Source organism: Syngnathoides biaculeatus, chromosome 2, assembly GCF_019802595.1.
Source record: "Syngnathoides biaculeatus isolate LvHL_M chromosome 2, ASM1980259v1, whole genome shotgun sequence".
Lineage (NCBI taxonomy): Eukaryota > Metazoa > Chordata > Actinopteri > Syngnathiformes > Syngnathidae > Syngnathoides > Syngnathoides biaculeatus.
In genome coordinates this window covers 33,181,127-33,253,215 of record NC_084641.1, presented here as the reverse complement: position 1 = coordinate 33,253,215, position 72,089 = coordinate 33,181,127, and the positions used below count along the sequence as shown (strand labels likewise).

The following is a 72,089-nucleotide window of genomic DNA, read 5'->3' as shown; positions in this document are numbered from 1 at the left end:
AAGGGTCGCAGGAGTGGTGGAGCCTATCCCAGCTCTCAATGGGCAGCAGGCGGGGCACACCCTGAACTGGTTACCAGCCAATCACAGGGCACATAGAGACAAACAGCCACATTCAAAATCACACCTAGGGGCAATTTAGAGTGACCAATTAATGTTGCATGTATTTGGGATGTGGGAGGAAACCTGAGTGCCCGGAGAAAACCCACGCAGGCATAGGGAAAACATCCAAACTCCACACAGGCAGGTTCAGGATTGAACCCAGTACCTCAGAACTGTGAGGCTAATGCTTTCCAGCTGACACATTGCGCTGCCTGATTTTTTTTTAAATTTATATTATTTTATAAAGATTAAATTAATAATGTCATGTCATTATCTAAGCCGCTTAACCTCACAAGAGTTGTGGGACAGCTGGAGCCTATCCCAGCTAGCTTCGGGCGAAAGGCGGACTATACCCTGATCGGGTCGCCAGTCAGTCACAGGGCAGATATCAACATCATCACTGAGCAGGAATTGATCCCCCGCTGCCTGCACCAAAGACTGGCGTGTGTACCACTACACCAGCAGTAACTACTTAAATTTATAATTATTTTAGTAAAAGTAATATTGTTGGACAATTTATGAATGTACATTGCTATGTTATATTTTGTATACTTGGAATGAATGCTGGTATTTAAAAAAAATGGCTCAAATGCTACTCAGTAGTTACTTAGTACTTATTAGTATTTTTCACAGAATACCTATCTACTCCTACTCATTTATTTGGAGTAATAATGGTTTACTTTTACTGGAGTCATATTATTCCGACGTAACAGTAATCTTTAGTGCAATTTTCACGTAATCTCCCCACCTCTACCTGTTATGGACTAACCAGTATTGTTTATACTTGCAGTTTATTTCCATTCGCTCCCGAAATCTCCCATAATTTCTTGTTCATTGTCGAGGAACATTTCGAGTTTGATACTTCAACGAAAGAATATATAAACAAAAGTGACACTTGAGGCTTGCAGTAAAGCCCCTGGACCTGAGCAGGTTTTTTTTGTGCCAGCGTGGAGAGAGCTTCTCGAAGCAGTGCAGACAGATCCCGACATAACCCTCCAGGCTTTTTCCTGTATTCTGGCGGCTCCGTTTTAAAAACAAAGCACACATGAACACAGAGTAGAGGAGAAATTAGATGGCTTAATTGTTCCCACACAATAAGACCATCATCACTCAGTAGAATAGGGAGCAAGTGAGCAAAAGTAGCAAAAGGCAGTCGGCGGTTGGAGAAAGGGATGAAAGAAGAGCACACTAAAACACCCACTGGGAATGAGAGGCAAGGAGGGTAGCAGGCCTGGCTATTGAGTGGTTGACGGCAGTTGACAATACTGTACACTGCTGTTGTGGACCATTAAGTGGCATGGAGAACAGCCCCGGCACAAAAGTCTTGTGTCCCCGAGGAGGTAGGCAAGCAGCTCCACAGGAGTTCCCCTTCCACCGCCCATATGTTTGTGGCCGCCTCACAGGATGCTCCTTGTACCGCGGACGCTCCTTGTACCGCAGACGCATGGTCAGCATCTGGCCACAGCACGCAGATGGGCAGTCTCCGTAGCAACAGCGCAATCCGATGCAAAGATTCAGGGAGGCGCTTGAAAGATTAAGGAAAGGAAGTGATTTTAGATGAGTGCACTCCCAATTAGATTGGATTTAGCATCACAGAAATGCACCAGCATCCGGATTGTGAAAATTGACGCTTAACATACCAGACTAGTGTTAGGGAATGACAAAATTGCCACTCGGGAAAGTAAAAGTAATGCTGAGAAAAGTTTGAAATAATATTCGGCACAATGGTGGCGCACGTGGTTAGCATGTCTACCTCACTGTTCACAATTGTGGTTTCATATCTCTGCTTGTGTTTGTGTGTTGTTGTTTTTTTCACATTTGATTTTTTCAGGTATTCTGGTTCAATGTTTAACTGTAGACTTAAAATAGTCCATAGGTGTGAATTTGAGTATGAATGGCTGTGCATCAATATTTAATATCCCCTGTGATATGGAAAGGATCTGACAGCACAGTTAATTACTCATCAATGATGTTTGCAAAGTTTTCTAAAATGTTCTGTCCCAAATTCACACTAAATGCTTCCAAACAAAGCATGAGCATGTCTGATACGCTGATGACTTTAGCCCGTCGGTTTGAGCAACTGTGGCTCCTCTGCCCATTGAAACTGTGACAATGAGACATCAGAATGATGGATGATGACGCTGCTGCTGGACACAGATCTCCGAAACAAGAAACAAATCTAGAAGCAGCGTGCCTGCGAGGACAACAAGTTGCGGGGGAGGATGAAGTGAAATCTTTACAAATGTTTACCCGGGCTCTGTTGCTAAGTCGTGCAGCAATAACCCAGCGTGCCGAAAGGGAACGCCTGCTCCAAGAAGAAAGGCCCGGGACCGTCAGGTCAGGGGTCACTAACTCTCCCATTGTGTCCAACAGGGCAAGCACACTTCAGCTTTTTCTCTGGCTTTCAATTGCCTGGGATGGGGGTGGAAAAACAGGCCTGAAAACACCCGGTCAGGACCATGGGCATTTATGACAGCCTCTGAAAAAAGATCTGGAACCCCAAAGGTTAAATGAAGAGCGAAAGGGCCCTTCTGTCCAATTACTGGGGGACAAATGCTCTCTTCGACCCGCACGGGTCATAGTTCAGCAGATCCATTGGAAGCGGCACACTCAGGCTTTTTGTACGCTCTATGTGATGAACCTCTGCTGTGTTTATCTAAGTGACATTGCGGCCTATAGTAAAAGTATAAATAATATAGAGGCTTGTATGCTGCCACTTAGCAGAATTAATTTATCGGCTTTAAGAATCAAAGGAGATTTTATTCTGCCTTTTCTTTGGAAGTGAGTAAAATTTCTCCAAACCAAAAAGGGTTCATTTCAATATATTCCAGAAAAAAAATATTTATTTGCATTATTCTATTTCTGCAGTCCAGGTAGCACAGAACTGTTCTCAGTGAACTAATTCCTGGCCAAGGATGTCCAAAGATATTTGAAGTTTTACCTCATTCTTGAAAGTCAAATGTTTTCATGACAAATAGATCAGTTAAAAAGTTGAATATAATCAACTTAAATGTATACCTTAGATCTTTGACAGTTTAATATGCAGCTTGAGATCATATTTCTACAATTGTAACTATGAAAAAAAAACAGTATAAAGTTATAGGTCTGATGGAAAATAAACATTTTGCAATAAATGTCTTTGTTGACCAAAATCTGTTGGACAAAATGCTTCATATATTTGATTAAAATGTGTTATTGTATTCAAAAATCTTTTGAGTTTCTTAACAAATAAAACAAATAAATGAAATTGAATGTATAGAAATGCACAGAGGTGTCGTGCCATATTGTGAACGGAAAAAGAAGAAAAAAACTTTAATTCCGGCCAATATTTGTCCTGATCACGAGTCAGTCTGAGGCTCAGGCGACACTTGTGGCGCTAATACCAAATTACACAAAAGCCCAGCAGAGCAACATGGTGAGATTGTCCCATATCCGGGCAAACACCCTCCGATTAGTTCCTGTTCCTGGATGACTTCCTCCTGAGCCCATGGTTCTTGAGGGATTTAATCACAGAATATAGAATCATCTGTGCTTCTTGTTTTACCTCGTACAGTAAAGTCAATCATATTAGAGACAACTTCCCATGGTGACATTAAAGTTTTGGGTCTTGATCATGGTGATTTCTTGGGTGCTGTAGTCTGCCTTTGCTGATTTTGGGCACAATGCAAATTACGTTCTCGACCGGTTGCCAGGGCACATAAGACACAAAAAAACATTTACACCAACAGCGAGTGGGATCAGAACCCACACTGCCTGCACAAAAGTCAACCGAGTGAATCACTACACTAATACGGACACTATCTCTAAATGAATTAAATGAAAAAAATGTAGGAGACATTCATTTAGTATATGCTCTATTGTAATATTCACTTATGACAAAATGAGATTGAGAGTAAGCCTGCAGCATGCATCAAAGGCCTGAGATGTACTCGAGTGAAACAAACGGAAGCCAATGAAATGCTTTAAATCTCTTCCTCTGTAAAATCCATTTAGCATGGCTTTGCCACACTTTGCCTCGGGGGTCCTTGGCTGGATGGCGGGTGTGGTAGGGCCGTGATAAATTATGCTGCTGTGGTTTGTGTGTGTGTGTGTATTCAGTTGTGAGTCGTTGGATGTGGAGGATTTTCCTCTCTGCAGGCTCTCTCCCGAGCTGGCACATAAGCCTGTTGGACACAGTTTGGAGCATTAAAGGAGAGTCACTGGGACCGAGTCAGGCTCCCAGGGTCTTACAGGCCCGTTGAAAGGATAGGATGACCTTTAATCTTGTGATCAGGGCCACAGGCTCCACCTGGAGGCCTGCAGCATCACTTGAGCAACTACAGTACCCATCAAAGTCACACCTCAACCCATTCTTATTTATTTATTTTCATCATTGATGGTGTTCAAGTGTCCTTGGCTCCCTAAAAGGAAATATAAAGCCGAACAATGTGTGTTGTTAGGATTCATATCAGTGCTAATATTAATTTTACTTGTTTAATCTAGCCCTGAAAGAGTTTTGATGGAACAGCAACAATCCACATACATGTATATATAAAATACAATTCCATCCCAAAAGAAGAAATGCTGCTGGTTGATTGATCTTGGCTTTTGTGTTGCAGAGCAACCCCTGGTTAGGAAACAAATGCACACAGGCCCCCTCCATAGAATCCCTCTGACATCCAAGCCCACACGCTCCCGCCATCGAGGGGAAATGTAGTCTCGCCCTGTGGATTAGCCCCCTGGCCCCAGATCTGTACGCACGAGCATCCCCTATTGCCCCTATTATCATATTTCATCAACCCCCATTCACCCCACCTCACTCTCTCACAAGCACCACCAGCAAGGCATGCCCCCTTTTCCTTTGTGCCACTCTCAGGGAGAAGAAGAGGAGGATGAAGAAGCGAGAGCATTCATTGAGGAACAATCTACCACGGAGACCAAGAATGAGCGGGCACTCAATTAAGGGCTGCCCATTGAGCCTGCGGAGTGAGCCTGAATGCAGGCCCCTCCAAAGGAATGGAGTCCCATGAATAGATTGTGGGCCTTCATGAAATATTAAAGAGCGGACGGATTTCCCACAATATTTGTACACCTCCCTTTGTGAGGATTTCTCCCTCCATTGAACCCGAAACTGTTAACACATCCGTTCTGGAGCATGCGTGGCCTGCAGACGTGACTGAAAGCGCTGCCATCCCAGCACCAAAAACCTAAACGTTCTTTCCCAGAGTAGCTCTATATGCCCCTTTTTGTCTTTGGGATAGCAGCATTTTTAATGGCCACCTATCCTCCAACCAGAACTGCACTGTACCATGAACACTGCCTCCAGCCCATTTTTCTGGTATTAAAAGGTTATCATGCTAACCGTTGACCCCTGTCTCCACCAGAACAAGCCTGACTGCAAAAGCCACCCAGATGGGTAACTTCCATACCCAAAGCACCTAAACTGACTAAAAAAAAAATTAAAAAAAAAATGCATTAAGATCTAAAACAGGGGATGTCAAACACATTTGTGTCGCAGGCCATATTGTAGATATGTCTTCCCTCAGAGTGGCGTTATTACCGAAAACATACAAATCTTTCATCACCTCATGATACTTACACATCAAATTTATGAACTAGCTTTGGAATAAAAAATGAGAAATAAAGAGTAATGGATTACTTAACTATTGTTGATGTGTGGTCACACAAAAATGCTTGCCATGTCTCAAACTTGCCATTTATGATATATGACAATTTGAAATTTTTGTCATTATTTGAGCAAGAATTAGGGAAGCTGACACACAAGATTTACCTTCACAGGCCACATGAGATCATGCGGCGGGCCGGATCTGGACCCCGGGCCCTGAGTTTGACGCCTGTGATCCAAAACATATACTACTAATTGATTGTGATCGCTAATTGCATTATGTCTACAAATGAAATGATTCCTCATGAGTTGTTCGCTGGAATAATCATTGAATCTCACATGCTAGTATTATTTTCAACGTTTACACAGAACGTTAAGAAAAAAAACCAAGCTTCTCTGCTTCTCACCTTCTCTTTCTCCTTTTCTTTCTCTGTCTCTCTCCCAGTCGCTCTCTCTCACACACCCACCCATATATGCACACATTGGGATGAGGTTGAGTGGAGATGTATAGAGAGGAAAGCCTGCGTGGTTATATGTAGGTGGTTAAATCTAGCATTAGCATCAGAATGGTCACGTATTCCTGCCGTGAGTCAACATTGGTTCAGCAGTCAGAAGTGAAGGGTGGACGGATGACCATTCATTAATTTCCGTTACATTAGTTCACACTAAGAGACTAAAAAATTACCCGACAAAATTTTGATGTTTTTAAATTGAAAAATTGCTCTAGAGTCCACCAACCTGCATCCAGTTAGAACATGATAGAGTTGTGCCAGTACAAGGTGTGTATTTGAACATGCACAAAGTTCGTGATTTTTGTCTTTATTCAGCACTACCATGGAGCCGAAATTACATAACCCAGATGGAGTTGATTGAAGAGTACACTTTTCAGTAATGAAAGTGCTCCGGGTTTTCCCGGAATTGCGGATTTTTTAATTTTCATGAAAATAGCTCCGGAAAATTGAGGGAAAATTAATCCGGATATTAGTTGACAACATTGGACGAACATGCGTTTGAGTTCGTTGTTTAGCTTTCACGAGCGTAGCCATGTAGAGGCACTAACACTAGTAAGAGTAACGCCCCTCCCCTCGCATTCTCACAGGACGTCACTTATTTCGTGTGGTCTTGACATTAATTTACGTGTTTATTTCATAAACGTTAACCAAACAGGCCTGCGCCAACCCGTATTCATCCGGAAAAAGGAAATGCAAGTTAACCATACTGAGCATGTACGAATCATGTACGAAAGCGCATGTTCAGAGCTGCTTCACGTAATGCGAGCGCATTTACGTCGAAAGTCATCAACATCATGAGCCATGTCAAAGGAAATTCAGTTACACCAGGGGGGCTCATTGCGTCGATCGCGAGGCAGTGTGACGGCGTAAAAAAAAACAAACAAAAAAAAAAACAATAGACTATCATCCACCTCGCCGCTTGATTCTGGTGCGGCCAATACGTCGAGCGCATGCACATAGAGGAGCGTTCTAGCAAGCCTACTATTTACGGCAGTCCTGTGGTGCCCCCCCCCTCCCCCCCTCCACGACATACGTCACGATAGCCGATAGGAATTTTTGTTTACAATGTATCCCTAGCTTGTTGCCACGATTATGTTGAACTAAACTTGCATTTTCAAAACATTGCGGGGATAGACCGTTCATGCTTATTCCTTGACAGGCCAGTGCATTTAACTTTTCTTCAAATAAAGTTTGTCAGATGAAGAATTTTTATTGATGAAAATTTTTACATACCATTTTACATCATGTTCTACTAATATCAGTTGAAATTGGAAATGATCATTTCTGCTTTTGAAGTTTTAGTTGTATATTTTCTTATTTTATTTTTAATTTACAGTTATGCTATATTAATCCAATAAATTATTTTAAGGCCATCCCTAATCACACCCGCAACTTTATCTGCGAGCATGACTGACCACACCTGTACATTTTTCAAATGTGAGTGACTGGTTTTATATATATAAAATATTAAAGGCAACTGATTATACCTTTTATAAAAGGACAATTTCAGATGTCTTTTTACTGAATAGTTGACTTAATTAATTTGTCTTGAGATAAGATGGCATATTTTAATGACAAATGTGATTTTGTGCTATCCAGTGATGGGGGGCAAAAAAATCTGGGCTTGGCCCATGGGGAACTTCTGCCCAATTTTTTTTTTTTTTGGTCAGGACTTAGAAATTTTACTTTCAATTTTTGTCTGAATTTTGTTCACAGATATCGCCAGAATGCACCACAGGCATTCATTTTTCAAAAATTTCCCAGGTGGGGGGACATGCTCCCAGACCCCACTAGTACTCACATTTGTATTTTCAGGAATTTTCACGAAAGTCCACTTTCATCTCTAAATAATTAATTAAGCCTTACACTAATAAAGCACAATGAGATCCCTCGTGTATGAAATGCGCTATACAAATTGTCACGACCCATCAGAACGGAGGTAGGACCCAAATGCAGGAGTACACGGGAGACGCAGAGGTAATTCGGGAAAAACGTTTATTGTTCCACGGTCGGGGATCGGGCAGACAGTCAGGTGCAGCAGCGGTAGTCAGGACGTCGGGCGTAGAGAGAAGGTCAGCGGGCAGGCAGAAGTCGGTGCACGGGAGATCGATCAAAGCAGGCAGGAGTATCAAAGGAGTCAGGCTTATGGGGTTGGTTGGAGGACAGGCGGAGGTCGGTGCACACGGGAATACGATCAGAGATACGGGGTGCTGGAATGGGGCATGAACCACAGCGATCTGGCCCAGGACCAGTCGTCCCCATGGTCCTATATACACCGAGCCAATCAGCCAGCATGACGCGCAAGTGTGTGCCTCCCAATCAGCGCGACCGCGCGGGCACCCGCGCAGCCAGGGCTGGACCGGCAGGATTATGACACAAATAAATTTACTTTGCTAATAATTTTGCAATTGCTTCTATACTATTTGGAGTTGGGAATACAAAGTTTTGTAATCTAATTCCAGTTCTTTTCGCTACAGCACAGTCATAAAAGACATTCCTATACGTAGTACTGCTCCGGTACTAAAGCTTACTTTAACAGAATTCTGTAATAGTTTACCAGTATAAATCTCAGAGCATCTTACTGTGCTTTAACCTTGTGGTGACAAGACAAGTCTCTGAATATTGTCAGTCATCCGTCCATGCCATTCCATTTCCAGCGCTTGGAATTGGCCGATCCTGGCAGCGACCAGACCGACTTGAAGACTGCACTTTTAAAACTTTTCTGTGATTCTGCTTCTTGGGTACCATACTTTTTTCATGTCTGTGATTTGGTTGTCACAGTCATTGGCTGTTTTTTGTAGCCATTGATGTTCAATCATTGAACAATGTCAATCATTTTAGCAGAACAACAAATTGTGTCACACAAAACAATCAAATAATCTCTGGCAAATCAATGTACTGGATTTATTTTCCATGGATAGTTTTCCTTCTTCATTCCACATTCCAAAAACATGCATTTTAGGGTAACTGAAGAATACAAATTGTCTCTAGGTGTGAATGTGATAATCAATGGTTGATCGAGGAGATGCTGACGGACCAAAATTAATATTTACCCAAATACTGTACATCTCTTTTGCAGAAGGCATGACAAAGCATATTGAGGATGGAAATTGACATTTTTTTAGCAACTAAATTTTAATTTTGTTTTACAGAGCTTTGAAAAAAAATTTCATGATTGTTTGATTTAGTGAAGGGGTTGCACATGTTGAATGGAAAGTAGGGCTCTTAAGATGATCATTTGTCATCTGTTGTTTTGACAATGTCTTGTTGAAAGTCACAGCTGGATGAAAGTTAAATGGCGCACTTTAGAATTTCCACACTTGTTTTGCTGAAAGTAACAAGCGGGATAAGGAAGGATAATTCAGAGACAGTATTTTTGTAATGTTGGAATGGATAACTATTGTAATTGAAGAAACTGGAATTAGTAATAAATAAACCCTACTGTTTGTCAATTTGTAATATTTTTTTTCCTGAAACACATTCATTTATTTCTATGAAAATAGCAAACCTGACCAATTACAATTAATTATTAGGTAAGGCATACACTTTATTTGTCTAGAGCAAATCACATTGTTGCAATCTTTTCATGAAAAGAGGAAAAGAAAATAAAACATGATGAGCAACACTGTAAAATGCATTTTAGAAGTAACTTGCTTGATACTGTGCAGCATTTTGAGTTTTTTTGTTGATGTTGTTTGCAAACTGTGTACAACATGTCATTATTTTGACATGAAGACTATAATATGCATGCAGTTTTCAGTTGGCCTTTTCCCATTGACTGTGACAGTACGGGAAGTTGTTCCATACACTGGGGGTGTGCTACAAGCAAGCAAGCAGAATGTGTTGCTGCGAAGGCCGTGTGCCCTCCCCACCAGAGTCCCAACTGTGGAGCACATCGGATAGCATCCCTCCGTATGCAAAGGTCTGGGCCGCGGACCTGTCAGCGCAGAACTCCAGCATGCAGAGGGCAGTCGGGGGGCACATGTGTGGAGGGGTGGGCTGCATTGTAGCAGGACAAGAGCCGAGTAAGACCCAGCAGGAGAGTTGGGGGTCTTTTCTAAAGAGTGACCGACGAGAGCTCCATTTTCTCACAGCCCGCTCACACCACATATTTATTTCACCTTCTTTCCACCTTCCTTTTCCTCAGCAGATTGATAAGTAGGCCCAAATGTTCATGTGTCTTCCCGATACACACTCATCTATCTCTCCAACATTGTTTTGTGCTGGAATCAAAACTGCTTTGTTTTTCAGTCATCTTGTACACGTCCAAGTCACTCACGGGAGGCGGGCAAAAATGGCCGGACAGTTAAGACAAATGTCTTTCCCTCGCCCCTCACACAATACTTATCATTTGAATACATTGCAGATCACCATTTGCGAATGGCGCCTGTGAAGTGTTGTTTTTTATGGCTCCTCACAGAAATTCTAAAGACCCCCGGGATACATTTTCATCTTTTTGTTTTGGACTTCAAAGTTTGTCATGGGACGTGTCAAAATGAAGAAACAGCAGGGTCACAGGCGCTAGTGTTTAGAAGTTGTTTACCAACCTGCTCACCAAATAACGGACGACTGCGGGGAACCCCCCCCCCCCCCCCACACACACACACACGCACACGCACACGCACACACACACACACACACACACACACACAGACCCCATGACTTGAGCAAAATGTCTTTCACACAAAAAATGAAATTGATGTTTTTGTAAATTAATGACACATACCTGACTGGTCACCTAAATCCTTTTCCCTTGTTTTTTTTTTTTGTTTACAGACATATCATGGGTGCCATAAATTCGTGGAAAAAATTGAGAAAAATATTGGATTTGGATATATTGTATATATATATATATATATATATATATATATATATATATATATATATATATATATATATATATATATATATACATATTCACAGAGAGAGATTTCCTGTAAAACAAAAATACATCATATTTCTGCAGATTTTTAGATCTGAAAGTCAAATGACTCGGACAAGCCTGATCACTGTCAGTCTGCTGCCATCTGCTGGTTGATAACAAATAATCAGAAAACTGAAAACCTGTGTGTTCAAGGCTTATTATGGTAACATTGTTTTCCAAAGTATGCCATTCGTGGTCATCTCAGTTGCCCTGGAAAACTATCCATTTGGACGTATTTATTAAAATTATTAATTACGTAGCAACAGCAACATATATTGACAGGTATAAGAAATACGGTGCGACTCAGTGGAGATGGGCTGTCTATTTTAATGTTGCGAAGTGAATCTGTTGTTGTCAATCAAGCATACAAAAAAACATTGTCTTTGTCATTGTTAGATATTTTGGACAATTCTGAATTTGCAGCTTTGAGGTTACAGTTTTGGAAGGACCCTTTTCTGTTCCAGCAAGGTCCATAAAGACATGCTCGGATAAGTTTCTGTAATGTCAAAATTGGCCCATCAATTTTTCATGTCTTTGATTGGTTCTGTGAATTAAGACCTTTTTGATGACACAATCTCGTTTACTCTGAGGACATTGTGTGCCACCATCTTATATTTTTTAATCCGAAAGCTTTACTTTTTAGAAATGTGTGTTTTGTGACTGTCGCTTGGGGCCTCGGCCGATCCCACCACTGTGGCTCGCTCACTACGTTGGCTCAAAAAGGGTTTGAGCGCTATATCTACAAATGCAACTAAAACTAACATACAAAGCAAAAGCCATTTATCAACAGCACCCAAAAAATGTCAGCAACTTGAGCTCATCTGAGATAGAGTGATTGAAAGTGTAAAAGTGTGTTGTAGTCTGAAAAGTCCACATCTCAAATTGTTTTTGCAAATCATAGACGTCGTTTCCTCTGGGCAAAGGAGGGAAAAGACCATCCAGATTGTTATTATCAAGAATTCCAAAAGCTGGCATCTATGATGGTATGAGAGTGTGTTAGTGCCTGTTGCATGGGTAACTTGCACATCTGTGAAGACACCATTAATGCTGAATGGTACAAACAAGCTTGATAGCAACATATGCTGCCATCCAAGCAACGTCTTTTTCAGGGACATCCCTGATTATTTCAGCAAGACAAAACCAGGCCACATTCTGCACTTGTTATAATCATTTGTAAAAAAAAAAAAAAAAAGTGAGAGTAAGAGACTAGCCTGCCAGCAGTTGAGATGTGGCTCCAGTTGATTATTATTATTATGAAATGGAAGATACGACAACAAAGTGTTTAAAGGAAATGTGAGACAATACAGTGGTGAACGTGCCTCCGCTCAATTTTCTTTGGAACATGTTGCAAAAAATACAATAAGGTTGATCAGTTTGCACATGAAATAGAGTATCTTGTTACTGTCACTTTTCAGACAGATTTCAACAATAGAGTAAAAGGACCACTTCCTTTGTAAAATACTATGTTTGTCAACGTATTTGTCACCTATATTTAAAGGCCCACAGACAGCCCATTATACATTTTAAAATAGATGTTATGAAAAAAAAAAATTAAAAAAGAGAGGAGAGCGTGTCATTGATGCGCAAAGTTGTGGAAGTCTCACTCGACATCCCAGTGGCGGCCATACTACCTCCAACATCATTTGCAGATGTCACACTGGGACAGTCGCCATAGAAAACACATAGTGGCACCTGCAATGGGAGACGAACAACAGAGATTTTCGAAGAAGAGAACATCTCACAATCGAGTGAAGTGACCGGGGCAATATTACCCTATTGTTTTGAGCCATGATATGCGGATCACTTCTAACTAACAACAGACTCCCCGACAGTATGTATGACAGTATGTAGCGTACTCAGGAGGACCCATGCCGGGCGAAGGAACTACTTCAAGGGTGCCCAGACACTGGTGGCCGGTGGGGCCGGGGGAGCATCTTTCTTCTCCTGTATGCGGCCAAACCACCTCCCCATCCAATCCACCTCTGCGTTGGGTCTAACGCCGGCCCCGGCAGCGGTGGCGACCAACTTTGGGCCTGGCAGCGGCGGCCAACCCCGCCCCCAGCGGCCATGGTGGTTTGTCTGTCCCCCACCCTTTACAGTTCACAGATCCGCATTGCCTACCGCTACCTCCCTACCTACCTTGTGTATCGCTTGTGCCTACTCAGATTTCCCTCGGTCTGAGGCCGGTAACACTAACACACAGAAAAAATAGCTAATCTCTCGCAAATACAATAGGTGTAAATATGTGACCCCACCACTGGAAAATGTCACTTCCTGCTTCTTCTTAACACAACCCCGAGAGACTTTCCATGGCTGGAGATGAAAAAAAGGATAAACGCCAACATTCAGACTTGCCGTGAAAAAACAGATGGGACAATTCTGGATGATTATTTTCAAACATACTAAATTTTATGTTTTAGGTGTCAGAGGCCCTTTAAGGTACGGACTTTGTATTTATTTATTTTTTAGAAAAATAAAGTGCAAAAGAAGTGAGGTGGGCTCAATTTGATTTCACATTGTAATCAATTGCTGCAATGTTTTCATTGCAAAAAAAAAAAAAAAGTTTTTGTCAGCAAAATATTGAATTGATTGTATTTTATTTCTCACCTGTAAAAATGGTGAAGATGAAAATGCTCAATAAAAAGCTATTTATTGGCATATTAAATTAGCAATTGAACCTAATTTTGCAGCACTGTTGTGTTGATGCAAGTTTGCAACTGTGTATAATAGAAATATAAGGTATACAGTGAAGAAAGTATGTATTTGAACACCCTGCTATAATGCCTGTTCTCCCACTTAGAAATCATGGAGGGATCTGAAATATTCATCGTGGGTGCATGTCCATTGTGAAAGAGATAATCTAAAAAGGAAAATCCAGAAATCACAATATATGATTTGTTTTTAATGATTTATTTGTGTGATACAGCTGCAAATAAGTATTTGAACACCTGAGAAAACCAATGTTAATATTTGGTACAGTAGCCTTTGTTTGCAATTACAGACGTCAAACGTTTCCTGTAGTTGTTCACCAGGTTTGCACACACTGCAGGAGGGATGTTGGCCCACTCCTCCACACAGATCTTCTCTAGATCACAGGTTTCTGGGCTGTTACTGAGAAACATTGGGTTTCAGCTTCCTCCAAAGACTTTCTTTTGGGTTTAGGTCTGGAGACTGGCTAGGCCACGGCTGAACCTTGATATGCTTCTTACCGAGCCACCCCTTGGCTTCTTTCTTTATTCCTCACTCCAGCACTAACCATGATATGTAGACATGATCTTGTCATCCAAAATGGCGTTGTAAACAATAAATAGTCGGTGTGACCTCAATGTAAAGTCTCTATTAAAGGACTCGAAAAGGAAAAATTCATATTCCAACACTTTGAAGATATCCCCTTCATGTAAAGTGATCGTACTGTAATTAACATCCAAAAGTTAATTAGCAATTATAATACAACATTGATTTTAAAAGAATATACTAAAGTGTAAATATTTGAACAAAGTTGTGTAAGTTATTTATCATAATTATATAGAGACTAGTAAGTAAAAAAAAAATCATATTGGAACGTATCCGACTGGCTACGTAGTTTCCGTTTCCGGCACATGGGCGTAGCCAAAAGGAGGCTTCTTTGCCGCGTTGTTGTTCTTCTTGTTATATGGCCGCCTAAAAGCTTTTTAAATAGGCCAATTTCGCATCTCTTTTCCTACGCAGTTTGGTTTCCCCTTCTTGCAATGGAAACCTTCAAGGACCTCCTGCAAATCAACCATCACGTTTTATACAGCGCGACTGCGTTTGTGGCCGGTGGCGCGCTCATCTACAAGCTTGCTAATAGGTAACAAACAGCACGGCATGGCTGCACCTCGATTTACATGCATCTAACAGTAAAATTGTTATCTAACAGTAAAATTGTTTGAACAGTCAATGGGTCATGTTGTTATACGCATTTGATACGGCTTCCACAGCTTTCCATCTTAATGTGTAGTTAGCTAATTAGGTCATATAATCATTTTATTCTCGCTTGATGTTAAAAACTTTTTTGACAGGAAAAAGCCATTGAATGTTACAGTAAACTGCTGGTTCTGCAACCAGGACACTGTAGTTCCATACGGTAATAGGAATTGTTGGGACTGTCCCAGCTGTGACCAGTACAATGGTTTTCAGGACGTAAGTAGCCTTCACTCATTCATTACACTCAGTGACACAAATAGTAGTAGTAGTGGCTTTAATTAAGCATTTTCCTGCTGATCTCAGAATGGGGACTACAACAAACCCATCCCAGCGCAGTACACGGAGGATCTCAACCACGGGGTGTTTGGAAGCATTCCTACCCAGGTGACTCTTGGTACCATGCAGTGGGTCAACTCTAAGATGCTCATTTGCAGGAAGTGCAATCACAACCAATCAACTCAGATCAAACTGTTGGCCTCTTTCATCCCAAAGGATGACGTATGTATTAAAATACTCGATTTGCTGTGTCAATCTTGAAGTGAGTAATCCTTTCTTTTATTTGTGAAGGCGAACTATGATGAGGAGATTGATGCTTATAAGTGTCACTTGGAGGAGCAGTACAAGCTTTGCAGGCCCTGTCAGGCAGCAGTGGACTACTACATTAAATATCAGAACCGCCAGCTTCGAACTGTACTGCTCAGCAATCATCTTAGATGCACACAAGAGTCGCTGAAGGGCATCATAAAGGTATGTGGATATCTGCTGAAACCGGATGTCACCTGTGTTTTACCAAAAAACAAAAACATATACAATTAACATGTTTTTAAATTAATATAATTGGACTCTAAATTGCCCCTAAGTGTGATTGTGTGACTCTTGTCTGTCTATATGTGCCCTGCGATTGGCTGGCAACCAGTTCAGGGTGTATCCCGACTCTTGCCCGATGCAGCTGGGATAGGCTCCAGCATTCCCGTGACCCTTGTGAGGAAAAGCAGCTCAGATAATGGATGGGTGGATGACTTCGTGGAACACTTCAAATGACCTGCATCTGCAAATGTCCAATAGAAACGTCGTTAGCTTCAATGTAACAGTAAACAATAATACTCACATTAAGAATCAAATATGGTTTATTTGGCCTTGGCTAACCTGTCTCCCCCCTTTCCCCCTCGTCATTTTAAATGGGAGTCAGAAATTTAGTTTAAGGAGCAGAAAGCCATGCAGTATTTGACGAGTGTACCTCACAATACATTTTTTTTTTAATGGAGTACTAAAACGTAACATCCACATTAGTCTGCGATTCTTATTCAATGATCAGCACATCTGTAATGTACTATATTTATTAATGCTTTAGCTTTACAGCTGCTGTTATTCTTTAATGCGTTTGTGTTTGGTAGTGGGTATAAGTTACTGAGCGATGTATTCCTTCGAGTCCCTCTGCCAGAATTGATAGGGCATTTTATATTTGTTTAATAGGAACATTATTCTACAATGCAGACCAACCTTAAAGGGTGTCTAGAAATTTATATAAAAACATTTCAATTGTAGTCACATTTAGAAGTATGCATATTTAATTACTTTTACTCTTTTACATATGAGTTCTGTCTCCTCCTCCAGGGCTCCCTCTCTGCATCCTGTCCTCTGGCGGTTGTGCTGCTCCGATGCCTCTCCTTCCTCATTTGTGCTTTCCTGCTTGGCATGTCTTACACAGCCGACCGGCAGCTGTCAAGCACCGGGCAGAGTCCTCTCCAACCTGGCGTCCGCAATGTTTCCGCTGCCAACGATGACAGTGAAGAAGATGGACATGTGTGGCAGAGCCTGCTGGAGCTCCTCCCAGATACACTTGTAGAGTACGCCAAACTCTCATGGCTCTTGGGACGAGCTAATCAGATGGCAGTTGTTTGTGTCGGCCTGTCATCGTGTCTCCTTGGTCTTTTATTAGCAGGAGCCGGCAGGTAAGTTGCTTCTCTCCACAGAAGCCTGATTTGAAGATGATAAGTCAGTAATCACTTTGGTCTGATTATTAGGCTGAGGAGAATCGACATAGTGTCCTTGGTGCTGTGGTTCCTGGTTTTGTGTTGGCACCTGCTGGCAGTGTACATCCAGGGTGACGCATCCAGCTGTACCGGCACACACGTTACCACAGTACTCTGTTGCCTCATCAGCTTTGCCGCCGCTGTAGCGACGCGTAACCCTCTGAGTCACCGAAGAGGCAGATATCGAAGGTCAGAATCTCAGCGCTGATATACTCAGGCTTCAGTTGTTGTTGTTGCTTCACATTCATTCTTCATCTCTTAACAAAACCAGATGCATGCAAAAATATTTGTCAGGAAATGTTTGAGACTCAAGTCAGTGAGAGAAAAAAAATCTCAGTCATTCTTAAATACTCCTTATGGAGAGTGCAAAATACATTAAAAAAAAACAACCACTGGTAGCTCTTTAGAGTGGTCAAGCACAATCAAGCCAGTGTGTTGCATGATGAGTAAAATCAGAGCAGCATCCTGTGTGATCAACCCAGACAGACTGAATTGAATATCTGAAGTAGTACATATGTAAAGATGGTCCTCGGTTTACACCAGCTTTGCATTCTGCCGTGCAAATGTAACCCAAATTTAGAGTCATAGAGTAGTAAAGGTATTATTATTATGGAAATAGTTATAAGATAAAACATATAGTCCATCAATAAAATGATCCAGTAGGCGTTGGAAATTATGGCGGTGAATCAGCGAGGCTTCTTATACCACATGATGATTTACTTGTAATGCCACTGCGCAAAATAGTTAATTGAATGCTATTGATAACCTCATGTCCTATCGGCTACCATTTGTAAATGGATGACCCCCTGTTTTTTGTAATATACTTATTATACTTGCTTACTTCTGTGATAGTCCTCCTGGTTTAATTTTATGCATTTGGCACCTGCTAATTTAATTTCTTTGAATTGTGCACTCACATTTCTTGTACGGTGTTGCATTTTTATGCTCACTTTTTATAACACTTTGCTTTTGTGATGATAGCGTTACTTTGCTGCTGCTGCCAATTATGCAGCATTTATTGTCATCGAAGCTGCCTGAAACTACATTTCCAACTTTACACGTGTGACATTAACCTCAGTATTTCCGAAATGAAGAAAATTATGATTTTAGTACAAATGGCTGCTTGTATTTTAGTGTTTGAAACTTATACATGAAGGCTTGGTGGCCTCAATGGTTGACTCGTTCTTATTGAAGCACTACATCTCTGAGTGAAGTTATCTTTGCTGAGGATTGGCTCTTGATGTTATGGAGCATTATAGTTTGTTAAAATGGTGTTGATACAACATCAGTGTCTGAAAACCTTTCGTAAAAAGGATATTCATTTGTAACTTTCTAGGCACTTGGCAATTCCAGTCCCCCAACCCCTCCTCTTCTCTGTAGTGTTGAATGTCTGAATGTCGCCATTATCGCCTTTTCATTTTTGTCCTCGACGTACAAGCCAATGTGTTTTAACCACACAGACCTTTCTTTCGACAACTGTTTATAGATGTAGAAAAGAATACCCTTACTGGACACTTCTTTGGGTACAACTGCTCATAAATGCACAAAGATATAATCAGTCAATCACATGGCCTTAACTCTCCGCATTCCGGATTGCCACCGTGGTCATGGCCAATACACACATCATTGGTTGCCTCCTTAATTGAGCTTGAGTAATTGGAAATGGGACCTCGACTGGAATGGACTGTGTTGTCCTCTAGCGCCACAGTAGGATGTGTTGAATCAACATAATTACATCATGGATGAACAAAGCAGCTTCTCTTTGGCTGTTTCCTGTGTCGTTGATTCTTTCCATTATATATATATTACAAGCAGTACCTAATAAAGTGTCCAGTAGATGTACAGCATACCATTTTCAACTAACATAATATCAAAAAGCTGTGCAAGTGAGGTTTCAACGATTGTATACATTTTATTTGACTGCAAAGACCCATTTGGCTGGTATGTGCATTTACTTCTGCCCTTTGTCACTGTCTCCTTGGTCGATTTTTGTCAACTGTCCCTTTTTCCTACAAGCTGAGGTGCAGTATACCGTCAGCTTTAGTTGTGATGCTGTATGTGATAAGCATGCGTCTTTAACAGCACTACTTTTTTTCAACTGTCATTCGAAATGTAGCCACAGATCCATTTGTGCTGTGATAAGATCATACGACTGACTATCTTCTTTTATCTTGTGGTGAATGTTTTCTTTTTTAGCACTGTGATAATATTCCTGAACATTATGTGAAGTCTGAGGAGGACACTGAAAATAATCTCTGAAAAGATGCGTACAAGTATAAGTACAATGGTCTGAGACCTGCACTTGCTGTCTCTTGTGGCCTCCTATATATTGATTTTTAATTATTTTCTAAAAGTACTGATTTATTCTTGTCATAAACGACTCTGTTCTTGATTTGTTCATTATATTTCAACGTAACATAGTAACTATATTATTGTAAACTTATTTATATCATGTATTGGCCTGAGTAGTGGGGTATTTATCAGCAATCTAGTATTGTGCTTGATAATTCATAACTCAAATGGGAGTCAACAGACAAATACTCTAAACCAGGAGTCACCAACATGGTCCCAGCAGGTTCCCCCCCCCCCCCGCCCGGCATTGTGATGTCCTTGTCATTTTTATAAGTGATCTTTTCAAAATACAAACATATGTTAAGATTGAAATGAATTATTGCCTATTGAGACATTTCCTATCTTGTTAAAAATAATTGCTCATCATCGGTCTTCGCACATATTATGACAACAAAGGTAATTTGAGCAAATTAGTTATTTCAGAACTCTGTATTTGACTGGAAGCCCTTGGCAGGAATGGGTTCCCAAGAAGTTTCAGAGGTTGGTGACCCCTGGTCTAAATATTTTGCTTTATTGCGGTGTCACCTCATCTTATGACGTGTATGTTTCACACATTTGTAAGTTGTCTAAATGCTGCAATCTGATTTCTTTATTTATTTTTTTCCCCAGTCCACTATTATTTAAGACTTGTGGGAATTCTTGCTGAGTATAATAAACAGCTGATGATAAAAATGTGTCTTTTTTTTTTTTTAAAACACAAATACAAAGCTGTTCTGTTCAAATGATTTGAAAACAGCGATTGGAAGCCTTCACGTGCACTCAAACTTAGCTAGCCGCTGTAAAACTGCCAAATGGGCTCTTTATATGAAGCAGCTTTATGGGCATGCACGTGTTGCAGCGGCTTGCTGGTTGATAACTGTTGTGTCATCTCTGGCAACATGAACAAAGTTCCAACAAAATGCTTTTGTATCACTGTGGAAAGCATTGCAGCCAATGCATCACTTGGTAATAAATGGTAAAGTTTTTTTTTTTGTTTTTGTTAATTATTTATAATTTTATATTATCAGTATGCTATAGTCGTCCTTCTAGTGTGCTATCCATCGACTATCCAATGCTATCCATGTTACAACAGTGTCCTACTAGTAGTGTTTAGTTGCATACAAATATATTATGGAAAACCTTTTGAATGTTTATTTGATATCCTTGACAGCCATCTAAAGGTCCATGGACTGGTACCGTTGTTTTCCCCACAAGTGTGCCAAAGTTGTTTAAGTAGTATGCAAAAAAAATTGTATACTACTGGGAACGACATGACTAGTAAGACAAAATACCTGTACACCCATTTTCTGAGCTGCTTATCCTCACAAGGATCATGGGATTGCTGGAGCCTTTCACAGTTGTCTTTGGGCAGCAGGTGGTGTATACCATCAACTGGTTGCCAGCTAATTTCAGCCTTTTCCAACTTTTGATTTATTCTTTTGGTGATTTGGTCTGTTCAGTTCATGCAGTTATTTTCCTGTGCAGTTTAAAATCCTTCTTTATCATTCCAGTTGCAGGTTTGCAGACTGTCACTGCTTTTGTTTTGCAGAAGCCTGACTGATTCCTCCATGCGCTCCCTAAGCAATCAGCCCGCTTTGCTCACGCCCCAAATGATCCGCTCCTTCATCCCTTCTCCTCCCCCCAACATCGCCAAGCTCATCAACCACCAAAAGACTCCTGCGAAACTGAAGGGCCCGCTGTCCTCTCTGCCATGCCGTCTCAAGAACGCCCTCTGCCTTGGCACCGTCTCCACTTTCACGAGGACAGGTAGCCCTGCTGTCCCTTTTCCATTTTGAATATCAAGAACACATTTCCTTAAGTTACGACATAGTTCCTTTCCTACGGTGAATTTGTTTCCAAGTCGGAATGTGCTGCAGTCATCACGCAGTATGATGTCTGAAAACAAATGAAATAATGGTTAGTACATTTGTAATTGAATGTTGCTGCTGATTACACTGTACACTTAGAATCCACCGCCATGTGAGAAACCAAGAACCTTCTCAAGATTACTTTGTTCAGAGTACTTTTGGAAGTGGAGGCTGCATTTGTATTGTTTCACCACAGGGAGGTGCAAAAGATCTTAATTTGACTGATATCCTGGGTGAAAAATCTTAACTGTAATTGGGAAAGACAAAAGATCAAGAACTGTTCCTGTTGTTTTTCAGATTCAGGCTACTTGTTCAGTGGAAGCAGACCAGCCTCAGTCTACAAAGATTCCCCTCCCTCAGGTATTTAATGGATATAATCTCAATAGGTCAACCACAATCTGTTCCAGGAAGATGGTGGATTTTCATATGGAATGAGAAATAATGGAAATGCAAGTAACGGCACGGTGGAGCAGCTGGTAACGCGTTGGACAAACAGTTCTGAGGTCCTGGGTTCAATCCCGGACGTGCCTGTGTGGAGTTTGCATGTTCTCTGCGTGGGTTTTCTCCGGGCACTCCGGTTTCCCCCCACATCCCAAAAACATGGAACATTAATTGGACACTCTAAATTGCCCCTACATGTGATTGTGAGTGCGGCTGTTTGTCTCTGTGTGCCCTGCGATTTGCTGGCAACCAGTTCAGGGTGTACTCCGCCTCCTGGCCGTTGACAGCTGGGATAAGCTCCAGCACTCCCCGCAATCCTTGTGAGGATAAGCGGCAAAAGAAAATGGATGGATCGAAATGCAAGTAATCAGTTCCCCAGTTCCTTTATCAGATGTCTATCAAATAAAACAGTCTGTAGTTGTTTTATAAAGCTTTTTCACAGGACTCACTGTTATAAAAAACTAAGAATTACCGATTATAGGTATTAGAGTATAAATTAAATTGAGTTTGACTATAGTTTGGTCCCTATTGGTCAGGAGGTTGGTCACTTGAATGTCGATGACAACTTGTCATGGCTGTTTTGCAGACTACTTTTCAATGAAGTCGTGTAGTCGCCCATCATCGCCCGGGTTCTCGCCGACACCTTCAGTAGATGGCTTTTCGACATCCAGCGCTGGTTCAGACAGACAGAATCGCCCTCTCATCAGCCCAGCTCGTCTCAACCTTGGCAGCCCCAAACGGAATTTACATTCCGCCAAGACTGAGTCGGGTTTCAAGGCCCCGCTGGTGTCCTCATCACATGTTCTCCTTGCGGACCAGACTTCCATTTACAGTGGTCGGATTTCACCAGACATAGCCCTCTTCCCGAGCCAGAGTGGTGAGTTCAGCGGCGGTGTTGGCCAGTCATTAATTAGGACCCCCACAAGGCAGTGCAAAAGCCAACATAATAGATAATTTGAGGGCATTCCAATACACAAAAGCTAGAATTCTGCGTGTGTTACCTGGTGCCATTCTGTTACTTACTGTCCGTATAATAAATAAATAGATAAATAAATAAAGGTGTGGCAGATTTTAGGTTTCTTTTGGATTTCCAGGCTTCCTTCAAAAAAAAAAAAAAACATCCTGGATATTTTATAATTGTTAAGCAAAGTTTGTAGCTTTGCCTCTGGATGGATCACCTTAAAACTGTAAGCTCCACAGATGTCACGCAACCGTCTTGCAGGTTGTAAAGATGCTGTCATTGAAATTCATGGGCATGTCCTTAGCGTCACAAATGGCCGTGAGCGTTTTGAAGGCCCATTAATCACAGCTTCAAATAGGTTTTATTTCCCTTTTGACCATGACTTTGTCGGTTCACAAATATACTTTTGAAATATTTTATTAGTTCTATACTTTGTGTCACTCTCACAGATTTGACTTCACTGCATGAAGATGACAGCGGTGTGAAGGAAAAAGCGAGCAGCACGTCTGGGTCTTTAACTTCTCTGGTTGACACAACAGCGATGGCACAGAACAGCCTCTTATCCCAAAGTAAGCTTTCACACATCCAGAGAAAGGACAAGATGTTTATGATTGCTTTGTTCCTTTATAAAAGTTAGGAAGTAAATTTGTTGGGTTGCCTGTTTACTTTTTAGTCTGAATTTTCCATCCATGCTTTTGTATTGTGTCCTCCATCCACATTTAGTTGTAATAGTGAAACAGGATCCCTTCGGAGACACTGGTCAACTTCTAGGATTGTAAATAATGACATTATAGGTTGAAACAAAAAGGAAGTGGGTGAAGTACACCTGATTTTTTTAAAGTCTCAAACCAGGCAAACAGTTGGTTTTAGCTGTAATGAGAAAGCTGTCGTATAAAAGTTGATTGACGTTATGGGCCCTATTTTGGTAGACAGAATAAATCTGTTGCAGTGGGGGGCCTTAAAGGTCAAGTGTCATCCCTATAAACCTTTTAAAATAGATATTGTCATGAAAAATTCATAAAACATTATTCACTTCAATGTCTATATGAAAAAATAGATGTGAGCGGAAAGACCGTAATGCGTGAGCGGAGAGCGCGTAATCCATGCGCAAAGTTGCAGAAGTGTCATTCTACAACATCAGAGTGGTCGCCATATTGGCTGCATCCTCTGTCCGTGAAATCACCCGGACATTCGCCAATGAAAACACGCTGTGCACCCTACTATGGAAGACGAACACGCTCCTTCTGACACAAAAGCGCTTTTCGAAAAGGAGAACACCACACAACTGAGTTAAGTTACTGGGGCAATATTACACTATTGTTCCGAGCCATATTCAGATCCTATGCGATCATGGCCAAACCGCCTCCCCTTTCGATCCACTTCCGCGGCTGCGATGAGCCATCGCACCCGGCCGGTGTGGCTCATTTTCGGCGCCGAGGTGCCTTACCACGGAGCCGAGCCGTGCTGCTTTAGGGGGTTGTTCATAGCCGCCACAGTACGAGATGAACAATACTGTCGAGCCGGGGCGCTTTACTGCGCACATACTGCTGAGTGAGGCATTCTCGCCTGTGTTCTTCAGAGCCGCCGCCGTCCGCAAGCCTGATCCGCCGCGTTCGCCGAAGCCGCGGCTCCTCAGCCAGTATGGCTCATTTTTGGCGCCGTGGTGGCTTATAATGGAGCTGGGCCGTGCTGCTTTAGGCATTTCTTCATAGACGCCGTAGTACTCGATGAACAACACTGTCGAGCCAGGGCGCTTCACTGCGCGCACGCAACTGAGTGAGGCATTCTCAGCTGGGTTCTTCAGAGCCGCTGCCGTCCACGAGCCGGAAGCGCAGCCTTCGCTGGTGAAGCAACGCAGCAGCCCGACACCGTCCAACGCACACATCAACATGTTTTGTACGTGGATATTTTGTTACGTTATGAGAGACCGATTACGTGGTCCGCCCCAGACAATTCTCTTTTTTTTTTTTTTTTCTTTTTTTAGTAGCTGTATACACACCTACCTGTCATTTGGAACCCATGAAGCTCTCGTCCTCTGCACCAGTGCAATCCATTTTTTACAACGAATTGGGTCTCTTGCAAACTTATGAAGGCTAAATCCATTCTCCCAAGTGTTCAAGCAATGTCCAGCAATGCAACGAGCTGGCATTTTGGCTAACACGAATGAACAACGAGCTACCTTCCCGGAGGTAAAACTAATGGAAAACAGAGTCCACTTGGGGGCGCCTCTGTCCTTTACATTACTTCCTGCTTCTTCTCGAAAACAAATCCCTCGAGAGGATTTTCGTGGTGGGAGTTATAAAAAGCTGTATACGTCAAAATCATGTTTTGTGGTGAAAAAACACATGGGCCCCATATTGGCTGCCATTTTTTCATTAATAACATACTAAAAATAAGCCATTTCATGACAGTGGCCCTTTAATTTGTGCAGACTGGTTAGATTGGTGTTGGTAATTTCTCGTACAAGTGCAAACCGACATATTCAATATAGGGAGGTTTCCGTAATTATTGGAGTGAATACTGGCGATTTCAATCAAGTCCAATCAAAGCGGCTCCTCTCGTTCCCTTTTAAAAGTGGTGCACTCATGATCTCACATTTCTGTGTAGAAGAGAACAATGCTTAATCACAGTGATCCATCCATGGTCCGATCATTAACATTTAATGATGATCGGCTTTGTCATAATTCACTGATCCTGTCAATGATGCCATTTATTGGCTCCACGTCACCATCCTGCACAGTATAGTTGAATACAAAACCCAACTTATTTTGAGCCATGTTACCTTGTTTTGAAACAATAGTCTAAATATCTTAGCGCCAAGAAAATTTAAAATTAAAACATTCTGTAACCTAGCAAACTAGTGCTAGCATTAACTGTTTTATGTAAACATGCCAAAGTTCTGTTGAATCATGCTCTAAAGTTTCGGTGTGTGCAAAGTAATTTATTTCTAATCAAGTAATCTAATTACAGTAACAATTAATTATAAAATTGATTAAAAAAAAAAATATATATATATATATATATACACACACACACACACACACACACACAGGGTTCGCACGCGGCCCTAAAAACCTAAATTTTCGAAGGTGCATTTAGGGGCTCCTGAAATTCCTTTTAAAAATCCACGAAAACCGGTCAAGCCCCCAAAAAGGCCTTAAATAAAAAAAAAATCAAAGGGAGGACCTCTACCGGCAAAATTCTCCCTAAAAAATTATCTTTTATTTTAACAAAAAATAGCGATCCGTCTGGCGTCCAAAACAGCCGGAAATTGTCAACGGAAGTCACCATGTTGACAACTTGTTGCCATCTTGTCGATATTCCATTGTTTGTTTCCGTGAGTAGGCATTTCACTACGTCTTCGTTGCGACGTAGCGTAGTTCTTTCATCGATCCAACTTGTATCATGGGGAAGTGCATTTTTCAATATGCTTGGGTTGAAAGTAAGGAGTTCGGGAGCTGGGTTTGTCGAGATCCAAAAGATCGGCACATGTTTTACTGCCATCTGTGCAAGCAGAGTTACCAGCTTGAAAAGATGGGCGTCAAAGCGCTGGAGTTGCACCGGAAAAACAGGAGACACGCTGATTTGGGGAAGACTCTCTCATCTTCCGTTGGTATGAATCTGTTTCAAGATAGTGATGAATGAACTTCAGGCAGTGGTACTAGCAGTGCATGCGCACCTACAGTTGTCCAGTCATCGACTTCAACCAGCTGGAAGTCAGGCTTTATGAACGTGGTTCAATACACGAAGGCGGACTCGTTAAAGGCAGAGATCGTGTGGACTTTAAAATTGATCTGCAGCCATTACAGTTACAAATCTTGTGAAAATAATTCGAAAGTTTTTGCAGTCATGTTCCCAGACAGTGACATTCCTAAAAACTACCACTGTGGGGAAAGGAAGACTTCGTACCTGGCTACATTTGGCATGGCTGCCCACTTTTCATCTCGACTGCCTCAAAGCCAAAAAAGCCAGAATAGAGACTGACATATCTACGGTTATTGAGAAGGCTGACAGGCTGTGTGAGGAGGCAGAAGAAAAGAGGAATCTGAGATTTATCACAGAGGCCAATGCACTCAGAGGCAGAGCAAAGGACAAGAGAGCCACTTTGGCACCTCTACAGCAACAAATAGAGGAGGCACTGGGTAGGCTCAAGGGGCTAGAGTAGGGGTGCTGAGACAGACATCAGTAGAAGACATTTGTGTATATAGTTGCAATTGTCGTTAGAATCTGTTTTTCTTTAGACTGTTATGTGAAGACATTGACAATGGTCATATCAATGAGAACTACCACAAGGGGCGACAGGTGATCACTGTCACAAGTACTGAGGTACTGGAACATTTGATGAATCAAGAACGGTTGATGGCACCATTGGGTGAGTCTTTTTTCTTTACTCCTGATTTCCCATGATGGCCCTAAATTTTTCGTGTCAGCCCCTAAGAATGCCCCTTAAAAGCCCTTAAATTTTTTGGGTCAGACTGAGTATGAACCCTGTAATAACTAGATGGCACAGCTGGAAAGCATTGGCCTCACAGTGATGAGGGCCTGGGTTCAATCCCAGCCCTCCGTGTGGCGTTTGCATGTTCTCCTCGCGCCTGCTTGTGTTTTCTCCAGGCACTCCGGTTTCCTCCCACATCCCAAAAACATGCAACATTAATTGGACACTCAAAATTGCCCTGAGGTGTGATTGTGAGTGTGGCTGTTTGTCTCTATGTGCCCTGCGATTGACTGGCAACCAGTTCAGGGTGTACCCCGCCTCCTGCCCATTGACAGCTGGGATAGGCTCCAGCGCTCCCCGCGACCCTTGTGAGGATATGTGGCTAAGAAGATGGATGGATATAATAACTAATTAGCACCAATTATTTGTCATGTTGTTTGACATGTCATGATTGAAAACTTAAAATGTAAGTCAGTGGCCAATCCTTGAATGCACCCAATATTTTTTTTTATCTTGTCTAAAATGCAAGAAAAAACTTTTGAAGATGCTCTGTATACAGTACACAAGCATATACAGTAGATCAAGTCATTTTAATCGATGCATTTCTCCATCTTGGATTGGATCTCATTTTTTTTTTTTTTTTTTATTAACTGTCAAGACTTTCTAAAGACATGATTTGAGTAAAGCCTACTAATTTCTCACGGAATGTGCTGCCTTTTCGGCTGGTTCATCTTTTGGAATAAGTGAAACACACACAAACTGAAGTGAGCTCGTTTTTCCACAAAGTTGGCTCAAATTACTAACCTCGTGTGGTATTTAGTAATTGAGTGTTTTCATGGTCAAATGTTGTGGAGAGTATTTGTATTAAAAAAAACTCCACTGGATATTTATGCTTCTTTTGGAAAGAGTACCGCTGAGGGTTCCATCAAACGTGACCACAGTGGCGATGAATCTACCGTTCTCTTTTACAGTGGACCCTTAAACACAGTCTATTCCAGGAGGCTGTTCAGTGTTTGACTTGGTCAGATTCCCAACAATTTGTTGCATGTTTATATGGTTCTAGTCTTGTTAAATTACTTATGTCTTGAGCCCTGAAGGGGAATCTTCATGCCGCGTAATGGCAAATGATTAATTTTCTTTGTCTTCCACAGATAGGACGTGGTGGGTTTGGATGGTGCTTTTGTTTATCAGCTTGAGCACTAACTTCCTGTTTGCCGCACTGTGGATGTCCTACAACTGGAAATGAACAAGGGGGCGGCTGCTCCTGGTGCATGAGGTTGTCTTTATTAGCTGAGAAAGACAAACGTTGGCAACTGACTTGCAGAATAACCAACACCGTGACTCTTGTTTGAAGAGTTGGGTGGCAGATTGCGTGTGGGGGTCTACTTGAAGTACATGGACACCAGTGTCGTGATGTGCAATAATATGCTGTTCACTGGACACTTCTCATATGAACTCTAATGCAAAGATTTTACATATTGCGTATCCCTTTTTCTGGATCACCAAATTTAATGTTCCAGATTACGGTGACCGGGTTAAACGTTATTTATGGTCACTACTTATGCCAAACATCCACTACTGTGGTTTGATTATGAATGCTGAAAAGTTTAAAAAAAAAAAAAAATTTACAGTACATATTTATTTGCAGTAGTAAGTCGCTACATGCGGATTCACCTATTTATTACTCCTTTCTTTTTCTTTCTTTTTTGAGGAATCTAATGTATGTTATTTGCTGAAAAAATTAACTTTGGTGTTTTTCTACTCGGGCCAAAGCCTTATCAAATGTTATAGTTTTTTTTTATTATAACCATCTTGTGACATTTTGAAGCCATGGAACTATTTTTAATTTAGCATTTTTTTTTATGCTGCCCTGGTTTTCACGTGGATAAATGTCTGCCATGCTGAAACATCCATGCTTGAAGTCCTATTTTAAAAAAGTTTACTGTATTTAAAATTTTAGTCATTCTTTTAAAAGGAAATCTTTGTTGACAAAGCAAATATTGATGACTCATTTAAAATATCCCGTTTTATAATGGTAAAGACGAATAGCCTCATGAAAGTCTTTGGAGTTCACAATTTGTGTTACCCTTTAAACAGTGTGGATAAATGATCCCAATTACTCATTAAACTCAATAAATTTGAGACTCTTAACACATTTGTACATATTCACATCTCAGAATAAATTTTTCTGTCTGCTATTGTGTGAATCCAAAATGGCTGCCACATCCTGGCACTTCAACTCACAGATGCCTCTGGTATACTGCAAAAACATAATGAGGCCCTCTCCTGTGTCATCAACCATAAAAGTAGTTTTGTTTGACGAACAAAGACTGTTTTGTAAAGAACTTTCCCAACACCCCCCAAATTTTTTTTTGGTCTTAAATTTTGTGGAAAAAGCGTTACTAAAAATGTGAATCAATGGGAGCAAATTCCTATGTATCCAAACATTGAATTAGCTTGTTCAGAAAACTTGTTACTCAAGTTAAACTCCATTCTGGGGCCCGAGCAGTAAAGACATTTTGATATTATGTAAATCTGGGGGGAAAAAAAATCTTCTTGGAAGCAATTATAACTTCACTGAATTAACAACTGCCAATAATTAAAATACTCATATCAGGTTTATTTTTTTAAGTTTTTATTTTTTGAAATTCAGTGGGTCTTGTCTTTTGGCCCACTATATGGAACTGACCCATATTTGAAACCCCGCTTGAGATGACTAATTTCACAAATTGCTCACGGTAGTCGTCTCTTCTCTCTCTCTCTCTTTTTTTTTTTTTTAAACTTAGCCACAATTGAGACTGCCTCTTCCTCTCCACGGTTGTACGTACGCTTGTAAGTCTGTTGACGCATAATGTGTCGTGACGACGTGCAGTGTTGTTAAGAAGAACCGGTAACATTGGAGGTGTACAATTCTGATACAATCTTAGTTGCAACTAGTTCTTGGTTTTCACTCTTCCAGGAAACTATGTTGAAATTAGAGGTAGCCCTTCATTTCGACGACTCTTAGCAATGTCTAACAGATAAGTAGTGCTTTACCACCACGTTGTGGCATCTATAGGGAATGGACCTTTCCGATGGTGATCTTAAGCCGACTCCTTACCTATGTCCCACAAGCTTTCAAAATGGCAATTGAACAGAACAAGTTTGAAGTCTATTCTCTATTGTGTATTCCAGATAATATTGGGGTATGTTTTTTGCCAAATGTGTCAGACTTGTCCAAGAGAGTTCTACAGAGAGGTCTCAACTATTTCACCCAAGGATATGTCCACGGAATTAAGATTTTGGACAGAGCAGGATGCGATGTCAGAGTTACAGCGAAATGTTGGCGTTCAATGCAAATAAGTTTGACGCCTCACAAATTTCATATTGAAATCCAACGGGATAGTGGAATCGTACTGCGCTTGTAAAGCAGGGTGAGTACTTTTTACTTGGCAAGATCACGAGTAATATCAAAGTACTTTATAAGTGAGTGGGTGTAATCATTTAATTTGGCCCGTAATGGAACACAGGGCTGTCTTAAAAGTCTAATGCGATACAAATAGGCAAATAGACATTTCTCTTGCATGACATAGCACATTTAGTATCACTAACCCGACTCTTCTGCATAAAATGTGACACACTTCATTCAGCAGGTCAGTCATACACTAACAAAGTGAAAGTTGTTCTACTGCAATGTAAAAAGCACCGATAATAATGAAACTAAACTCAGAGAAGATACTTCTCCCTCACTTCCCTTCAAACATTCAGCCTTCTGTTTGTTGATATTGTCCACACTTAGTTGTACGCGCTCTCTTACGCTAGCCTTAATCCATCGAAGATACTTCGTCAACTGTGTTTTAGGCTTTGGAAAATTAATCAACCGGGCCCCTTATAACCTAGCAGGCTATCTTTCATCAGAATTGTACGTTCCCCAAGCGCATCTGAAGATCATTTTCTTCGTAACATTGACTTTTCCAAGCGCACGCTACTGACAACCAGCATTGCTTGTGGGACAATATGGCGAGAGGGCCGTGTCAAGCCAGGGGTTAAGACAATCGGGCTATCTGATTAGCTATTATTGTATGAGTGGTTGACAGGTCGCAAAGGCCCTTTTTTGGGTTATCTATAACTCTTAGTTCCGTGATTCTTTTTGGTGCTTTGTTTGTTACCCCGTGAGTGGAGGGAAATGATGTTTGACTAAACTGGCAAGTGTTGTCATGCACCTGTCAGCTGCAATAAATATTTCATGCAAGGATCTCTGGTTTGTTTATTCGACCCCCGTTTATGCATGGGAATGAGCAAGAGTTGTCGGTCTTCAAAGTGATCTGAACACAAGTTGAAATGACTTAAAACCACTGATGCTGAACTTTCAGTTATGAATGAAGTTGCTCATTATTTCCTTTTCTTGAATAAAAGTAATAACTTGGACTGAAATATCTGCAATGCAATTTATGTTTGTGAATATTGGTGATTCAACACTGCTGTAACCTTTAAATGTCAAAGTATCCTGTGTGCATTTCTTCCCATAAGTTTGCTTTTGTTTCTATAATTTACATAATGAAATGTATTAGTGACCCTTCACTGAAAGGAATTGAATCATGTTACAAGGATTTTTCACAATATTTACAATTTTGTTGAAAGCTAATTTTTGTCTTAGTGTCTAGGATTTTTGTATACTTATGACTTTTTTTTTTTCAAGTCAATAAGTCAAGTCAGTAAATAGTTTGGTATGTTTTTTTTGTTTGTTTTTGCTGTGGCAATAAAACCTATTTTTGCAATTGTTACATTATTAACCCCATATCTGCTTCACACAAAGACTTTAATCTTAAGTTTTCCTTGACTTGCTCCTCTCTGGAGGTAGGACCTGAAAGTGGTCTTGAGAAGGAAGGCGCACAGTCAAGCTTGAGTAGTTTGTTTGCCAAAATACAGAAACAATAAATTAGAATACTGTGTAGTGGAAAATGTTGCTAGTTTTAGTAGTTTCTATTCAAAAAGCAAACTTGATTTTGATTTTTTTTTTTTTTGTCTATATACTATACTGTAAATGCGCGGCATGGTGGATCAGCTGGAAAGCGTTGGCCTCACAGTACTGAGGTCCCGAGTTCGATCCCGGCCCCGCCTGTGTGGAGTTGACATGTTCTCCCCGTACCTGTTGTGGGTGTTCTCTGTGCACTCCGATTTCCTCCCACATTCCAAAAACATGCAACATTAATTGGACACTCTAAATTGCCCGGAGGTGTGATTGTGAGTGTGGCTGTTTGTCTCTATGTGCCCTGCGATTGGCTGGCAACCAGTTCCGGGTGTCCCCCGCCTCCTGCCTGTTGACAGCTGGGATAGGCTCCAGCACTCCCGCAACCCTTGTGAGGATAAAGTGGCTAAGAAAATGGATGGATGGACTGTAATTATGATGATTAAAAGCTCACCAGCTGGGAAATATTTGAAGTTACGCACCCTAGTTTCCAAACATCACCAGAAAATGACATTTTATGGTTCACAGTTCTTGTACGCCTCCTCGTAATTCACATTTCCAATTTTGTTGACCAGCTGTACCAGAGCACAACCACATTTATAAAAACTTGTGAGTACATGCCTATGCAGCGGTGATGTTGCTGGAATCGAGCATTCTGTGTCCCTGGTGGGACTGAACAAGGGAGGCTCTGACCCGAGCTGGGCTTCACTCTAAGTCCGACCGCAGTCAATCTGTTATTTATACAGCTTAGCTGCCCAGCGCAAAACAGGCGGCCATAGTGGAGGTATGGCAAGCTTTACTGGAACGGGGCAGTGACTGTAAGCTGAAATGGAAATGACTCAAATGGGTAAAACACAACGAACGTGTGTTAAAAGAACCTGTTTGAGACAAGCAGTGCTTTCTCAACAAAGTTGGCATTTTTATTTGGCATCAGTTCATGTGCAAAAATCAAAGAATCTGCTTTGTCACGAAACCACTTTCACTAAAACCCGACACCCAAAGTTTATTGATGATAGGGGTGGAACAAAATATCAATAATGCAGTCCTCTCTCAGGGTACACCAGTATCGACACTATCTGGTGTCCAAGTATGTACAGTGCCACTGTGACTTGTTTAAAGGGATAGGAGAATCTTAGAATGTTTTGAACTCCTGATACGTATTGAGCATAGAGGAGTAGCTCTACTTCTTTTTGTTCTTTATACTAGTATACTCAGAGAATTAATCAAGAGTGCTTCTGCTGGTGGCCAGTCACAATTGATCAACAGTTTCACACAACTGGCAAATTTGATTGATCGATAAACATGCATACCACAAATGTAATTTCTTAAAATTCAAGACTACAGTATTACCTTTCCCTCCTTCAATTACAAAGATATTCTGAAATATCATAGACTGTTTTCATCCAGTGACCTCATCACACAATCCCTGTAATGTGATATAGTTGCTCCAGTTAGCAAAATATTGCAATATCAGATTGCATATTTCCCACCCCTAGCACAAGTATCTGTACAACAATAAATACTAATGTATGTTTTTTTTTTCCAGACGTGAGAGGTGCTTTGAAATAAATGCCTGTGTTCACAGTCAGTACCTCCATATAGTAGGAGAACCTGCTCCTCAAAAGGCTTCACTCATTGGTCCTCATCTTGAGCCATGTTAAAAAAGCCATACAGCTTCACCTACAAAGTAGCGCTAGGCGAATCATCGTTTTAATTGATGTTGTTCTCTTTGAGGGTGTCGAATTGTCTCTACCCAACCCCACAAAAAAATTCCCTTCCCCTTCCCAGCTTCTGTTGCCCGTTGATGCACAGTATTTTCATTGAAGATATGACCGCAAACAGAGAGGAACTAGTTTACTAAAGAGTCATCATCGTTTTTTCAGTCATTTAGAATTACAGCGGAAGACAATTAACAACAGAGTTCTTAAAGATTGTTGAAACCAAAGGAAATATTAAGGGAAAAATCCCACTAAAAAGCAAGAGTTTACTTGGAATTATTTCACAGTGAAAGTCCGCTAGTCATTTGCGTTGAAGATTAAAAAAGACGGTGCTTGTTAATATGCTGCAAAGATGAAGATCATTTATCCTTACAGTGATCCACTTCAATGGTGGACACAGCTGTTGTGCTTTTAGTGCATACAGTACAATCTGTACTCGACCTTATCTAAATGCATCGCTCACTTCATGGGGGCCTTTTCCAATCAAGTTACAGTGTATCACCCGTCTGTACTTCCGCTGGTGTGACTTCACAATAAAAACAAGCTGAAGTTCACCAAAGATTACAGCAACAGGAAACGGACTTCTCACAGCTGTATAATACAGGCTAGAAATACTTCTCCATCTCCAAGTATTCCCTCAGAGAGGTTTTCAGTGTCGAGGTGACATTGTAACAGTCACTCATGTTGTGGACAGGCTTATTTTCCTTGTCAAAAAAACATTTATTAAAAGTCAGTAACCAACCTGCCAGATACTTGTACTCTATGCAGGGTTTTGTTTACATTTTCAGGGACGAAGGTTAATTTTGTTTGAAAGCAGAACCTTTTATCTGTGACATGTTCAGAGTTACATAATCTCAAAGGGATTTTATTTAATGAATTTACTGGTGTTTGATTAAAATTTATTCAGGTTTGTGTTTAGTAATCCACTTTCTCCCAAGTTTTGAAAGATGTTATTTATAATTTGCTTTTTATTGGTGGATCCAAATCGGAAATCACATTTTGTTTTGGGGAGATGGGGCAAATCGTGTGTTTTCCATTTCAAGGCCGTATCGCCCAGCCCGAGGACAAAATAAATTTAAGTAGAAAATGAATAAATCCTCTGCATTCGCTCATCGAACAGCAAGGCGAAGGAAACTTCTCAGTCCACAGTGCTGAAAAAGTGCAAATTCACCATCATGAAACAATTGAGTCTGAATCATAAGATCAAGCCCATCTGATCAAGTTCTCAGATACTCTGGTGTGGAGTAGTTGAAGAGTAGGAAGTCCATACGATAGAGGTTGAACAGTCGCTTCTGGTAAAAGGGACTAATGTGCTTGAAGTAGCGCGCCGCCATGTTGCCGTCTGTCCTGGTGCTTTTGCCGGACATCGGGAACTGAAGTGTGTCCTCCACCCCCGCCAACGAGAGCACAGCGCGGGCATCCGGCTCCAGCGTCTCATACTTACCTACCACGTCGTAGTGGATCAGACACGGGTGGCAGAGGTACTGCACCCTCTCCCAGTGCTCATTGAAAGGTTCTTCACGTTGGGTCCGAGGGTCTACGAGATACTGAACAAACTCCTGGAAAGTCACGTCGTTCCCTTTCTTCAGAGCCTCCGGGTCGGGCTGCGTCCGGTGCCGGCGGATGATCTTGGTTCCGTAGCGTTTGTGGAAAGCTGTGTTGTAGCTGAGCGTGAATTTGTTACGGTAGGCCGACACCAGGCGCTCAAAAGGTTCCCTCACGAAAACGAACTTGAGGTAACTGCGGAGGCGGCGGTTGATCTCGGGGACCGAGAACTCAGACAGAGTGCGCAGGTTGCCCGCTACGTGGGCCTCATTGGCGGGGATGGCGAGGGGTTCAGTGTAGCGGCCGTCGCTAGTGAGGACCATGAGGACCCGCTTCCAATTGGTGCAGGCCACCTTGGGAAGGGAACACGCATTTAGTTACACCAACACATACACATAAAAATACCTAACATACGAACATTATTGTCTTAATACTGCACAGTACACCAATCCTCTGGGAATTTTTGACAAACCCTGCTGCAAATAGTGAAAAGCAAGGGCGTTGACGGCGTAACTATAAAGACAATCCTGCATTTTCTATTTGGCTTTACCCCTGATTTCTGATTCCAAAACTCGCTCATAAATTCCATGTGTAAATATGATGAGGCGATTCAAGATTTTTATGGTTTTCCAGTCATAACGGCACTCTTAGGGAAACCATAACTACAATGTGGCCTGTGACAAAAAATGAGTTTGACACCCCTGACATAGACAATATATTTCCTTCCACTCACGTTCACACCTAATGACAATTGACGATCACGCAAACTCTATACAGGTAGAACTTTTGTTACATTTTATTGTTTTGTTTCAAGGTTACCACAAGATTACCAACCCAACTACAGTATACAGCATAAGTTTCTCCCTTTTCAAGTGGGAAACATTCTTGTTCATTTAGACAACCTTCAAAAGGAAGTGTGCTCAAAGGTCATCGAAACCAACCTTGGGTACGTAGCAGTAAATGAGGCTGTGTTTGTCGTCCACAATGAGGTGTTTGAGATCTTCTGGAGAAAGCACCCGCCGCTTCTTTGCATGACTCGAACACGCCTGCTCCAGCAGCTCCCTGCGACCTTGAAGCAACTTCTGATCAGCCAACAGCTGCAGCTGCTTGTAGGACAAGGGTTAAAGAAATATAAGCAGGGACCACTTTCAAAAAGCAGTGCTGTGAACAGCTGGCCCTCAGTACACAAGTTGGTACTCAGGCCATGATTTTCAAAAAGTGGACTTGGGATTTGGTTTGCCACACTGAATGAAATTGGAGAGTAGCGAGAGTGTAGGTGGAGAGAAAGTGGACAGTTCCAGCAGTTCATTAAATAGCAACGCAAACAGAATAGTTATGTTCTCAAGCAATTAAAAAAAAAACAACCAAGTGACTAATGCTTAATTCATACTGAAATTAAGCAATCAGCTGAAAACATGTTTTGAATGGAACGAGATTCACAGTTTTCTCCTACGTTACATGTTAAAAGCGTGTCACTAAATGACGAACGGAAACATTTTTAATAAGGCCATATTTAAATCAGTGTCTCCATTGGCTGCTAGGACAGTCCTTCAAAAGACGTTACGTGGACCCCTACATATTTGTTATTTGGCATTTATGAATTCGTAGCATCTCTTCAATTGAGATTATGTTTTTGTCGGCCATAAACACCCCCCCCCAAAAAAAAAATGGCAACCTGTTACACAAATAGTTACACTATGATTACATTTTCAATATCATAACTTGTAATGGTAACCACCAAGTATATTTGCAAAGCCATCTTCCCAACGATGCTGTTCATCGCAGTGTATTTTTACAGGTACAGCAATGATTTCAAGATGTTTGCAAGTGTTTCAAATGCTATTTAAGTGACCTGGGTTCATAGCTTAGTTGTATATGAATGCTTCAAACCAGTGGAGCTCAAACTTTACATACCATGTACCACCTCTGGGGTCCACTGAACTTTGTCCTAAGACTAACTAAGACCTTTATTCACTTCACACTGAAGTCAATGAAATACTGGGCATCATGTTCTTGGACACATTAAAATGAAAGTCAAAACATTAAACATGCAGTTCAAAAAATGTGCTTTTTGTGTTACACACCAAGTAGTAATGTAGGGTTTGATTGTCCAAACTGTAGCTGATATTTGTGATCTCACCTGGTCTCCATTATAGAGTGTCTGCAGTGTACTTCTCCTGCTTTTCTCCAGTCTGTTGCTTGTCCCAGCACTGGGTTCTGCAATCAGACATTTTTAGGTCGCATGTTAACCTTACAGTATTGGGTTTAATGAACTCATATTCAAACCCTACTAAATACCTCTTCGTTCATTCATTTTACAAAGCGCTTGCCCTCATTAGGGCCATACAAGAGGCGACTTACCTGGACTGGCTGTGAACCAATCGCAAGTGCACTCGTACTGTCAACAAATATCATTCACACCTATGGACATTTTATGGGGGGTGCATACGAACTTCATGCCGATATTAACTCATGTGCTGGGGTGATGCAATCATAGCTCAATTAGCTCAATTAATACATTTTCTCAACCTGCGTGATAGTGACTTTTCAGTCATATAAATTTACAGTGAAGAAAATAAGTATTTGAACACCCTGCTATATTGCAAGTTCTCGCACTTACAAGTCATGGGGGTCTGAAATTTTCATCGTGGGTGCATGTCCACTGTAAGACAGATAATCTAAAAAGGAAAATCCAGAAATCATAATGTATGATTTTTTAATTATTTATTTGTGTGATACAGCTGCAAATAAGGATTTCAACACCTGTCTATCAGCTAAAATTCCGACCATCAAAGACCTATTAGTCCGCCTTTAAAAGTCCACCTCCACTCTATGTATTATTCTGCATCAGATGCACCTGTGTGAGGTTGTTAGCTGCATAGACAGCTATCCACCCCATACAAACTCAAACGTGTAACATGGCCAAGATCAAAGAGCTGTCCAAAGACACCAGAGACAAAATTGTACAACTCCACATGGCTGGAAAGGGCTACGGAGAAATTGCCAAGCAGCTTGGTGAAAAAAGATCCACCGTTGGAGCAATCATTAGAAAATGGAAGAAGCTAAACATGACGGTCAATCTCAATCGGAGTGGAGCCTGATGCAAGATATCACGTCGTAGGGTCTCATTGATCCTTAGAAAGGTGAGGAATTAACCCAGGACTACACGGCAGGACTTGGTCAATGACCTAAAAAGAACTGGGACCACCATTTCTAAGGTGACTGTTGGTAATACACTAAGACGTCATGGTTTGAAATCATGCATGGCACGGAAGGTTCCCCTGCTTCAACCAGCGCATGTCAAGGTCCGTCTTAAAGGGGAAATCCACTGGTTTGCATTGACAATGTTTCCAATAGGTCATGTAATATGTACTCTGTTTTGACAATGTGATGTTAAATCCTCTCTCATTTAATCGTGTTTTGAGAAGATTTTTATAGACAATTACAAATTTACAAGGGAGCTGCCATTATCGCGAGTCACATGACCTACGCGCGCTGATATGACGTTTACCGTGCCGCAACAAAGGCTTGATTACATGGGACACCTTTTATGCCAACTGCTGATTTCAGTTTGCCAATGACCACTTGGATGATACAGAGGAGTCATAGGAGAAATTTTTTGGTCAGATGAGACCAAAATTGAACTTTTTAGTCATAATTCCACTAACCGTGTTTGGAGGAAGACGAATGATGAGTTCCATCCCAAGAACACCATCCCTACTGTGAGCGACGACGATGGCGCGGCCAGACCACCTCCCCACCGGTGATAAAAACAACGCTGCCTGCAAACAACGCCGGGGTCAAACCTCCTCCCTGTCCGCCCTATCCACCTCTGCAGCGGAGATGAGCCACCACGGCCCGGCGCTGCGACGAGGCACCCCAGCAGTGTGCGTCTGCTGATCACGGCTTCGGTCGGGGTGGCACATCAACACATTTAGCACCCCTGACTTATGGATTACATTCCCCCCCAACTACTACTTTTTTTTAGTAGCTGTATACACCTACCTGTCATTTGGAACCCACGAAGCTCTCGTCCTTTGCACTATTTTTCACGACGAACCAGGTCTTTTGGAAAAGTATAAAGAGTGAATCCATCCTCCTGAGTGTTTGAGCAATATCCAGCAATACAACGAGCCGGCATTTTAGCTAACATGTAGGAACAAAGAGCTACCTTCCCACAGGTAAAACTAATAGAAACAAACGAGCCCGCTTGAGTGCGCTACTGCCCTGTACATCACTTCCTGCTTCTCAAAAACAAATCCCTCAATAGGATTTTCATTGCAGGAGTTGCAAAAAGCCATATCCGTCAAAATCATGTTTTGTGGTGGAAAAAAATGGATGGGTCCATACCGGTGGCCGTTTTTTCGTTAGTAACATACTAAAAACCGCGCATTTCATGACAGTGGACCTTTAAACAATGTATGGGTTTGGGTCACAACTTTACACAAAGACTAAGTAGGAGGAGGACGCTATGGAGAATGGCCTGTGTTTAAAAACATCGGGAAAACACTATGGTCTTAAAAAAGTGATTATAAAAAAAATTAAGATGATGATGTGGAAACTAATCTTCTAAGTCTAATCCTGGGCATCTGAATAAGTGGAGAGTTTTTGCCAAGTAACAAAAACAATAGCTAGCCAAGGTAATATGAGATGGCAGTTTTTACACTATATGAAAAACTGGAATTGTGTGTATTCCCTCAATTGAATCCAAAAAAAGGGAATTAGTAGCAGAAAGACCTTCCTAGCAACGACAGCTAACACATGAATTGTTTTAGTTGAAAAAAATAAATGAATACAAATTTTAACATCACCAAACTGAATGTGTCATTTCGAGCCTCAACGCAGAATGTAGCCGGCTACTGTTGTGGACAGCAAACATGACACAGAGGCTGTGATAACACAGTTTGGATCTTTATCTCTTTACAAGTGACATCTTGTTTCATCAGTCTCGATGTAGTTGATAAAAATCATGATACCATAGCAGTTTATCATGACCTTGTCTAACTGGGCTGAGGCTAAGAATTATTTTAATCCAATACCAGTAGCCTGGTGGAAAACAAACCGTAATAATGACCGTAAATATGACGTCATTGATCGAATTGGTGAATCATGCCATTAAACCGAGCAGCGCATCAGCATAAAATGTCAATTATTGGCTAATTCCGATCAGGCCAATAAAATTGGCGGAAAGTCTAATCAGAATTAACTATGATAATGTGGGTCACTAATACAGCAGTCACTAGTCGGCAAATTAAGTTGCCTGTATAATAAAATAAACTGCTCTAATCTCTTGCGTATAATGGTCCCCCCCCCCCCACAAAAATCGTCAAAAGTCAATGGAGTGCATTATACATGAGTATAAGGAAAGTGAAAATAATTATATTACAACGTTTGTAATTTTACCGGGACCTTGGGTTGTTAAAAATGTATATGTAATGTCTGATGGTAAAATTTGATATATACAGTATTAAAAATCACACCCACGTGTCAAGGCCTATTCTCAGACCCGTTGTTGATATGAAAATCCATAACATACAAAATATTTGGGATTTCGTTTTGATATATGTTGAAGTGGACATAGGTAGGAATGTAGCCATACATTTTGGTGATAAATGGTGGCAGTTTCGTGACATCAAGCGACGTTCAGCTCTTTCTGTAGCTTTTGATAACATTTTAAACATCCATAAAATAAAATAAAAAAAAAATGAGGGATTTTGTTCTGATATTTTCAGATGGTGACAGGGGGAATAATTAGAGAAGTTCCAAAAATGTTTTTTGCACGTGTGAAGTATTAAGCAATGGTAAGCTTTTTTACATGATACACGACCTGTCCCGATGCAGGATTAAAAAAATAAAAATAAAAACTGAATTATTGTACTTCAGTACATGAATATAAAGATGACTATTTCTTTAAAAAAACTAATAAAATATGGATCCCACTTCATGTTTTAAACATATGGAATGCAGCAAATTGATGTTGTGCATTATACATAGGCATCATACATAAATTTTTGGTGTCAATTTTGGGGTGTGCATTATAGTCCAGAGTGTAATATAAATGAGAAATTATGGTACATGCTTACTGAAAGCAAGTGTTCCACCTTAAAAACAAAAAAGTTTTATCTCATTTTTCCTAGTAGTTCCAAGCCTTTCCTGTCACCATTATGACACTACTCAGGATATGACTACATGAAGAACTGAGAGAGTAAATCACATGAGAATACTAATGGTTCCAGTTTTGTAAAAGATTGCAACACTATCTCAAAAGGGTGAGTGAATGGACCATGACTAGCAGAGGGAGGTTTAGTGGATGCAATGTACACTGCTTCTTCAAATACGACTATAATGAAATGGAGAAATGTCCAATAATAATGTGTAAATTATTGCTCATTCATCAAACCTATCGAGAAATTTATACTACTGTAACAAGTGTCTTGAGTCTCACTGCTCCTTAAGAGCTTGGGATGTGTTTAATCGCTGGAGAACATGGTAGTTGACCAGCAGTTGATGCAAACCAAAACAGGCCTGCAAAAGGAGGGGGAAAGAGAGGTCGTTTCCATCAGATGTGTCTTTTTCTAAGCGGGCAGTGTACAGAACCTCATTTGCAATGCACTCCCTTCAGCCATAATTACATTAGAAATGCCCTCTTGCACCTTGGCTTTCCTTTGTTGTGAACACAGTTGCAGATGGTCCTTTGTTAAAACAATTAACTGAGGGTTTTGAGATGACTTAATCCTCTGTCACTGTGCTAATGATGACCTGATTCGGCACCCTGATGACGAGAATGTGAAAGGGAGGTCTCATAAACTTGTGTATTCACGAAATTACCTGGCTTCGTCACTCGTGCCAGAGATAGTTGTTTTCGGGGACTGGAGCATGTTGGAGGCAACCAATGAAAAGCTGACCAGTCTTGTTAATAAGGCTTATAAAAATGATGAACATTACAGGAGGGTTGGTTGGAAAATGCTTTTTGTAAATAACTCGAGTTTTGCTAGGATTTTTTTATGTACTGTATATCTTTGGTGTTGGTCTCTTACGACCATCCTACCCTGAGAACACCCGATTTTGTCAGATCTCGGAAGCTAAGCGGGTTTGGCCCTGGTTACGACTTGGATGGGAGACCCTCTGAGAATACCAGGTGCTGTAAGCTTCTCTCTCCGGCTAAATGCGGAGGGGTTGCGTCAGGAAGGGCGTCCGGCATAAAACGGTGCCAAACAAATATCTGTTCATCTAAGACAACATGCTGTGCCGACCCCTAACGGGACAAGCCGAAAGGAAAAGACGAAGATATCATTCGTGTTGGTGGTCGGCTTTGGGATAACTCAAAATAAATATGAGCAATCAGTGGTGAAAAAGAAGCAAACCACAGTAAACTGTGAAATAATAAAACACTCTGCAGTTAGCTTGGCCTCTTTTAGACTGAGACCCCCTAAAGTAACCGCAGAGCCAGAAAAGTAGATACAGCAATAAACTTTTTTTTACACTGACACAAAAAAAGCCAGAGTACTGTGAGCAATCTGTTAGAGTGAACACATAAATTACTGCCCAATATTTGGGATTTCAGTAAATCGGGCTCACAGTCTACCCCATTCCATGTTAGTGTTAAGTATTTACAAAACAGAGGGACACATTCCAAGATATGCATACTTCAAACTACACTTTTAGGTCTAGTTTTTAGATTTTCACTACTTACAATTTATGAATGTAAGATTCTTTTGTTTTGTTTTATCTTAAGCTTAAGAGTCATGTTATTATTCATTATTATCATTATTATTGTTAAAGAGGGCTGATCTATGTAAACTGTGGTCTTGTGAAACGCTTTAAAAGTCTTGAAATTAAAGTCTATATCAAAAAAAACTAATGTGATGCCACTTCAGCCGACACTAGAGTTAGTCTGAATCTCGGTTCATCTAGACTTGTCCTCCCTCTCCAATTAAATTGTTACACTGTTCCTGTACTACATTCCAGCTGCAGCATGCCACTCCAGTGTCTGTCTGATTTCTCCCACTGCTGCCGTGTACAGCTTGATACTGTCTGAGTGGCCAGTTTCCTGGAATACATCCTAACAAGTGGGCACACTTTGTGTTCGAAATAAAACCTTCTGCAATCATTTCATGAATTTGTGATACTGTTTTTTTCTTGAGCAATGTCATGATACTCTTGGTCACTATATTCATGATTGGGAATTTCCATGCAACATAATCTCTTGTCTGTATCTTATTCGCATGAAAGGCTGGAGGTTTTACATAGTTTCAGTTTAAGTCTGCTGTGTTTTGATGCGTATAAAACATCTTTTTCTGCATTAGACATTCTGTCGCACCAGAAAACCACAACTTCCTCTAAGACTCAGGAAGTGAAGAAATGCAGACAGTTGAAGCAGAGTTGTAACACAAACAGGCCAGTTTTCGGGGTCGGGGTTCAGGGTCTTATGAGTGCTTAAGTCTGTGTAGTGGTGGTGAGATACTTCTACTAATCTTACATGATCTTATAAACAAGACAACACGATGTTAAAACAATTGGTGGGAGAAGGGTGTTTCATAGCGTGTTGGTCAGCCCCTTAATCTTCAATCATCACAAAATCTCGGTCTTACGTTGTGGGCAAATTATCTTCCCAACCTTTTCCTCTCAGTGATCATGATGAAGAGTTAAGAACATTGTGTGACATTGACTCTGTAAATATTTACTTTCTAAGGTACAAAGCTCCCAACCATGACATCCTCTTATTTTTTTTGTTTTGTTTTGTTTTGTTGGGTACATTAAATGGGGACCTACATATTCGATGTAGTGAAAGTAAAAAAAAGAGAAGAAAATATGGACTCTGTCCTGGCTTCAAATCGTCATTCTAGTTCAAACCAATTGTTTGATGCATTTGGGGTCTTCCACAACTAACCTTTTCAAGCTTGTTTCTATGAATCTTGCTTTGTGCACTGCAGCCCAGTCATGCTGAAACATCTATCCATCCACCCAGTTTCTGAGCTGCTTATCCTCACAAGGGTCGCAAGAGTGCTGGAGTCTATCAAAGCTCTCTTTGGTCAGGAGAAGAAGTACACCCTGACCTGGGTGCCAGCCAATCGCAGGGAACACATAATCAAGCAACCACTTCCACTCACATTCACACCGACAGGGAATTTAGAGTTAACCTATACTTTTGGGATGTGGGAGTAAATCGGAGCACCCAATGCAAACCCACCCAGGCTCAGGGAGAACATGAAAACTGCACACAGGCGGTACTGGGATTTGAACCGCGGTCCTCAGAGGTTTGAGGCAGATGCTCTAACCAGTCATTCCACTGTTCCACGCACGCTGAAACAGAAAAATCCAAAGAGTCACCACAAAATTATAAGTATTGATGGTCTAAAATGTCTAATATGAAGCAACAATGTTCTTGAGAACCTAAAGCTGTGGTTGATTATTTCATTATTTGTATCCCTCTAATCTATATGTACAAAGGATATAGCTAGCACGAAAAAAGAAAACTACAGGATAACAACAAAACATGCAGCTCCCCATTTTGGAGGGCAGACACATGGTTGCAATTACACCGACAAGATCATGTGAGTTTACAATAGGCGACATCCTTTGTAAGGTTGTGCAAACACTTAGTTTTAAATGTTCCTTTTAATGATAGGGCTGTGCTGAAGTATGCTTACAAGTTACCTGTACCCTGCTGACTCGCACTCACACACTCACACGAGGTTACCTCATTTGCACACTCGATCACCCTGAGAGGAAACTTTCTTGACTTTTTTTATTTGTAGTCTTGTAGAACATATACATAAACATATATAAATATATGTTTATAAATAATATAGTAATGTTTATCTATGGATGCTTATTACATACATATATACACAAAGAACAGAAGAGTTATGGTTATAGAAACAATGTACTTTCAAATTGGTCAAAACTGTACAAAAAAAATTTGTAACGTCGTCGTACCCTTTTTTTTGTGCAAAGTGTAATTTATCTGTAGGCAAACCTGCAGGCACTTCAGTTATGCTCAACACAGGAATACATTGGTTTGACTCTACATGTTGATTCAGGTTAAAACATGACGGTAGAGCGACTCCTTTCACGAGTTTTAAAATGCAACAAATTTGATAGGAATCTTGATTCAGAAGCATCCATCCATACATTATCCAAACTGTTTATCCTCACAAGGGTCGTGGGCGTGCCGGTGCTTATCCCAGATAACTTTGGGAAAAAGGCGGACTACACCCTGAACTGGTTGACAGTCAGTCACAGGGCATAGTCTAGTCAACTCATTATAATATTACATTCTTCTTCTTCTTTTCCTTTTGGCTTGTCGTTAGGGGTCACCAGAGCGTGTCATCTTTTTCCATCTAAGCCTATCTCATGCATCTTCCTTTCTAACACCCACTGTCCTCTTGTCCTCCCTCACCACATCCATAAGCCTTCTCTTTGGTCTTCCTCTCGCTCTTTTGCCTGGCAGCTCCATCCTCAGCACCCTTCTACCAATATACTCACTCTCTTGCCTCTGAACATGTTCAAACCATCTAAGTATGCTCTCTCTAACCTTGTCTCCAAAACATCCAACTTTGGCTGTCCCTCTAATGAGCTTTATTGTTGACCTCTTTTCCCTGAAGCTTCACTCTTCCCCCTCCACTTTTCTCATTCACGCACATATATTCTGTTTTACTTCGGCTAACCTTCATTCCTCTCCTTTCCAGTGTGTGCCTCCATCTTTCTAATTGTTCCTCCAGCTGCTCCCTGCTTTCAGTGCAGATCTCAATCTCATCTGTGAACATCATGGTCCAAGGGGAGTCCAGTCAAACCTCATCTGTCAGCCTATCTATTACTACCGCAAACAGGAAGGGGCTCAACGCGGATCCCTGATGCAATCCCACCTCCACCTTAAATTCTTCTGACACACCTACCGCATTGTTCTGCTGCCCTAACACATGTCCTGTACTATTCTAACATATTTCTCAGCCACACCAGACTTGTGCATGCAGTACCATAGTTCCTCTCTTGGTACTCAGTCATGGGTTTTCTCTAGGTCTACAAAGACACAATGGAGCTCCTTCTAGCCTTCTCTGTACTTTTCCACGAGCACCCTCATTGTAAATGATCCATCTGTGGTACTTTTACTTGGCATGAAATCATACTGTTGCTCGCAGATCCTTAATTCTGTCCGGAGTCTAGCCTCCACTACTCTTTCCCATAACTTCATTGTGTGGATCACCATCTTTATTCCTCTATAGTTTCTACAGCTCTGAACATCACCTTTGTTCAGAAAAATGGGGACGAGCACACTTTTCCTCCATTCTTCTGGTGTCTTTTCTCCCGCTAGTATTCTATTGAATAAATTGGTCAAAACTCCACCGGCACCTCTCCAAATTAATTCCATGCCTCCACTGGTCTGTCATCAGGACCAACTGTTTTTCAATTTTTCCATTCTGTTCAGTGCCTTTCTAACTTCCCTCTTACTAATCACTGCCACTTACTGGTCATTCACATTTGCCTCTTCTACTCTACCTTCTCTTCCATATTCTTCATTCATTAACTTCTCAAAGTAGTCTTTCCATCAACTAAATACACTACTGGCAGCAGTCAACATATTTTAATCGCTATCCTTAATCACCTTTACTTGCTGAACATCCTTCCCATCTCAATCCCTCTGTCTGGCCAATGTGTAGAAATCTTTTTGTCCTTCTTTCATATCCAACCTGGTGTACACATTGTCATATGCCTTTTGTTTAGCCTTGGCCACCTCTACCTTTTCCCTATGGCGCATCTCAATGTATTTCTTCTTCCTCTCCTCAGTCCTCTCCATGTCCCACTTCGTGGCTTATCTCTTTCCTTGGATGACTTCCTGACTTCCTTTTCCACCACCAAGTCTCCTTCTCCCCTTTGCTACCAGAAGGCACCCCAAGTACTCTCCTGTCTGCCTCTCTGAGTATCTTTGCAGTTCCTGTCTTCCGGGAGCTCTTCCTGTCCATCTAGAGTCTGTCTCACCTCTTTCCGAAAGGCCACACAACATTCTTCCTTACTCAACTTACACTAACTGATTCCCTGCTCTACCTTTGTCTTCTTAATCTTCCTACCTGCTACCAGAGTCATCCTACACACCACCATCCTACGCTGTCAAGCTGCACTCTCCCACACCACCACCTTACAATCAGTAACCTCCTTCAGATTACATTATCTGCACAAAATATAATCCACCTGTGTGTTTCTACCTCCGCTCTTGTAGGTGACTCTATGTTACTGTCTCTCCTGGAAATAAGTGTTCACCACTGCCAATTCCACCCTTTTTGCGAAGTCCACCACCAACTGACCCTCAAAGTTTCTTTCCTGAATGCTGTACTTACCCATCACTTTTTAATTGCCCCTGTTTCCTCCGCCAACATGTCCATTGAAATCTGCACAAATCGCAACTCTCTCTCTCTCTCTCTGAGATGCTCAGAACTATTTCGTCTAGTTCCTTCCAGAATTTCTCTTTCAACTCGAGGTCACATCCTATCTGTGGGGCATAGCCACTAATCCCATTATACACAATAACTTAAATTTCAAATTTCATCCTCATCACTCAATCTGATACTCTTTTCACCGAAAAGACATCTTTATCCAGCTCTTCCTTAAGAATAACCCCTACGCCACTTCTCTTCCCATCTACTTCATGGTAAAATAATTTATACTCTGCTCTTAATATTCTAGACTTATTCCCTTTCCACTTGCTCTCTTGGATTCACAATATACCAACATTTCTCCTAATCATCATGTCAACTAACTCCTGATCTTTTCCTATCGTAATCCCAACATTCACAGTCCCTACACACAGTTGTAGGGTCTGTGCAGGCCTCTTCTTCTTCTGCCACTTTCCTCCTTGTTTTTGTCTTCGACCTACATTATCTGAATTTCTGTCTATGCCTTGCCGATTAACAGTTCTGGGGGCAGGCGTAGTTAGCCCGGGGCATGACCTATCCGCAATGGAATTCGTTTGATGAACGCTCTTTTATATATATATATATATATATATATAATATATATATATATATATATATATATATATATATTGAATTGGAAATTAGAAGCCTTGGTCGGCTGGATTAAAGAATGGAGAGGGCAGGGCCATATGTATTTGATCTGCAGGCCATACTTTGCCCATTCAATACCGTTTCAGACATCCCATCATTGTTTCATCACAGCCGTGTTGAAGTCAATTTTCATGACACTGCACATGCACATCGACAAGCAGCGATGTCATAGATATGAACATACGAAGAAACGACAAGCCAACTGTTTTCCTCCGGAAATGTTAAGATGGTAGGGGCAAAGTCATCAGCACATTCCATGTGCGTTTGGAAGAAAACAAAAAGAACAAGAATGGTGGCAGATTGAGTTGTATATGCTTGAGGACAACACATACAGCGCAATTATGACAAGGGAACTATGAACAACCGTTCAAAAGGTAATATATTTATATATGCGCGCACTGATATGCTAAAGGCCATGACGCTGCACATGAAAGGTTGCATAGGTCTTGATTGAGCCTACACATTCTGCGTAAATACGTCCTGTGTTTCAAATCCTATGTGTTTATCTGTACGCTTTCAGTAAGTGTGAACTAAAATTAGCTGTGGTAAACTGACTCAGTCCGAAAGCCTTCGGTTTAAACCTGTGAGGAGGAATCCATCACTGTCAGAAAAATCAACCGAGTGGACTTTACTTGGTGAGGTCAACTGTGGCGCACCAGTGGGAAACTTGTCTGGTCCTGACTTTTTTAAATTGGATGTACTTATGTTGACTTTGGAGATTTTGGTGGAGTTGCTAGCCAAATAGCACACAGAAATTGAATTTAAACAATCACAAGAAAGTATATAAACCGCAATGCCTCACACTAAGCTGATTTTTGGCAAGGTAATAAACTACAAACTGCACAACTATGTGACAAGTGACTTGCTGACTTGGAGTCAGATAAAAAACTCAGCTGATAAGCTTTTTCTTCGACACCTTTTGATTGTTGTTTTAACGATCTATGACATTCCATAACTAGAATGCCATTCAATGTAGCACAAAGACACCAAGTCTCGACCCGACTGCTCACCTGTTTAAATTTTCAGCCTTCTTTGATTCATTGGGAATGGCTAAGCAAAGCTTCTGGAGAGGCGACAACTTCAATGATTTCATATTGTCTGAAAATGAATAAACGCCTATATTCATTCACTTATTCATTACTCTTCTGTTCTGCTTATCCTCACAAGTTTTACGGGAGTGCTAGAGCCTATCCCAGCTGTCAACGGGCAGGAGGCGTACACCCTGAACTGGTTGCCAGCTGATCGCATGGCACATAGAAACAAACAATCATTTGCACTCATAATCACACCTATGGGTAATTTAGAGTCTTCAATCAATGCTTGTTTTGGAGATGTGGGAGGAAACCGGAGTGACCGGAGAAAACCCACACAGGTAAGGGAAGAACATGCATCTATGAATAAACCAATGAATAAAACTGGCATTTAATTTGCAGTTACCCGTCTGAAAATTTTTGGTTTTTTTTTTTTGCTGGGTGTGGCATCTCTTCCACAGATTATGGATGACTAACCACATGTACTCTTGTTGCCATGGTGGACACCAACAAATAATTGGATGGAAAGTAAACATGGCATAAGATATTTTCTCTTCACCATATAAGAAAATATACTCTGCATTAGGTCAGGAACTCTTGCAACCCTCACTTTGCTCCCATTTTAAACTAAATATGACATACCAGGAAGTAGTTGCTTTATCAATCAGTTAGTGTTATCATGATTATATTAAAATAAATCTAAATAGCTTTCGGTTGTTTTTCTTTTCTTTGTTTAGATAAGTGTTAGCATTATTTCATGTGAAGTCCTGGTTTTCTGCCCCTTGTTCATGTCTTGTCAGTTTGTTAGGTTTTCGTTTCCATCTGTTCTCGCCAGCACTGTCTCTTGTGTCTACAAATAATCTTTCTTGGGAACCTCATGTCTTGTACAGGTGTGCCTCGTTGTCTCATCAGTTACCTGCATATAGTTCCCTCTTTTCTGTCTGTTGGTTCATTGCTGGCCGTAGAATGGTGGGCTCACAGCTCTGAGCACTGGGTTCAATTCCCATTCTCGCATGTGTGGAGTTGCATGTTCTCCCCTTACCAGTGTGGATTTTCTCTGGGCACTCCCGTTTCCTCCCACGTCCCAAAAACATGCATTTATTGAAAACTCTAAATTACCCCAAGGTGTGAATGAGAGTGCGACTGTTGTCTGTCTCCATGTGCCCTGTGATTGGCTGGCGACCAGTTCAGGGTGTACCCTGGTTTCTGCCTGATGACAGCTGGGATAAGCTCAAGCACTCTTGCGACACTAATGAGGATAATTGGCTCAGAAAATAGATGAATGTATGGATGGTTCATTGCTGTTCATGTGTCATGTATCTTTTGTCAGGGCATACATCCTGTCTGTGATTTTTTCCTTGGGTTTATTATGTTTCTGTCACGATGCGGGACTCAAGGGTGGACCCAAATGCACGACTCCAGAGACAGCAGACAGTACAGAGGAAACCTTTATTCGGTCCGAGGTCTGAGATCAGGTAGACAGTCCAAACAATCCGAAGTACCAGTACGGATGGGCTTACGAGGGTGGTCCGTGGACAGGCGTGGGTCGGTGCACGGAGATTAGAAGTCAGGAAAGCAGGAGTGCGGGAACGAGGCATCAAGAGCAACGATCTAGCGGAGTATTTGTCGTCCCCCGGGTCCTATATGTACTGGGTCTAATCAGTGTTCATGAGGCGCAGGTGTGCACCTTCTGATTAGCTGGCCACGCCCAGCCTGGGCTGGAATCCAGGAGCATGACAGTACCCCCCCCCCCCCCTCAACGGCCGGCTCTGGACGGCCCAGGAGCATCAGGGTGAGCCGCGTGAAAGTCCCTGATGAGGGAGCGGTCCACGACAAAGCGGGAGGGGATCCAAGAGCGCTCCTCCGGGCCATATCCCTCCCAGTCCACCAGGTACTGGACCCCCCTTCCTCTGCGGCGGGAAGACAGCAACCGGCGCACAGTATACACCAACCCACCGTCGACCATGCGGGGGGGCGGGGGGGACTTGAGCGGAGGAGCCAGCGACGACGTGCGATTCGGGCGAAGTCTGCTGACGTGGAACGTAGGGTGCACCCTCATCGACCTGGGCAGTTTCAGCGAGACGGCGACCGGGTTAATAACCTTGGAAATCGGGAACGGGCCAACGAACCTGGGAGCAAGTTTGCGGGATTCCGTCCGCAGCGGGAGATCTTTGGTGGAGAGCCACACTCGCTGTCCCACTCTGAGCTCTGGTGCGGCCCTTCTCTTGCGGTCCACTGCGGCCTTGTAGGCACTGCTCATGCGCAGCAGTGTCCTCCGAGCTGCTTCCCAGGTCCGTTTGCAGCGTCGCACCACGGGACCGCGGAGTCTGTGACCAGTGGAGGAAACAGGGACGGAGGGTAGCCATGCACGACATGGAGTGGAGCCATACCTGTTGAGGCGGAGGGTAGACAATTGTAGGCATACTCCACCCACTTGATGTGCTGGCTCCACGTGCTCTGGTCCCTGGATGCCAGACATCGAAGACCGGTCTCTAATTCCTGGTTAATCCTCTCAGTCTGGCCATTAGACTCTGGGTGATGACCCGATGTCCGACTAGCCAAAGCGCCGATGAGGTTGCAGAACTCCTTCCAGAAACGGGCGCTGAATTGCGGACCCCTGTCTGAAACTATGTCCTGGGGTAGGCCGTGGTAACGGACGACCTCGTCTAATACCAACTGGGCTGTCTGCTTGGCCGACGGGATCTTCGGAAGCGGCACGAAGTAGACCATCTTGGAGAAACAGTCCACTACGGACAGCACCACTGTGTTCCCTTGTGAAGGCGGCAGGCCGGTGACGAAGTCCAGCGCGATGTGTGACCACGGACGAAAGGGGATGGACAGGGGTCGCAACTCACCAACAAGCCGTAGGCGGGAAGTCTTATTGGCAGCACACACCAGGCAGGCGTTGACGAACTCCCTTACGTCCCTGCTGAGATTAGGCCACCAGAACCTTTGTTCGACCACTGAACGCGTCTTCGCCATACCCGGGTGGCAGACCGTCTTGTTGGTATGGGCCCAGTTGATGACGTTTCCCGCAGAGATGGGATGACGAAAAGGTGGCCCGACGGACAATCCGCGGGTGGCGGTGTCTCTCCCAGGGCCTCCTTCACCCGCGACTCGATCGCCCAGGTGAAACCGGACACGAAGCACACCGCTGGCAGGATAGTAGCGGCGTCTGAATCCGTGCGCCCTCCCTCGTGGATCCGCGAGAGTGCATCCGGCTTGCTGTTTTTGGAGCCTGGGCGGAAGGACACCTTAAAGCGGAAGCGGGTGAAAAATAGGGCCCACCTGGCCTGACGGGCGTTCAACCTCTTCGCAGACTTCAGGTATTCAAGGTTCTTATGGTCCGTGAAGACAACGAACGGTACTTGCGAGCCCTCCAGCCAGTGCCGCCACTCCTCCAACGCGCTCTTGACCGCCAGCAGTTCCCGATCTCCCACATCGTAGTTCCTCTCTGCCGGGGTCAACTTCCTAGACAGGAATGCGCACGGGTGGATCCTTCCATCCCTGGGACTCCTCTGCGACAAGACTGCTCCGATTCCTGAATTCGATGCATCCACCTCCAGGTATAGTACAGAGGAAACCTTTATTCGGTCCGAGGTCTGAGATCAGGTAGACAGTCCAAACAATCCGAAGTACCAGTACGGATGGGCTTACGAGGGTGGTCAGTGGACAGGCGTGGGTCGGTGCACGGAGATCAGAAGTCAGGAAAGCAGGAGTGCGGGAACGAGGCATCAAGAGCAACGATCTAGCGGAGTATTTGTCGTCCCCCGGGTCCTATATGTACTGGGTCTAATCAGTGTTCATGAGGCGCTGGTGTGCTGATTAGCTGGCCACGCCCAGCCCGGGCTGGAATCCAGGAGCATGACAGTTTCTTTCAATTTTGATTTTTTTGTGGGCTATGAATTCAAGATTTAGTTTTTTTTTCCCCCATTGACTGTGTTTCCCTTTTTTTCAATGTGTACATTTTGGAGAGTCTATTCCCTTGCTTCCTTGTGCTTGGGTTCTCCATCATTTGCCTCTACACCCTCACCACCTAAAAATATAAATCCTTGACACTTATTGAAGGCATTGACGCTAGGGATGTTTAGATCAAATTATTATTTTGTACACAAGTCTATTTGCCAGTACCGATTCCTAATCTATTTCTTTGGCAACACATAAGACAAAAAAAAAAAACAAAAAAACGAGAGTACATCTAAATGTCTGTCTTTATTTAACTTTATATTGTGTAGTACTTTGATAAGAGCACATGCTGTATTGTAATGAGTTCGGAAACCTGATAGAAATTTGTCAAAAACTCAGTTTAAAGTCCAGAAATTGGTGAGTTAATTAAAAATAACTTTCTCAACAATCTTGGCTATGAAGGGGAGATTTGAGATGGGTCAATGACTTAAAAGATGATTGTATATTAATGCAATTAACATAAAGTAACACACAACAATGGTTTACTGTATTTGACAAAATGTTTTCTTGTACAATTTTAGGTGGTGATCATAACCACTTTCAGTCCCAACCAAAACTGTTTGTTTTTTTTCATTCAGTAAGCGAGTGTCACACTCAATTCTTGTTTGAGTGTATCAGTCACTCCCCCCACCCCTGAAACAAATTGCGAGGTTTACATTTGTAAATCAAATAACCATTAAGAGCAATAACTGTGACATGACTAATGAGTTTATACTGGCACACTGGATAGAACACTTATTCTTTCCTGAGAGCCACCGCAAGGGTGTTGCCACAGAAAGTCAGACAATGGAGACAAAACAATAATATGCAACAAGCTTCCTGCATAGCAATGTCGGTATGCCTGATTAGGATATGCAATATGGGTCAGCTAGATAATTGAATTCACGAAGATAAATCATTACATTTCATGGCAAAGGCTCAGGTAAATGTTAAAAAGGTGCTTCACTGGAATGATGCAAGCCAGCAATTCTTTCAACAGTTCACCGTGCAAGAGGCATCTAAAAATAAATGTATATGACCTAAGAAACCACAGGTAAGGTGTACTCTAAATTTCCATCAATCTTATTTGTCTCCTGTTTATCCTCGGTTTGGGGGGGGGACTAATGTCTATGTACAATTTGGTAGTATCGACCAAACCAGAAAATTATTTTTGTTAACAGTTTTAGAGCAGAAATTGTGAAAACAAGAGTGTCAATGTTTCATATCAACATTGAAGTGTGTGTTCCACTGACATGGGCATCCATCAGCATGTCCCAACCATTGTAAAGTGCCAGGGTGTATTTTTTTATAATACGAAATGTGTTGGCAACATTTCCATGTTCATAAAAGAGGCTAACCAAAGTGATTTCTCCCCCCATAGTTTTGTGTCCTAAAATGTTAGCATCAATGACAATCACATAACAAAGATGCAAGATGCAAGAGATCCAATTTCAGAGAGCAGACAAGTTTTCCTTGTTCACCAGTCAGGTCAGACAAGTGAAAATGACATCCTCTACATACATAATCATCATGAACTTCATTGACCCGAAGTGCCCATTGGCGAGCCTGGAAAGCAGACAAGCTCAGACAGGGCAAGCGGTGTGTGGTGTTGAATATTTCCTGCGTAGGCTGTGTGCACTCTAGGCTATTCAGGTGTGCTGTGTCATCGGTAATAAATGATTATCAATTTCAGAATTTATGTTTTGGGACATTGACATGTTGGCTGTGAATACAAGCCAACATAACTCCAATATTACTATAAACCATGCGTTGTCTATCTATCTATCTATCTCTATCTATCTATCTATCTATCTATCTATCTATCTATCTATCTATCTATCTATCTATCTATCTATCTCTATCTATCTATCTATCTATCTATAAATACAGTCTTTTAAAAGTGTACCCCCTCAAATTTTTTGTAAAGGTTCTATCTTTTTTTTTATGGAGCAACACTTCAAAAAGGATGTTTTACTACAATGTCAGTGTTCAGCTTGTATAACAGATTGTACAGTGTATGTAAATTTACTGTCTCCTCAAAATAACTCAACACACAGCCATTAATGTGTCAAATGTGAGTAGACCTCAAAGGGAAAAAGTCCAAAGTGGGCCCAATTAGCCCAGCGGGTGTGTTAAATTTGGTGTTATCACGTTAATACTCTCTCATGCTGGTCAATGAAAGTTTTACATAGGACTACATAGGAAAGACCTTCAAGGATCTCGAAAAATGAATTAGTGGAACTACAGTACGGTATATCCTGTGCTCTGATGAAAGTAAGATAAATTTATTTTGTTTGTATGATGTCAAGCGTGTATGGGGGCAATCACGTGAGGAGTCAAAAGGCAAATGGGTGTTGTCATATGGTCAAACATGGTGATAGGAGCATCATGGTATGGGGCTGCATGAGTGACAGCACTGGAGAACTACAGTCAATTGAGGGAACCATAAGATACAACGTATATTGTAACAATGTAGCAGACCGTGAGCCTCTCCATTTGGGAAGTATTCCTACAGGGTAACGACTCCGACCATAACTTTCAAATGACCACTAACATGCTAAGTAAGCTGAGGGTAAAGGTGATGGACAGACCAACATTGTCTCCAGACCTAAACCTTAGCGAGCATCTATGGTTTCCTCAGATCGAAGAGAGAGGAGCACTAGGTGTATAACAGCCACCAGCTGCATGATGTCATCATGTAGGAGTGTAAGATAAGAAAATTGGCAATCTGTGAGCCTCTGGTGAACTCCATGCCCAAGAGCTGGAAAATAGTAGTCACTATATAGTAGTCAAAATATTGACAATTTGGGCATGGTATGAACATTTTGAAGAGGCTGCGGGCTGACATCAGACTAGTGATTGCTAATGTTTTAGGGAATGACACCACAAGTTCACTGTCAGATCAGGGATTTTCTCTCTGGGAGACAGGAGCTCCCTTTGGGTCTTCACATGAATGAAGTCCATGATAATTTGAAGAATCTCTTCAAGAATGCACAACTTCTCAACCTTGTCATTATTTCAAACTGCCCTTTACATAGCTGGACAATCTGATGTCTGATAAAGTGAGAGCTACTGTTATGAGCTGTTAAGAAAAAATGGTCCATATTTTTCACGACAAAACATTAACATTGTTTCACAAGCCAAACACCAATCAAAAAATGTTGCAATCTGTTGCAATGTTGCTCAACATCAATTTCAATAATGCTTAATTTTCTTGGTGCACACTTTAGTCCCTTTTAAATCAAACTCCTATTTATATTGCTGCTTGGTTTGAGTACACACTAATTGAGTTTAGGAATAGGCCAAACCAAGTGGTGGGTCTAAGAATCTTCTCATAGTCTGGTTTTGGCATAACTACTTAGCGCTAGTTATAAATACTTTCTCCTTTTCTATCAGTAAGGCATGCAGTTAACTAGTTAGCTATGCCTACATCGCCAAAATGCATCTTCCTCCCATGCCTCAATAGAACAACACTGGAAAGTTATTTAAATTCCCTGTTTCTCTCTATTTTGTGTTATTCAGGATACTGTAACATGTTGGAACGCAAAGCCGTGTGACCAGCAGAAAGCCCTTCCTTGTATATGCTCAAATGTCTCTCGTGCAGTGTGAACCGTTGGCTATGTTTTATAAAAAGTTGACTTTCTCTCAAATGTCTGTTATGTGGACCCACACTACACACAAATGAGGATGTAATACTGTCACCACAGTGTCTACTTGATTTTCACAATTTTCAAGCTTCATTTTATGTACTTGATTTTTGTTTTAAAGGGGAAATCCAGTGCTTGCATTAACAGTGTATCCAATAGGTTATGTAATATGTACCCTAATTTGACAATGTGATGTTAAATCCTCTCTCATTTAATAGTGTTTTGAGAAGAATTTTATCGACAATCACACATTTTCAGGGGTGCTGCCATTTTCGCGAGTCACATGATCTACGAGGGCTTATGTGACGTGTACTGTGCCGTTTCAAACGCTGGATTACACGGGACACCATTATGCCCAGCGCTGATTTCTCTGATTTATCCTCATCTGATGAAAAAATAGCAATATTGGTTGATCGGGAAGACGGAGGACTACTTCCATACAGATTTGAACCTGTGGCTGTAATTAATGTTGAATATTCGGATGGTTCTTGGGGCGGAATGATGCGGACTCTGACAACTCAGAGGCCTACGCGCGACATAAGTATGTAAACAAAGCCCCCCGGGAGCTCTGGGCTGGCACCCGGGGATGGTTCTTCAGACGGGAATGATGCGGAGTCTGATGAGCGAGCTCCGGCCGTGGCCGCGAGCCGAGGTTCCAGGAGGTGGAGGCAGTTAGCCCCAGACGCCAAAGCTAGGCTAAAGGCCTCTGCCGCCACCAAAGGTGGGCCACAAGCTCTAACGAAGCAGGTGACAGAGGCCGTTAGCCCCGGACGCCAAAACTAGGCTAAAGGCCTCCACCACCACCAAAGCTCGGCTAAAGGCCTCCGCAGCTTGAAAGCTCGGTTCGCGGCCCACTGCTGGAGCTCGCTCGTCCGGCTCCGCATCATTCCTGTCCGAAGAACCATCCACGACTGGCAGCCCAGAGCTCTGGAGGCCTTTGTTTAGGCACTTATGTTGTGCATAGGCCTCCGATTTGTCAGACTCCCCATCATTCCGCTCGAAGAACCATCCAAATATTCAACATTAATTATAGCCACAGGTTTAAATCTGTATGAAAGTATTCCTCCGTCTTCCCGATCAACCGATACTGCTATTTCTTCATCAGATGAGGATAAATCCGCGAAACCAGCACTGGGCATAATGGTGTCCCGTGTAATTGAGGGTTTGGAACGGCAGAGTAGACGTCACATACGCCCACGTACATCATGTGACTCGTGAAAATGGCAGCCCCCCTGAAAATTCGTAATTGTCCACAAAAAACTTCTCAAAACACTCTTCAATGAGAGAGGATTTAGCATCACGTTGTAAAAATAGCGTACATATTACATGACCTATTGGATACACTGTTCATGCAAAGCACTGGATTTCTCCTTTAACATTCAAATTTTGCAGGGTTATGAAGAACACTCTTCTCTGTGGTCTTTCAAATTCACGTGAGTTGGACTTAACAGGGGCTTTAAATGGGAAGTGATGTAGCTGCACTGTAAACACATGAACATTTCAACATCTTCATTTTATCTGTGTACCATGAGCAATGCACAGGCTACTGAACCTTGGGAGACTATCCTTATAGTAATTGAAGTTATCACCAACAGACCTTTTTTTTTTCTTCTTCTTTTAAATCAATACCAGTCAATCAGTCGGGTAAACTTACTTTACATTTTGGTCTCATCACTGACTGATCAATCAAAAGGGAGAATGGTGTCAGATGGTCTTCTTGTGATGCATTAGGTTCAATTTTTTTAGTTTGAAAATGAACTTAACTTGAGGGGGAAGTACAACAAGTGTATAAATCCATCAATGACTTCTAGGGTTAGGAAAGTGAAAGCCCCCAAGATAGATAAAACTATGGCTCTATAATGCATCCAAAAACCTGGTTGTGCTTTCTCCTTGCATCTCCACTTTCCTCCTTCATCTTTTGTACAATTGAAACAGAAAAAATGCTGACATGCTTGCTCAGCAATAACCAATCAAGGCCTACTTCTTGACGCTTTCTTTCTCTCTTTGGGTTCCGATTCATCTCCCAGAGAAGTCTGCTGTCCCCGAGGGGAGCAATATCTGCCTTCTAAAGTCCATGATGACTAGGCCCAGGAAACAAAAGGAGAGGGGGTGAAGCAGAGGAATGCAGGGTGTCTCAAAACATTTCACTTTCCACAGAGCGCTTATTCATACTTGATTTACATCGGCCTCATTTCGATTGCACTCTGCACATATAGACACCGTCACAGTGAAGTAACCCCACCAATACGCTCTTAAAATTGTACTAGTTTCCCCTCCCCCCAGTATATGTACAAATCAGAATTTGGGTATATAAAATCAAGGTAATTACAACTAGAATTACGTGGGCTCCTATTTTGAGACTTTAATACAATATATGGTTTTAAAACTCCAAGACACCAATGCAAGTCTTTTGGCCACTCATTGATCTTAGCCTACATCTAGGTAACTTTATAAATTGAATTACAATGAGTACTGTATTTATACAGTAAATGATTCTGTGGTTTTCCTGTCACTCAGTTTCAATGCAAACAGAAAAGATGCAACGTCTTACTAAAGTACAAAACTCGCCTCAGTACTTTGAAATAGATTTAGATCAAAACCGTCTTTTTAATTTTGTTGATTTCATTAATGTTATTTGTAACACACCTATATATGAAGATAGATTTGAAAGTTAGATCCCAAATGAAAGTGACTTACCGAGCTTACCGATACTCTGGTAGTAAAGCACCAGGACAACGAGCGAGCCCAGGCACATCGCCAGAAACAGGCGTCCTCCTCGGGGCATCCTCATCCTGACGCCCGGCCGGCTCAGCTGCTGGCGGATTCCTCGCCGCGACCCCTCGCCGCTGTCCTCTCGCCTCGGCCCCGCTCATGCAAAAGAGGGCGCAACTCACCGATGAACTGGCAGCCAACCGGGGGATGAAAGTGTGGGCTGCACTTTTGAACTGTTAAACGTCCTCCGCTGTGCGACATTGAAGTGACTCACATACACTCCCTCACAAATTGCCGAAGCACCACGGATATCCGGGGCGAGTAGAGAAAAGCCAAACGGTTCAAAACGCAAGCCTTCTTTGCCAATACCGTCTCAAACGCCAAATCATAACCGAAGAATCAAGTTTGGGCAAATTTTACAAACTAGAGTAGTTCTTCACAAACATGGAGGGGCTGTGGGTGATGACGTCACATCGAATCGAGCCCATACCCCCCCCCCGGAAACTTTCTTACTTGTTTTTTCTTGCTGTAACTTGTGCTCTAACCTAAGACATTAAACTGAATATTGTACAGCTACTACTACAAAAGTATCCAAACGATCTTTATTGTACATGCTACGTATTCAGTTATTGCGCATTGTAATGACGTTATTCAACATCATCACAGAAAAATAGTTACAACCTCCAAGATCGACCTCTATTTTTTTTTTAACTTTGGGGGCCAAAAAAAAAAAAAAAAAATCCCGTCGATAACCAGAATCGATCTGTTCCAGGGTCAAACTCTAACCATCAATTAACCTCAATCAACTCTGCAGGATTTTTTTGCATTTTTTTAAACAATAGTCCTACAAATTAATACTGTACTGATATGTGAAAAAGTTTAAATAAGAAAACACTTAAGAAGGAAAGAAGTGTGACAGTAAAATTTGTGTTGCAGTGGATCTCTCTTTCTCTCTCTCGCTCTCTCTCTTTATATATCCATTTTTGCCACTTATCCTCACACCTCGCGGGGAGTGCTGTAGCCTATCCCAGCTGTCAGTGGGCAGGAGGCAGGGTACAGCTTGAACTGGTTGCCAGCCAATTTGAGACAAACAGCCGCACTCACAATCACATCAAGGGGCAATTTAGAGTGTCCAATTAATGTTCCATGTTTTTGGGATGTGGGAGGAAACCGGGGTGCCCAGAGAAAACCCACGCAGGCACGGGCAGAACATGCAAACTCCACACAGGCGGGGCCGGGATCGAACTTCGGTCCTCAGAACTGTGAGGCCAACGCTTTCCAGCTGATCCACCGTGCCACCCTCTCTCTCTCTCTATCTCTCTCTCTCTCCGTATATATATATATATATATATATATATATATATATATATATATATATATAATATATATATATATATATATATATATATATATATATATATATATATAAAATCATGAATTGTGTAAAATTAAGTCAAAATTAACTTTAGCAGTGGTTTTGGCATCACCAGAGTAGTTCATGATGAAAGGATGCTTTTACTTGGTTAATAAACATCGGATAAAAACTAAACATTTGCATTAGAAGATCTTGTAAAACATTTCAAGCACGTAAGAAAAATTAACTCAACATTTAATACATGCTTTACATATTGTAACACATTTGTATGAGCTCTTCCGCCAACCATTATTAGACTACTCTTACTGACATGGCATGTGGTGACATTGTTGAGATTTGATCTCTGTATTATGGGTAAAAAATGAGAAAACTACGAGTTACAATTGTATTTATGCTACAGCACCTTAATGTAGCCTTTTTTCAGTCTAGCCTTCTAAAATGGCTTTTTCTTGACTTGACATCTTCTAAGAAGGTTGAGTGTTGAAGTTAACCAGGGAATTGGCATTTTCCAAGCCCCCCCACCCCACCCCCTCCTCACGGAGGCAGGATGCTGGTCGCTCCGACCAGAGTTTGAATTTTAATAACCCAGGCTCACTGGCCCTTTGTGTTGAAAGCAACTGTGCTGTCCCTGCCACACATTTAATTATGTGAATAGGGCAACCCGCAACATCTGTGTGAATGCAAACTCTAGACATAGCAATGTCTCGCTTTGGTTAGTTCTGTCTGAAAGGCACAGTCCTACAACTGTGAAACAGAAAATTAATTGTTTGGATATGGAAAACTGGTGGAGCTTCACAACTTCGGTAAGCTATGTAACTGTCTACTTTGTAATTTGCCATTTTAAAACAAGATATGTTATAAATCTCACAAATCATTCATGACTTATTGGACTTAACACAAATGAAATAACACTTTTTTTTTTACTAGCCAACAGAATAACAGAGCTGTGTTTGTATAGACAAACAGAACCGTGAATGTCATCTTCCTTCTTAAGTGACTTTCAGAAGGTCACATTCTTCTTTAATTCATCAAATTGCCTTGATGCACACCCAAATTGAGTGAAATGTCCACTTAAAGAAATATATTGTAAATTCTGCTTCAGTGGCCATCAACTGCACACACCTCAATGGCAGTTTAGATCCTTACCAAAGTTAAGCAGGCACAAAATATTGGTCATTTGTCCCGTGTTTGGTCTCTTGGTTCGAATTTTAATGTCGCTGGGCAAAAGGCGAAGAAGATAAAATGCAAAAAGAAATGTTATCTGTAAACACTCCGATCAAAAGAGTCTGATTTTATTTAGAACAAAGCCAACAGTCAAATTAACCGCATTACTGCCACTGAGCAAGTTTTAGCAAAGGCAACACATCATGACGTAGCTTGTCTGATTTAGTTTCAAGACATGTAATGAGGAGCCTTTAACCCATTTGCGAGTGATGGAAATTTAGACTGGTAATATTGTGCAGCTTCCCCTCAGGGATGCACACGTTGTACACTGTAGTTAGCGGTTCTCTTCAGCACAACCCTCTGATCTCATATGGTTTTCTATTTGTGGTTCCGGGTTGGGCCGGGATGACTGGCCCAGTGTTTAGATGGAACCGGCACAGCTAAAAGACAATGATAGGGCCTTCAAACATGCTGAGCAACATGAAGGGACTCTTTTCCCGTACATGAAACTAAAGACTATTTTTAAATGTCCGAAAGTATCTAATCACAAGCCTATGACTACGGGCTGTACTGACTGCATCATATCAAAAAGGTTTCAAATAAATAAACTGCACGAGGTCAAAGTTTATTTGTAGACAACTCGTTACATTTGATCCTAACCTCTTTAGAAGGCTTCAGAGGACACATTTGAAAAAGAACTGCCAATGAGCCTCCTCCGTTCTGTCAGTGTCAAAAAAAGAACAAATAAAGCGTCCCCACAAAGCTCCATTCCATGAAAACACTTAGTTTTCTACTTTAGAGTTATCAGTGTAATAACTACCCTCTATGGAAAATGACATTAACCCACTAATCAGTACGAAATCAATTCAAGTAAAAGATTCTACCAATTTAAACTTGTCATTTGCAGAGAGAACTAGATGTACTTGTGATCACCCCTTCTTGAAACATTCAACCAAACTGTGTCACCTCCCACCCCCACCCCTTAGTGATATTGCTAACTAAGGAATACCTCAAACCCGAATTGTTCATCTCTGACATTTCCAGTACTGAAGTGTACATGTTGTTTTAATAGTAGATCATATATGATATTGCATGAAATCTTTGACAGGCCTTTTACACAAGGGACATATTTCCTAGCAGCAATTTATTACAATTGCTTCAAAATTGCATCATTACTTTAAACACGCTCTCTTCATTGTCTACAGTATGTGGGAATTGTTAGTTGATAGTTTACTCCAACACTGAATCTTGTCACTAAGAACAACGAAGAGATGCGTTTTTTTCCCAGTGGTGTGGACTTGAGTCACATGACTTGGACTCGAGTCAGATTTGAGTCATGAATTTGATGACTTTAGACTGGACTTGACAGTCTGTTAAAAGACTTGCAACTTAATTAGGACTTGAAAAGCAATGATTTGTGACTGCCCTTGGACTTGAACCCGTTGACTTGAAAAGAGCTGGCAAACAAAACCATAACAAAACCTCACTCGTTTCTGTTCCTTAATTTATGTAATCTTGTTCTTGCATTTATGCACACCGGAATGTTTTTGTAGCCTAAAATGGAAAACGGTACTAAAGCTCTCAGCAGGGTTGAATCATGGAAATGTGCTAAAAACTATTGTTACATAGGAAAAGTTATTCCCAGGTGCCTTCATTGTAGTAATGTTTATGTGTAACCAGGCAACACTTCCACTTTCCATGGAAGGTGCCATATGAACTTCCGGTGGGCATGTCAACACAAGCTTACAACGTGGGAAACAAAACATTGAACATAGAACACCGTGCTGGCTGGAGGAGCTTTTGCCTTGTTTTTTAACAATAAAAATCCGTCATGCCTTTTTGACATCATCCATGGATGTGTAGTAGGATCTACCGAAATTTTGAATGTACATATTGAACAACCACTGCTTGTCACACATTTAACGCCGTGCTATTTTTCAGTCAGATGGGATTCTAATTGTTTGTAACATATGACGAATAATGGTGCTGCAGAGCCAGGAATCAAAAAGATTATTTTTACATCCAAAGAAAAAATATGTTTATACTGTCAAGTGGTGTAAAGCGTTTATACGTAACGTGTGTCAGTTTAGATGTGCCCCTGTTTACGCAAATATCTAAATTGAATTTGCAAATAAATTGTGAAGAATGTTAATATTTTTGAATGTCAGGAAAAAGTCAAATGATCTTAAAGTGGCACAAAATACTTTCTCCATCTGCAATTCCCTTTTTTGGGATGACAGCGGAAAACCACAGTCCCACGCCAGTACTTCAGTTGGCTTGACATCTGAAATGCCATATGTCCCCCCCACCCTCACCCCCCGTTTCTGTACGCTATAAACCATTTGGTAACCATTTTGTGCCCTGACCCCCAAATTGACTCCCATCATATACTGTGTCCCCAGGTTTGCATATTTAAATGATTTAATTTAAATAACATTGGAGTTATCCTGGGGAGGTTTTTGCACATTGTGTTTCCTGTCTACTTATATCACAGATGTCACTCTGTAACAGTTTTTATAATTAAAACGTAAGAATAATGTTAATTTTTGGTATGAACCGCTTCTGCATTCAGCATAATAAGGTACCATTTGAACATTCGGTCAGCATGTAAACTCGGTAGCGACATAGGAAATGGCAAAACTCAAAACTGAGTTGATTGAACATAGTGGCTCTCCACATCGTTGGAGGCTGGAGACGCCATCTCCTTTTCTTTGAAAAGTAAAAACTGATGCCATTTCCAACTCAAAGAACGAGCACCAACCTATTTAATATACTTATTAAACGACCCCAAGTTACGACATTTAATGACAGAGGTTTATTTTTAGTCAAATGCCAATCCAATATCTTGTAGACTGACTGCGGAAAATGGGATGCCTTCTGACTTTACTACCGGAAATGGTAGAAAAGTCCGCTACAGGAAATGTATTTATTTGACATTTAAGTAAGTCACAAATTTTATACATAAAGAAACAAAAACATTCCAACACAAATCACACCCAGGTCGTCAGAACCATAAGGCTAACACTTTACCAGTTGAGCTACTGTGCCACTGCTGTGGAGGCAGTATTAACATTCACCAAGCCAAAGATCATTTCTTTATCACTTGGACCCCAGCCACCCTGTTGGCTAAAACAACCTTTCCCACAATATAAGGCCTACCATTCACTGATGGGTTCTACCATCCTTCATGTACTGTCCTCAGTGCAGTCCTCCGCAGGCTGGAAACTAAACGCACTCTAAAATTGAGAGAATGGATGAATGGTGAGTCCCGCGCGGCGGCCTCCGCGTAGTTAGACTCGCGTCATTCCCGCCTGAAGAATGATCCGAATATTCAACATTATTTACAGCCACAGGTTCAAATCTATAAGAACGATATTCCTCCGTCTTCCCGAGCAAACGATACTGCTATTTCTTCATCGGATGAGGATAAATCTGAGAAATCAGTGCTGGCCATAATTGTTTCCCAACGTAAGTGAGCCTTTGTTGCTGCATCTAGTACGTCACATCCGCACACGTAGGTCATGTGACTCGTAAAAAATGGCGGCGCTTGTGGAAATTCGTAATTGCCGATAAAAATATCCTCAAAACACCATTAAATGATAGATGATTCACCTCACATTTTCAAGGTACAGGACATATGACATGACCTATTGGATACATTGTTAATCCAAACGACCGGACGTCTCCTTTAAACAATTTATTTGGGGGGGGGGGGGGTATTTAAATTCATGGAAAATGTGAAATAGTGCAATGCAATAGGAAGAAAAATACAAGACACTGTCCCCAAAAAATTGTATGCGACTCATAGCCGAACAAGTTAAATTACGGTGAAGGCATATTAAGGACAGTTTCAGTTAGGCAAATGGATCAGCATCAAGTGAGCAGCTGTTCAAAGGCCGCAGATGAGCAACGAGCAGATGTTTGAAGCTGGTGGTGTTTCTGGAGCCTCGAATAGCTGCTGCATCCTCCAATAGCTTACATTGGTCCACAAAAGTGCATTTGCAGTGGCCTCATAAATACTGTACATGAAGACTAATTTTGAAACTGTTTTCAAATTCGGCTGTGTTGTCAGTAAGGAGGTAGTGGATGATGTTTTGAATGCTGGAAATGAGGTTGTATAAAAAGAACTTGTGGTGCATCCTTAAAAGGAAGATCTATGAGGGAGGGTATCTCAAAGACAAGTCTCAAGTCTCGTCATCAAATTGAAAATATCCAAAGATTTATGATTTTTGGTGGGCGAAAGTGTTTGTTAACATAATTACGTAGAGCGGCTGACATCTTAACAGAGGGGTCATCAACCTTTTTGAGGCTGGGGGCTATTTCGTGAAATCTGATTGTACGAAGGGCTACATGACTTGTTAGCAGCAAACTTCAGTCATAGTTCATTATACATACATAAAATATTTTCATTTAATTTTTTTGTATAATGTGACATTACAGGCATTTTAGAAATTTAAATAACATAAGCAAGTCAGATTCAAAATTTAAAGCTGTGCTATTTTTAGAACATGCCTCACGGGCGCCTTAAATTGTCCTCGCGGGCACCGCGTTGGTGACATGTAATGTAATTGGTAAAATATTTTTAGTTGAAAAAGCATTTGTTTTGAAAAAAAATCTCCATGCAACACAAAAATCTGACTTTTTTTTTTTATTTTATCACTGACAGCCATCATGGTTTTGAGGAAAAAAAGCAGACACGCCATGACATGACATCCCTAATTTTTGGTTGATAACTGTAACAGTTTCCCTGAAATGTATTGTGTGAACACAAGAACTTCACTGTGTTCCAGTTGAATTCTGTCATAATTGTATTTACATTTATTTCATTGTTTAATTATTGGAATTTTGACATGTTTTGTGCATGCGCAACGGGAGAAATTGACACACACTGAGTTAATTACTTATATTCCTTTCCACTGTTATGTGGAGAAATTCTGGGTGATCTTTTTTTTTTTTTCTTGATACAAATGGAAGCCCACGAAGATATTAAGCATTTTATTATGAAAGTTATGACGTATAGTTAGGAATGAAATCTTTTTCTTCCCAACCATGTGGTTTAAAAGATGAAAAAGAGTGAGCATACATTTCATGCCATTTTTTTTAATTTTATGATTGCCATTATAGTTCTTAAACACACTTGTCGGGAAACATGTTTTTGGACTCAAACCAACATAATAAATGGCGTAAAATAGTTTTAATTCTTCCAAGTAGATATGCGCTTTGTATTTTATAGCCTTCTTAAACCAGGTGACTCGCTCCAACAGGTGGTAAAAATATGGCCTCAACATTTTACAGTCCTGTCTTCATGTAGCAATGATGCTACATTCAAACATTTTACACGTCCTCATCAAACAATGCAGTGACATCAACGGAAGCAGGAAAACATTTTACAAGCCTGGATGGTAATCAAGACAAATAACACCGCAGCTGCCTTTTATGTTAACAAACATGGGCTATTTTGTGACCAGCATGCGAGCATAGAGAGGCCATCTAACTGTTTTTTTTAAAGGATAAACATATGTAAACCTAGAATTAAAAAAACAACAACAATATGCTGAAGGATTTGATGTTAAAAATATAGTATATTGTTTTACCGCCAGAGGGCAGCATCATCCACAATAAACAGAACAGGGAGAATTACTCAAGGGCGTGAAGGCTCATTTATTTCCTTCCACCGATAAAACTATTTTCTTAGCCGCTTATCCTCACGAGGGTCGTGGGAGTGCTGGAGTCTATCCCAGCTGTCAACGGGCAGAAAGCAGGGTACACCCTGAACTGGTTGCCAGCCAATCGCAGGGCACATAGAGACAAACAGCCACACTCACAATCACGCCTCGGGGCAATTTAGAGTGTCCAATTAATGTTGCATGTTTTTGGGATGTGGGAGGAAACCTGAGTGCCCGGAGAAAACCCACGCAGGCACGGGGAGGACATGCAAAGTCCACACAGGTGGGGGCAGCATTTGAACCCGGTCCTCAGAACTGTGAGGCCAACGCTTTACAGCTGCTTCACCGCTCGAAACTATTATTTATTTATTTTTTTTAAATTTCATTTTTGAAAATTTGGAATGACCCTACTGTACAATATTTTTGGCTGGGAGATGGGGGTGGTGAGCAAGTGGAACCAACTGCTGAGATTGTACTTGTTTCACTGTCTGTTTGTTTATAGATATAATAATAATAATAATAATGGCAGCACGGTGGATCAGCTTGGAAAAGCGCGACCCTCGTGAGGATAAGCCTAAAAGAAAATGGATGGATAGATGGATAACTCACACAGCGGAGACACTAATTTTCATAACGGCTGACTAGTTCAGTAAGTTTTAGATATGGAATATTTGCTGCCGTAGAATACAGAAAACTCTTGATAAGAAGAAAACCGCACATTACAAAAACACGATGGTGAATGCGGCTCAAATCTGTTGAAAGTGGTGTTGGCAGGAGGGGGGGAATCTGAGGTAGTTTGCGATGAGTGATGAAAATGTTCCCCCGCAATCATCTGCTTCAGCAAACAGAACATTCTCGAGCAAAAGCCTGCTTGTGGTACCACCCGTGACTGTGTCTGGCATCCATTTTACAGGTTGGTGACATGGCTACATTCACAATGACTCTCATCTTTAATCGCTGCAAAGAAACAAGAGTTGCAAACACCAAGGATGTAAGTAGTTGCTAAGCAACAGATACAGCACTCTGGCCTTCCTCCGAGGACGGTTCTCACAGGATGTTCGAACACTAAATGAAGTTCCAGACTCAGTCGACAAGCAACAATGTCTTAAGTTTCTCTGGCGGAATTGGTTTTGATTATTTTCTGAGGAGTTGTTTGAACTGTTGTGCTCACAAATGGAAGCAGGAAGTTGCTTTTGCCCATAATGTATGTCGTATTAGTTGAGGAAAAACAAGCAAATATACATGACTTCGCGTTTGCCAATTTAACTGGCTATCTATTTGTTTTATGTCAGTGAAAGATCTGCATCACCTGCGTTATACCACATTTGTCCTTATGATGACGCCGTTTCTTCACGTGAGAAACCACCTGTAGTCCGACTAACTGCTGCTGCTGCTGACAAAAATAAAGAAAAAGTCTTCTAAATTCAGCTTAGTTATATTAGGAGTTAACCCCCATGCAGAGCCCATGGTGGCATAGACACGAGCTGCATCTTTTGATGTGTACCAAACAGACTTTCGATGACAGTATCATTAGTGTGCCAGTCAGAGAGAAAACACAAAATCAAAGTTTGCTCTCGTTTGTGTTGGAAACATTGGATGAGAACAGCATGAGCACAGAAAACATTTTTCACGTCAGAAAGGGATTTAAGTGGACAGAAAAATGGCAAACAACTATGACAATAACAAAAATAATGTTAGGACTTACAGGATCACATCAATTAATTAGAATGAAAGATTAATTTATTTGAATAGTTTCATTCAAAAAGTAAAACTCATGCAATATAGACTCACTGCATGAAATAATACATATTTTTCACATATATTTTTAACTCATTTTGAAGCTAATCACACCCCCAAATCACGACCTCAAGGAATTTGAATATCACCGACAAAACAGTATTTATTACAGGAAATAGGCAGCATTTTCTTTCTGAATAGTGTAGTCCTGTGTGTTTAGTAAATCTATTGCTGCCTATTTAACAGATAAACAGCTTCCCGTTATAAAGTGAATTATGAAATTTAATCAACTTTACAACTTTGTTCAAATTTATTGTGATGCTACTGGAATAGAATTAAACACTTTGCAGTAGTTTCTAGAATTGAACTGTTTATTTGTTTTCATTCATCATGTTTGCTGCTGTTATGAATCTGAATTAATGTTTGTTCATTGTCTGTAATAAAATCTTAAATATGAAACATGAATTACATTGCAGATATGAGTGCATTCATAAACTTAAATGTGCTTAACATAACACATAATCAATAAAATCTTAATGTCGGTGTCGTTTTTGTTACGCGACAATGGAAACATCATCTCTAAATGGCTATTTGATGGGATTTTCTTTTGAAATGAACTGTTTCACATGCAACAAAATTCCAATCATTTCTTTCATTTGTCCTAGAAAAAACGTCATTGGTTCTTATTGGAAAAATGGCATCATGTCATATCATCAATAGGATAAATTGTTACAGATTATATACAGTATGGTACACAAATGTGTTTATGCAATGTTAGAATAATTAGCCACCCTTGAGTAATTAGATCATGGACAAAGATATATATATTTTTTTTAATTTGAAAAGGTTTTCGATGTTGGCACCGTGCCTGCCTCACAGTTCTGAGAAGCGGGGTTCAAATCCCAGTCCTACCCGTGTGGAGTTTGCATGTTGTTTTTTTTCCAGGCACTTTGGTTTCCTTCCATATCCCAAAAACATGCAACATTAATTGGACACTCTAAATTGCCCCAAGTTATGATTGTGAGTGCCACTGTTCTGTCTCCATGTGCCCTGCGATTGGCTGGCAACCAGTTCAGGTTGTTCCCTGCCTCCTCCCCATTGACAGCTGAATTAGCTGGGATGATGTCCGGCACTCCCACGACCCTTGTGAGGATAAGCCACTAAGAAAATGGATGGATGGATGGATGGATGGGTATTAATGAGTGATTCAATAAATAAAACATCGAGCTGGCAAAACCTTTGTATAAAGGAAGAGTCTTCCTTCTGCAACGAAGCCTTACAATGATTGGTTTTAACAAAACGAGCGTACTCAAATGTATCTAACATCTTTATTTTCACGAGGTATTCTCTAATAAAACATCCAGACTTTCAACATAGATGAAAGTTTGGCCGCAGAACATTATTCTGGTTTAATAAGGAATCATGCACCTTTACGGCTGCTGACGTCAGAGGGTTCAGGTAGAATTTCAAACTAAATGAGGGTGGGCAAAAATCTGTCTGAAAACCAAATACATCATCAGAAAACAAGTGTAAGATTATTACTCAGTCTATTTTGGGGGATTTTTTTTTCCCCAGCAGACATGTTATTTTTTTTAAATGTCTGAAACGATGCAGCATTAGTTAGGTCCATGAATTGGCTGAGGCTAAGTTCAGGGACTACATATTGGAATTCACACTGGTGTAAAGAAAGGCATGTACAAGGCTATCTTGCAGTTCCCACTTGTTAATGCTTGGATTGAACAAGCTCCAAAAGTAAGAGCAATGAAGATAAAAACATTGCGCCAAAAGAAGTGAAACCTTCAGCTTGTTAAAAACTCCCCTCTTATCTGATTGCTTTGCACTTCGTGTGACCTCTTATCAAACAATCATCTTTGAGCAGCAGAAGGAACATTGAGGTTTATATAAATCAACACTTGGTGGCTCCCAAGGGGAGATTACAAGACGCTTGGTCGGATCGTGTCCTCCATCTTTTCAATTTCAAGTGGACACTCAGAGCTTGAACTTGTTTGGGTGGTGTGAGTGGGGGACGCAGGACATACTAACAAACAAAGCATTTTTTATCACATCAGTTTAGCTTGTCTTGCAATTACAGGCAGTATGGTGGTTTGTAGTTACCATGTCTGGGTGACACTGGAGAAGCCCCGTGTTTGAATCTTGAAATGTGTTCAAATGTGCAAGGTGACTGGTGACCGCTTGAAGGTGTACCTCTGCTATTGCGCAAAGGCAGCTGCGATGGGTTGCAGTGTTGTCGCATCCCTAATAAAAACATCCCGGATGCATGCTATTTTCGCTTCAGACAAACACATACACACGAAACTGTTCTTGAAAACAGTTCCCGTTTTTTTTTCTTTGCTTTTTAAAATTGGGTGAATAAATGTCAAAGCCA

General features: G+C 41.4%; 2 protein-coding genes and 1 pseudogene across 7 annotated transcripts; 2 read left to right on the top strand and 1 right to left on the bottom strand.

Annotated features, from left to right (window-relative positions):
* Positions 1–14,714: 14,714 nt before the first annotated feature.
* tmem201 (transmembrane protein 201) lies at positions 14,715–31,810 on the top strand. The gene is made up of 11 exons (XM_061801583.1): positions 14,715–14,969; positions 15,181–15,301; positions 15,389–15,583; positions 15,653–15,832; positions 16,700–17,037; positions 17,110–17,307; positions 20,999–21,216; positions 21,615–21,677; positions 22,345–22,635; positions 23,169–23,288; positions 28,306–31,810. The coding sequence occupies exons 1-11, from the start codon at positions 14,740–14,742 to the stop codon at positions 28,398–28,400; spliced, it is 2,049 nt and encodes a 682-aa protein (XP_061657567.1). The 5' UTR covers positions 14,715–14,739; the 3' UTR covers positions 28,401–31,810.
* Positions 31,811–32,997: 1,187 nt separating this feature from the next.
* On the bottom strand, positions 32,998–60,229 carry LOC133490888 (carbohydrate sulfotransferase 11-like). Of its 6 annotated transcripts, none has more exons than XM_061801563.1 (5): positions 59,747–60,229; positions 44,556–44,668; positions 37,506–37,582; positions 36,307–36,471; positions 32,998–35,718 (listed from the first exon to the last, which is right to left on the bottom strand). In XM_061801563.1, exons 2-5 carry the CDS (start codon positions 44,572–44,574, stop codon positions 35,038–35,040), a joined length of 942 nt encoding a protein of 313 aa, XP_061657547.1. In that variant the 5' UTR covers positions 44,575–44,668; positions 59,747–60,229; the 3' UTR covers positions 32,998–35,037. The 6 variants fall into 6 exon arrangements, with proteins under 6 accessions (XP_061657547.1, XP_061657557.1, XP_061657506.1 ...); XM_061801573.1 differs by having other exon boundaries at positions 36,307–36,468; XM_061801522.1 differs by lacking the exon at positions 44,556–44,668.
* LOC133497399 (5S ribosomal RNA) lies at positions 42,397–42,515 on the top strand (annotated as a pseudogene).
* Positions 60,230–72,089: the final 11,860 nt, after the last annotated feature.

Bases quoted from the DNA above. Each gene is read 5' to 3' on its own strand.
- tmem201 (XM_061801583.1), top strand. From the start codon at position 14,740: ATGGGCGTAGCCAAAAGGAGGCTTCTTTGCCGCGTTGTTGTTCTTCTT. The intron at 21,678-22,344 runs GTATTTAATGGA...GCTGTTTTGCAG, and splicing joins CAAAGATTCCCCTCCCTCAG to ACTACTTTTCAATGAAGTCG. The intron at 22,636-23,168 runs GTGAGTTCAGCG...TCACTCTCACAG, and splicing joins CCTCTTCCCGAGCCAGAGTG to ATTTGACTTCACTGCATGAA.
- LOC133490888 (XM_061801522.1), bottom strand. From the start codon at position 59,840: ATGAGGATGCCCCGAGGAGGACGCCTGTTTCTGGCGATGTGCCTGGGC. The intron at 37,583-59,746 runs GTAAGTCACTTT...GTCTGATTGCAG, and splicing joins CCAGAGTATCGGTAAGCTCG to AACCCAGTGCTGGGACAAGC. The intron at 36,472-37,505 runs GTGAGATCACAA...TTGTCCTACAAG, and splicing joins CACTCTATAATGGAGACCAG to CAGCTGCAGCTGTTGGCTGA.